General features: G+C 46.6%; 1 protein-coding gene across 1 annotated transcript; it reads left to right on the top strand.

Moving 5' to 3' along the window:
* Positions 1-42565: 42565 nt before the first annotated feature.
* On the top strand, positions 42566-67840 carry LOC146172144 (uncharacterized). The gene is made up of 11 exons (XM_084585983.1): positions 42566-42588; positions 44370-44447; positions 44993-45260; positions 46292-46537; positions 47514-47522; positions 48282-48361; positions 49170-49254; positions 53963-54047; positions 62656-62819; positions 66175-66236; positions 67681-67840. Exons 1-11 carry the CDS (start codon positions 42566-42568, stop codon positions 67838-67840), a joined length of 1260 nt encoding a protein of 419 aa, XP_084442109.1.
* Positions 67841-72089: the final 4249 nt, after the last annotated feature.

Raw genomic sequence — 72089 nt, 5'->3', positions numbered from 1 at the left:
CATCCTTGCCTTCGACGTTGCTAGCTCCACCAAACACCAGGCACGACAGTGCATCTTGCATCAGAAACAGCGTTTTTTCTGATCGGCAAACCGTATCTTTGTTGCCGGCCACATCTTCGGTGCAGTAGAAGCTTTGTTCAAGGGCATCGTGCTCCTCGCCACACTGTGGGGCCAACAGGTTTGCATTGCCATTGAACGGGTCATCTGTCTTGGTCCTAGGGGTGGACTGCTCTGCATTTGCAAAGACACCATTAGTGCTGGGGGCAAGCTCTCCGGAGTTCTCACAGTTGAAAAGATTGATGTCATGTGTGTCCGAGAACTCTACCGGCTCTGCTGGCAGTTCTCGGCGCTGGTGTCGTGCCGCGAGTGGCGCTGGAGCTGACACTGGAGAATCACCCCGGGCTCCTTCCGCGGCAGCTGGCTGCTTCGACTGGGCCGAATCGTGGAGCTCGAGAGCTGCACGCCATGCGCGGCGTATGGATGGAGGTCTCCTGAGCCGAGACAAAACAGTGCGAGCTCCCCAGAATCCCCCGAAATCGGACTCAGCGGAGAGGATTGTGGAGCCGGTGTGGGAGGCATTGGCCGCATCGTCAGCTAGGGCCACGTTGCTGAACCCGAAGGGCCGTTCATGCGCCTGGGCATATATTGTCTCTCCTGGGCAGAAATCAGGCTGTTAGCTCGGAGTAAGTGTCCCGGTAGCTTCGGAAACCGGTCTTCTCGATCGGTCAGCCAGCTGCTAAATCCGTCACTGCCGCCGCAGCTCCTACGCGAGCCACGTTCCGAACGCAGCGCCTGGCACTCGCGTTCTCGTGATCATCTTTCTTTTTCCCTTCATGACTCCTTGCGCTGTGACCAATTTCACTGATCGTCATTTAGAATACTTTTGAAAATCTGCCCTAGCTATAGACATGCAGCACGAATTCTACCCTTCAGCAAGAGGTTCACGAAGCATGCTTCACCTAAGAGAAACATGCACAGGTTCAAGTTATTGAAAAAATACGTGTCATAGAAAATATAGATTCGTTAGATTATAAATACCCATTTTTATTTAAAGCACTCTTTACTGATAACGAGTGCAATATTTCATCCAAAAATTGCAGTTCATATCTAAAATGAAGTTAGGAATTTTAATATTACATGATCATGGCTGTTGGAAGATAATTCTGCGCTCTACCAAGCCAAGGCACGTATTTTGAAAAGAGACCGTATCGTAGAGACCAACACCTTATCTCCTCATTGGTCAGAAGCATTATTATATCATTTCATTCACATTGAACTGCAGTGCCCTTCCTATATATCCTCGCCTTCTCTTGTTCCTTCTCAGCGCTACGTTCTTCCGACCTACTTTGTTTGCTTTGGTTTGATTTGTGGGGTTTAACTTCCCAAAGCGGCTCTGGCTATGAGAGACGCCGTAGTGGAAGAGTACGGAAATTTCAGCCACCTGGGGTTTTTTAAGCTGCACTGACATCGCACACCACACGGGCGAATAGCTTTTCGCCTCCGTCGAAAAGCGGCCGCTGATGCCGGGATTCGATCGCGCATATTTGGGAACAGTTGTCGAGCACCGTAACCACTCCGCCACCCTGGCGGGGCCCATCTACTTTTTGTCTGACCAGCTGGCCCTTACCTCTAACTTACTGAGCCACGTACCACTGCTGGAGGGTTTTTTGGGTCTGTGTTGTTTGCTTCATTCTGATCGCAGTCAAGAACTGACAGCAATAAAACCTTCACAAAAAGGACCGAAATGAACACCTCCCCCACTCGGTCTTTTGTTAAACCTAACCTTTTGTTAAACATGCGTACGACAACACTGCACGTAAATAATTAGACAACCGCGATAACCATATAATACTTCAAGAAGCGCCATTCTAATGCTAAGATAATAAACTTGACTGGCATAACACTTCTGAAACCTAGCGAAAGAGACAAATGAGATGAGAAAGAGGCATGGCTTGATCTCCCCAGTTAATTATTGTCGAATATAATTTCAAGTCGCCTTCATTATTATCATTTTAGGTTATAAAAATACTGAGAGTGGAATAGCGGTCTCTTTTCTTTTGCTGTTTTAACAAGCGGCTTTTTTAGAATTAGTGAGAAATCTATGTGTGAGAAATCCGATCTCACCATAAAAAGGCTGCTAAAGAGCTTTTGCAATATCCATAAATTTCTTGCATTATTAGAATGTACCCTGTTCTTTATATACTTAAATGTAATCCTGTATTCTTGCCGAAATGCTTTTTCTGTTGTTTTTTTTTTACTTATATTCAATTCTTTTTAAAGAAGGACGAATTTCTGGTAGCGAAAATTCACTTTTCTGCAAGGCAAACTGTCTACTCATGTAGCCCGCTTACTGTGGCATCTCGAAGTTTCTCTGCAGAAACCGGCCAATAAGTGAGTCTACAAAAATTTCACCATCCGAAATTTCGCTTTAAATAAAATGATATTTTTCATGTCGCATGGCAATGCGGCTACCTATGTTCGTCGGAGTTCTTGCTTTCTGATCGTTTCAGGTCTGTTGTACCCGCAAATGTAAACAAAAATAAAGTCAAAGATTGAAGTTTTCGACATTTCACTGCCAGTAATAACGTGTGCATCCTCAGCAGTATTTCAGGTGATTCTTCGTTGACATATTTCAATAGTTCGTGGCTGATAATGGTTGAGTCGCCACTTACGTCGCGATGTCAGTGCTCTCTTGGTACCGCTATTTTCTTCGCTCAGCATATCGGTCAGCAGTTTTTAGATGGATGGACGGATGGATGGATGGATGGATGGATGGATGGATGGATGGATGGATGGATGGATGGATGGATGGATGGATGGATGGATGGATGGATGGATGGATGGATGGATTGATGGATGGATGGATGGAATATAGGAGCGTCCCCTTTCAAACGGGGTGGTAGCAGTAGTTATCATGTTAATTGTTCTCAATATATCTATAGAGTCCTCGAAGCGGCACCACCTAGCGAGAAAAAGGAGAAATTTTGTACAAGAGAACTTTATGAAGAAATCAAAGAACACAATTAAAATTTGGTTTCGCGATACTTTATTGAACACCAGCGACAACTGTTCGAATCCACTACGTCGGATTTTTTAGTTACTATTCATTCACAATATACCGCAAGCAGTTAGATTACTGCCATCTTCCATTTGGCTGTGTTCCCTTTTATGTTGCATTATGGAATGCCTTTGGATGTTAATAGGTATAAATCCAGCGGTCAACACAGCCAGGAGCCGACATGAAATGTTAGGGTCCCGTAATGATGACAATATCCACTTTACAGCATCAAAATCACTTAACGCCTTGTATGGGTGAGTAGTCCCTTTTAGGTTGTATTCAGAAAAATATTTCAGCTGAAATCACTGTTCATCTTGCAGCGAGAGAACCAGGAAGAAGAGAGAACAAATTTTGGGAGCCTACCTTTGACGTTCCTGCATGGCGCTATTACTTTTGCCGCAATCGCGTGTGTAAATTTCCTTGTATATGAAAACACCACCGTCGCCATTCTCCCCTTGTGAACGTGTGGCAAGTTTAAACCAACCAAGAAGAAGAAGAAGATCGGAATTACGCCTCGGGGAGCCACTCTCAAAATATTGGTGTTATAATGCTGGGGTTAAACACGCTCCGGAAAAACAGCATTCGGGCGTTGATGACGCCTCTAGCAATTGGTGGAGATTGCGAAAGCCGGGGCACAGTCAGGTTACCAGGAAAGGTAGACTTGCTCATCTCGCGTAGTATTCCTTTTCAGCAAAACTAAATTCTTATGTTGCGGAAGCCGAATTGAAACACTACTAGAGAACGGTGTATTGTTAAAGCAGAAATAAATGAGCCGCTTACAACCTATAATCATATGGACCTTCTGCAGGTTGCGGCGAATGAATTTCAAGCGATTTGCGTCATAGACGCATATCTAAGAGAGCAAGATTCCACTCGTAGCGCATCTAACGCGAACGTTATAGAAGCCCTGCAAAGTGCATCGGGCGTGGTTGCCATCACGCAGCAACATACCACAAGCTGCTTAAAAGATTATATCTTGCAGAACGAGGAGCCGCCAGGAGCACACTGTTGCTAGAAAGATATTTTGGCAAAGTAATGCATCTTTCAAATGTCAATAGAGGCTACAACGCTGGTCCCTCTGGAGAGCTAAACCAGCTCTCACCTCTGAGTCTATCGTTTTCAATGCTACTTTAGTGGCTTGTGAAGCTGGTTTCATCACAATATATTGTACCCGCTCATTTCCTCTTCGAGATTCGTTATCATCATTATCATCATCATCAGCCTGACTATACCCACTGCAGGGCGAAGGCCTCTCTCATATTTCGCCAATTAACCCGGTTCTGTGCTAGCTGCATCCACCTGACCAACTTCTTAACCTCATCCGCCCACCTAACTTTCTACCGCCCCGCCTTTCCTTCTCTTGGAATCCAGTTTGTTACCCTAAGCGACCATTGGTTATCCTCTATTCGCACTACATGTTCTGCCCATGTCCATTTCTTCATAATTTCCGCTAGGATGTCGGTAGCTTGAGCTATTTCTCTGACCCACTCTGCACGTTTCGTATCTCTAAGTGTTACTCCTACCATTTTTCGTTCCATCGCCCTCTGGGTTGTCCTCAACTTAAGTAGAACTTTCTTGGTTAGCCTCCACGTTTCAGCTCCATAGGTGAGTACAGGTAAGATGCAACTGTTGTATACTTTCCTCTTGAGTGATACTGGTAAGCTGCTAGTCATAATCGGCGAGTGCTTGCCAAAAGCGCTCCTTCCCAATCTTATTCTCCTTGCTATTTCCTTTTCATGGTCCGGATCTGCGGTTACTACCTGTCCTAAGTAGACATATTCGCCTACTACTTCCAGTATTTCGCTACCTAATGTAAACTGCTGTTCCTTCCCGAGGCTGTTGAACATTACCTTAGTCTTCTGCATATTGATTTTCAAGCCTACCTTTCTACTTTCCCTGTCAAGGTCATCAATCATTATTTCCAGTTCATCCCCCGAGTTACCTAGCGAGGCAATGTCATCAGCAAATCGCAGATTATTGAGGTATTCTCCATCTACCCTTATCGCTAACTGCTCCCATTCCATGTCTCTGAATGCTTCCTCTAAGCAAGCTGTGAATAGTACTGGGGAGATTGTGTCTCCTTGCCTAACTCCTTTCTTTATGGGAATTTTGTTACTTTCTTTATGCAGAACTATGGTTACTGTGCAGCCATTATATATATGTTCCAGCACTTTCACGTACGGTTCATCTACCCCCTGATTTCGCAATGCCTGCATCACCGCCGAGGTTTCAACTGAGTCAAATGCTTCTTCGTAATCAATTAATGCTATATATAAGGGCTGGTTATATTCCGAGCATTTTTCTATCACCTGGTTGATGGTATGGATATGATCGATAGTAGAGTACCATTTGCGAAAACCTGCTTGATATTTTGCTTAATTGCAGTCTAAGGTTGTCCTGATTATATTAGCGATTACCTTAGTAAATACCTTAATCGTAACAGCTAAGCTGATTGGTCTGTAATATTTAGGGTCATTAGAGTCCCCTTATGAATGAGGATAATTTTTGCATTTTTCCATGGTTCCGGTATCGTCGATGACACCATGCACTGCGTATACAGGGTGGCCAGTTTTTCTAGCACGATATCCCTCCCCCCCCGTCCTTCAGCAAATCTGTAGTTATCTGATCCTCTCCAGCTGATTTCCCCCTTTTTATAGTATGTATAATGCTTTCTTTATCTCGTCCTTCGTCACTGGTGGAACGTCTGACTTTTTCCCTACCGCCAATCATTACGGTCCTGACTACTTTGGCTACTGTAGAGATCTGTATAGAACTCCTCGGCTACTTTGACTATCTTGTTCATATTCGTGATGACGTTGCCCACCTTGTCCCTCATCGCATACATCTGGTTTTTGGCTATGCCAAATTTCTTCTTTACCGCTTTATGGCTTCCCCCGTTCTTTACAACATGCTCAATTTTCTCCATGTTATACTTCCTTATATCGGCCAACTTGCGCTTATTGATTAGCTTTGGTATCTCGGCCAATTCTATCTGGTCTGTTGAATTGGAAGCTTTCATACTCTGGCGTTTCTTAATCAAATCATTCATCTCCTTAGACAGTTTACCGGTATCCTCTATTACTATTCTACCGCCTACTTCTACAGCGCACTCACTAATGATATCTGAAATTATTGTTCATTGCTTCTAGGGTAATGTCGCCATCCTCGGTTAGAGCTTAATATCTATTCTGTAGCGAGATCCTCTTCGACATTAGTGGTTTGTAAGCTTGTTCGCTCACTAATGACTGATCTATTCTGAAAACGTCGATTTTGAAGGGTTTGTTTGTTGTTTTATTTTAACCAGGTAGCGCTAATAGCCCTCTCCATCTGAACATCCAACGTTGGAGTTGTCGGCGTCAAAATCGTTGGCTTTTTAAATTAAAATTCGCAAGCAGATGCAGGCAGCCGGCAGCTGATAGCTGACATGGGCACTGATTCTTTGACGGCCTGTGTGACCTAACGAGAGCACATAATTCATTAAAGTTGGGAGGTGTTGTCATCTCTGATTGCTCATTTGCGGCGGTTAGGTTCGATAAGAATACACCTTCTGGTGCTCCTGGATGCCGGCACTGTAGAGCTGGACTACGCAGGCACGTAAATTCGGGTTGGTTAAAGTTGAGCGTTCGGCTGGCCACCTACGCTTTCGCGTTGTACCCTTCATTAGCGAGCTTAAATGTCCTCCTAATGTTTTTCTCCACTGAGGAATTTTTATTTTTTGTACGACATTTTTTTTCGGTTTATATGTTACTCCACCAAAAACGATGACTGAAACTACTGTGCCCGGGAAAAAAAAGATTGACATGAAACAGAATATACATTCACAAAAGCAAATGATTTTAAATCAGTCTTTTAACGCAGTTCGTCTACCCTGTAAGATTTTCTGGAGAAATCTACGTGGCACTTTTGACTACTAAAGTGCGATGAGGCGAAATCGTCTATTGCAGGGTGGTTCGAAGTCCTCCATTACGGCACTTGTTACTCTCTTTTTTCAATCCCACGTTCCTTCTCCCTCCTTTTTCTCACGGCTCGGTTAAGGTGTTCGCGGAGAATTGTGACAGTTACATCGCCTTTTCTTTCCTGCAAAGCGATTCGAAACGCCGCTGATGCCTGCTATACGGTGTCTGATTTTGTGTGCTGTGTGGTGCGGCGTTCGAGGAAGCGCCGAATGAAAGGCGCGCACGGACGCCTGGATGGGACTACCGGCGGGGCCAGCTTCGTATATGCATGAATTGCCCGATGACGCCATGAATGGATGTGGCGTCATCGTGACGTCAGTTGCGTTTATTTAATATGTTCGCATGTGACGTCATGATGACGTCACCAGGTCATGACGTTATAGTCATCTCTGACATCTGTAGCTATCACTTCCTACGAAGAATGAATGCACTAAACATGGTGTGCTTCGTGTTGGAACAACGTATAGTTGGGAATATAGATCAAGCGCGCCCTCAAAGCTTCACTCTGCGCATTAGCAACCACTACAAACCCTTCAGCATAAAAGCTAGCCGGCGTATAATTTTAGGAGTTAACGTTTCATTCAAGTTATTAGACGCTCATCCGTGGTGTTCTAGATCGTAATCAGAGAGTCACTAATTGGATGTAACGCTGTGCAGGCGCCAGGTGGGACGATAGTTTCAGTTAAGCACCTGATCTTAAACGTATTAACAAATATAACGCTGTTAAAGTACTCGAGGATGTCGTTTGGATGATGCAATGTTCAAGACGAAATATTCAAGCGCATCGTATTTTTAACGATGGTGCCACTAGTGAATTAAAATGACTGAAACACTGAATGCTTTTTGTAAGCTGAATGATTCACTGCTACTCGCTGTTACAGGTCGAACGTGGAAGGAGAGATTTGTGGCACACTATACAGGCGAAAACAAGAAGTTATTCTCTGCAAACGGTTTAGTAATTCATATTATTTTCCCGGTTACTACGGTGCCAAAAGTGCGTACAGGCTTCAACTGCAACAGATACTAAGTGCAACTCCATCCACTCTTTGCTTCAAAAATATGCGACTGTTCAACTCATTACCGTTGCGTAATTAGCGAAAAAAATAAAACGTGACGTTTAGAAGCCGGTAGACAACGACATTTCCAAATTCATGCGCTGACGAAGTGTATTACTCCTACGTGGATGCACGTTTCAAAGCACAAGCTACGTTCAGTGCTGAGAAAACCCCGGCCGCTGATGTGCAGTGGGTAGGGCGCTCGACTGCTGTCAATTATGCGGGATGCAGTCCTTGTTGCGGCGGCCGCTTTTCGGTGGAAGTGAAAAGCCAGGCGTCAGTGTGCTGGTTGATATCAGTGAAGGTTAAAGAGCCCCAAGTAGTCGCAAGTCCTCCACTATGACGTCTCTCATAACCCTAGTCGACTTGGGATGTTGACCAAAGTAAACCGATGCTAAGAAAGTTGGGCTTAAAAATTTAAGATTATTATTAACATTAATTTTGGACCCGTCGGTGCAAACTTCTGAACTATATTTGGAATAGGACTCCTTGATCACACATTGGTAGTGAATGGACGGTATGGCTTATAATCACCCTAAAATACATGCTCCGCATCACTTCCGGCTTGTGAAACCAGCCCGAAGCGAGCGAAGAGTCTGTTTTTTTTTTTTTTTTTCTGGAACCTACAGAAAATGTGTGCGTGTGTTTCGGGGGGGGGGGGGGGGGGACGAATAATGCAGGTCTATTTTCAGTCAAATGAACCTGTTTGTGAATACAGAGCAGTAATTTCCCGTTACATGCCCACTTTGATTTTCCTCTTTTACGGGGACCGTAAATAGTTTTCATTGGATACTCTTATTCAACAGATCTGTATAAGGAGTCTTTGTCAGTACTGGACTCAAATATAACAGCTGTGTGTCAAGAATAAAATTTACAAACTAATTTACGAGACGGTGACAACTTATATGTACTCCCAACCGATTGGTTGTCATCCACCTAACAGCGTGTCATTGCCTTCCCTCCGCCTCTGACGTAGAGCGGGAGACCTATAGTGAGCCTTTTCACTGGCTGTGCGGAAGTGACGCGGGAGGAACGTGCTGGGAAATTAGCGACGGGGCTCAGTCTCACGCATCGGCATATCCAAGTTTAGATCGGGCAGAAGATATGTATGCGGTTCAATTGCTATGTCCTTCGATGTCGAATATGCTGCATTAGACATGTTTGAAATACGAATGTGAGTGATGGAATGCCGAATTTTCGTGCGGTGTTCGTAACTTCCGTAAACATCGTTTTATTGCTCGTTTAAAGATTTACACCATAAAGTACATTATGCCGAACCGATGAACATTTGCAGCTGTAATTATGATATGCGTATCCCTGCTAATGTTTTCTTCATTGTAGATTTCTTACCATTGCAGGTCAAATGAAAGCAGTCCTAGCGAGGTAATTAAATCTTACCAGTTGTCAGATATTGATGTTAAATAAGGGTTCCGATCTTTTTACAACAGCAATGACGCGCGCTGTGTTTGGTTCTCATCCTGGAGCTCAAGTGCTGAGAATATAGATAATGCTGATGCTGAAAAATCAAGAATTCACTATAAATTCAATTAGCTCAGAAAAAGGACCCATTCAGCAGTCTCAATCTCGAGAACAGTCAAGTAAAAAAAGCATTGCGACATGAGGCAGCGGGTGCCAATGAGCATTCAGCGAAAAATCTTAACTGTCTGTTGCATTTATTAGTAGAGGAAAAGCTTGGAAAGCTGCCTCTATATCTTTAAACACGTGTAAATGTTCATTTCCACTTTACTCATGTTTAAACTCATGCTAAGGTGGGGTCGTCTCGCTCAAAGTTAAGGCAGCTTCTGTAATCTTGTTTTTCTCCACCTACGAAAGCACAAGAGCCCTGCATTTTATCTGAACCTATTTTGATAATAGCCTCTTTTTGTAACAAAGAAACCCTGAAGCGTCGCAACTTTTCCCACGTTTACAAGTGCAACCATAATTTTCACCCACCGCCGCTGAGCACATTCGAGATATCCCTGAATACTTCGTGGTTTACCATATCGTAAATCACATGGTATAGTTGAGCTCCGTTAAATTGTGAAGCTTCTCTGCTCTCGAGTATCCAGCAAACTAATATTTCTTTTTCACACTGGACTGCGTTTATTGAAGTCAAACAGGAAGGTGATGAATATGCCCACTTACGCTTGATGCTCCTGTTGTCTCTAATGTGAAGTCGTCCGGTTGAACGAGGCAGACATGTAAGCACTAAATACATTTGCCACAACGCCCCTCTGGACGGAACAAGAATATCATCAAAGACTGCTTCCGATATGGGCATTCAGTTTCTCGATATATGCATGGTCCTCTGATAGTAGCGCTGAATATTGCAGCGTGCGTAACTGTCTACTGTATATGTTGAATTATATTTGTTCCTGAATCGATACAAACTTTGGCCATCCCTATACAAATCGTGAGTGCAAAGTCAGCGGTTGGTACGTGATTGAAACCACCGTCTTCTTGTTACAAAAAAAAAACAGAGGATTCGCTTTTCTTTCTGACAGATACAACTGATGGCGCCAAAAGGGTAGCACCCCGAGACGAGCCATACAACAGCGGTTAATCGAACCCGAGTTCAGCGGCAGTTTATGTCTGCATTACGTCTACATCGTGAGCAAGACGTGCTAGCTTGTTATTTTGTCGTGGAATAATATTCGCTAGCAGCCTTCCCTCTGGTTGACCCTAACATGATAAAGTAACGTTCCTCGTAACCACATCTGGAGCTCTCGATTAAGCTTAAACTACGCCATCTAGGTAACAGGATTCGCGGTGCTCCACTCGCTGATGGATATCACTGCTGCGCAGAGGAGATAAAACAACAGCTTAGTATGGCGCAGTAGAAAGCGGTCCAAAGGTGTGACACAGGGAATCTTGCGGATATGCACAGTTTTTGGCAGCACCCCCCCCCCCCCCCCCACAGACACACACACCTGTAGAACCGTAGAACGTCGCGCGAACAAGCCAGTGATTAGCGAGCAGGAGACAGCATACCAGCACAGCAAAAGAAAGCAAGGCGGTGTCATTCTTAGCTCGACGCGATACTCATGTTAGTAACGATCACACTCGATTTGGGGCCACTTTGGCGCGACTATTGTAACGGCTTAGGATGCATGTGTTCAAGTCTTAAGCAGGAAGATAAAATAGCATCAGCTAGGCAGATGGCGAATCAAACGATTGATGTGGGCAGGAGGCGGTTCCATGCTACTGAACTGTGCGCTCTCTCTAAAATTCCGCTCACCAAGCATGGATTTAAGTCTGAGGCGGCAGTTCAGAAAATTGAAGGCCCTTTCAATATGCGTTGGAGTCGGTGCAACTCTCGTTACCGCCATGACCCTCTCCCTGCAACTCCATCTTATATCGTCGCTCGGCTTTTTAGAGGACGGCAGCCACAGCTCGGTCTTGTCAACCCGGCCTAGAGTTTAGCAAGTACATCTAGAGGGCGGGCGAGGCAGGATAGTCTCTCCAGCCGCGAGCACCTGGTTTCTCCTCTCGGTATTGCACACCGAGAAGCAACCAATTGGTTCTTGGGTTTCAATAACGACGAGCAATTAGTACCTCCTCGCGCTTTTGTTGTTTTGTTCGCGTTTTTGTTCTATGGCGGTTTTGATCTTTGGTATTCTATATCAACCCTAACGATTGCGGCGAGGCACGGAAGATTTTCAATATGACAAATAACGGAATAGGGGCTTCGAAAGCTTCTTTTCATCTTTGCAGATCCTATTTAATATAATTACAGTATTTAGTCATGTAGAAGAAAACTAATCAGATAACTAATTTATTATTTAGGAAAGGAAAATACCTGCGATGCGTAGGACGGCTGGCAGCTGTAGTCGAAACATTTCCTTCGCCTTCCTCAAATATTTGCTTTTTCAGTCTTTGGTTCATCTTTCTTGGGACACCCGGTATATGAGAAAGCGTTAAAGGCACCTTGGTGGAAGAGCTTAGTGCGGAGCCCTCCCCTAAGGCGATCCTTGTAATCCATGCTAACTTCGAACGTTACTCCCCCCGTAAAGCCACGGGTAAAAAATAAATCATCCCAATTATGCATTCTAATATTTTCACATTTTGCGTGATGGAGACTATCCGCTGTGGCTAGTACAGGCTGTCAGTGGAAACTATAGTGCGCTTTCTCAAGTGCTCATAACGCTTCTTCATATATAGTAGGGAAGAAAGGAATCCATGTAGAATGATATAGCGTCCTCGGTTTGCTTTCCTCCGTACCTGTACGTATTCAATACAGTTCTTAATTGCAAGTCTGCGTTGATTATAGGATTCATATTTTAAAGATGGTTTATAGATGGAACTTATTGGATCCTACATGCGGTGCAATTTTTTGCTGCAGAATGGGTACTTTGTAACGACGAATACTTCGTGTCTCGCAAGAAGCTTTGGGTGCTTGTCTCTCGTCTCTTAATATTTCTGCATGCTGCCGAAACGCACAGCGATTAGGTGCACTAAAATCGCTGTTGCTTCTCTGTGAACTGAGAGTTGTGCATGACTGTTGTTCACTATTTACAACATGCCTAAATGCTGTCACGAGAGTGCGACAGCATTCCGGTAGGCAAGTACGCAGGGAGACTTTCTAAATATATTTTTTAAAACGTTGGTATTCGTCAACAAAGAACTGGGCAACTAGACTGCGGTAGGAGATATATACGGAGCGCCAGTATCAGTTTCAGCTATTCAATTCAGGATCTGGTGAATGAAATAAGGCTGATGTGCAATGGAAGAAAGATGAAGAGTTCCTGAACGTTCAGGCAGCCGTATAGAGGCTGGGACTGCGGATGAGTTATCATGACCACTTGGGAATGGTGTCATGTTATCTACGCCGGGGTGAGTGCTAATCCGGAGCTAGGATAACTTTCTTTTTTCAGCTGAAAACAAAATTCATGAGTCTCAGATAACACCCTTAGGCGCTTTCGGCGGCGTTGAATTTGAAGCTGACAAATTTCGAAAAACAAAGCTTCAAAACCAACCAAGAGAACCTCGAACGATGTAGAGGCTATTGTGCGTGGCCACGATGCGTAAGCCTGACCGTATATCTCGTAATAAAGTGGCTTATTCCCGTGCCGGAGACTGAACCTGAACTAACATCTCGGGAATACGCACTGTTTAGAAGAAAACAATGGACTAGCGCTGCGATGCTGGCATACTATCCATACACTGTTTTTTTTTGGCGCCTATATCAGATTTGAATACTTACCATCTAACCAGACTTATTGTTTTTCCTCATACAGAAAGCCTACCAGTTTTGCTTATTGGCTCTTTCTTCAAAGAAATGAAGTCAAATAAAGACCTTCACATATGCAGCATGAAGTCAATCTGCAATCATTTCGTTCCCGACCTCTTATTACAATAATCTTTCTTAACTCTGCATGACGCACATCTCCTTCAGGCACACAATATTTCATTCATCTGTATCTATTTCCACCAAGCTCTGAGTACTGCATATGCAAATCGCCAAAAGTGCCCTGGAGCTAGAAAAACCTATTATTTCTATACAGCGTGCTCGTTTTTAATGCGTTGGGAGGTATTGTGCATGACTTTTTGTAAAGTGGGCAAGCTTTGTCGCTGCGAAAAATTTGAAACGAATGCTTGGAATGGCTCTGTTAGAACTAAATATGTCTAATAGAAATCATACCTAATTTTGCACTGATCGATTACCGACATTTTAACAGATGCCCGCAGAGGAAACGTCGCGAACAAATACATAATGTAACAACAATAAACGTAAACAACCGTCTAGATAACTTTTAGCAACCGGGGGGAGGGGGGGGCGGGGTCTCGATGAACCCGGAAGCGTATACAGCCCAAAAGATACCTTGCATCACTTCAGGAGGTGACGAAAAAGTTGTCTGCAGCCAAAGTAAGCAGCAGTTGCGTTCCGTGCGAAGTTATGCCAGATAATTGTTTTCATTGAACAAAACAATCTTTGAGCCCTATTGTGAGCAATGATACTGATGTGAGCCACATCTTCGTGCAATACAAAATATGCAGCAGGAGCGGCTACGCCAGGCTCTAAAACGACGCTTGACAAAGGCGCGCCGGGCTGTTTTCAAACACGTGCACGACGACTAACCGCCTAGTTCCACTTATATTGCCGTGAACAAGTTTCGCTCAGCTTATGAGTGCGCTCAATAAGAAAGTTCCGTGGATAAAAGATCACAAAACTTTTTGTCAGCCTCAGCAGCATGCATATTTTGAGAGGTAAAGTTGCCAGAGAAGGTTGTCTTCAGTTCACTTGCCCCATCACCCTCATTTCACACTAAAAAGCTTCGTTATTCAAGCAAAAAATTATATAAGTAGTTTGGATATTACAGTCTAGAAGCAGTTCAGAAGATAGTCAAGTCGCCGACTGTTTAATGGGTAACTTTTAGTTGTTTAGGTCGTCCACAGTGCACCATAACCTTTCTGCACAACTAACAAGTAAGGCCACGAATTCACAATGAACGAGTTCAAACTTATTGACGTACTGTGTGCTCGATGTGGAGAGCTTTTGCGTCTCTAGGTTCCCAGTGTTATTTTCCCAGTTTGCTTGTGCACAGAGCATCTTGATTTGCCGACAGTCGCAACAAGTGTGATCTATCGCCTCTCTGCAAATTAGCTTTTCGAGGCGAACTAACAACGTTGACGCTATTTCGTTTTTTCTCTCAGTCGGACTCCGTGTCCGAGTCCTGTACAGGTGCACTGCGTCGGCTTCCACCGAGCGCCCAAGGACAACACTGCGTTCTCAGAAGAGTGCCGCAGAAGTAGGCACTGGAGCACGCGGCGTGTGCCGTAGACCTCAGCAAGAGTGGTGGCAGTCTTGAAACCGATTACGAGGATGCATCTAAAGGGTTTCTAAAGCGCTTCTTCAAATCTGGTCACACGCATACAGTCTGCTTTTTCAAACACTAGGGCACCTCTATTCTAGAAAGTCTGAACTGAACTCAAGCTGCCTGTGCGTACATAGAGTGGCGAGTAACATAGCCCCCAATGGCTGCACTTGAGTTCGTACGCAGAGATCATGTAAGCTTGCAGGACTTTCATGTATTCAAAGTGGCCGCGACAGCTGTTCTGACGCTTCGTCCATTCCCACAATCACCGCGTTCCTGGAAGGTGCCGATCTACTACATGCGGCCGCCGTGTGTACGAAATGCACAAGCCAACATAAAAAGCTTCTTGGCTGCCTTGCTACCTAATTAAAACCTTCAAAGCTCGCTATTCAATGCCTCTCAAGAAGTAATGTAGGCTGTAGGCGCCAGGATTGTAGGACAACGCCCTTGTAAATGGGTGATTTTTGCTTCTATATTGGGCCAACTCTGCCTCTGCCAGAACGAGAGGGTGAATCGGGATGATGTTAAAGATGCTGCCATCTGTAAAAAAAAAGAAGAAAGCATTTGAGCCGTGCAGATAATTAAAAGACCTTAACGTGTCCTTCTGTGGGGTCTCGTAGAGTTAGGTGTGAAGCGTTATTATTGGCGGCCGTGCTGCTCTCACTAAGGTGGCTCATGACGAGTTAGTAATGATGCAAAAGAGGGTATATTGCACAACCGATGCAAAGCGTATACGGCCCTCTCTAAAATTGTATTTAGCAGCAGTCACCTGTTTGGATGCTTTCAAGCAGTGTGGCGGCGGGTGCACTACCCCACGAAGCTAGCTGTGAGAGTGCGCGGCCGCCACAAGGAATGAGCGCTCTCAATCCCCTCTTCCCCTCCGCCGCGTTTGGCCCCCAGGGAATCGGCCACTGAGCGACCTGAGTGGCTGGCACCACTGAGAAGCCGGTGAGAGCGACTAGACCATGGCGGATAAAAAGTTCATGTATGAATCGACAAGTGAGCGCATTACTGTAGTACTTTAAGGGCATACATGAATCGCCTCCCCTCTGTGGCTCCGTAATCAAGCAAAACGCTCCTAATAGGGAAAAAATACTGACGATGCGCTGCTTATACTTGTATTCTTGGGTGCCGAAAATTACGCCAATCAGAGCATTCAAATTTTGTTTATAGTTTGGGCAGGGCGTATTACCTAATACCGAAAAGTAAACTTGTGTACTATTTCTGTAAAACAAAGCAATTTTGAAATGTCTCCAGCCTAGCGAAGTTGATATCCATACTTTTCTTTTTTGATTTGCATTTCTAAAATACCACTCTTGTTCTGCAGCGCTCCGTCAGGGTGGCAACGGCTAGAGAGTTGAGCTCATTGGTTGCCATCGGTAGCCAGGAACATCATTAAAATATTGTTTGTAAATTATATGCCGCGCGCAAAACCTCCCAATTTAATGGAATACTAGCAAAGAACAGCTTCAGGGATCTGTTAGACTATAGAATATTACCCCAAGTATCGTTTCAGGGGCGTTTTCTCGTTTTGAACCGCGAACGCAGGCGCATGAATTGCTGCTGTTTCGCTTTTCTAGCGATTTATGAACAGAGTTAGACAAGTAATAATGATCGGTTAAAACTCGGTTTTAAATTGATTTTGCAAGTTTTAGCGCCTGATCGTTTCATTTTACTCCTCCAAAATCTTTCAAAAATGCATGGCGCGATGTCGTCGGTTAGCTTCCGTCATTAATGACAAGTAACCAATTAACATTTCTTAATAAAGGCCTGATAATTAGTATTGCGAAGGCACTCTCAATATAAGCTATTTCAACGATATCCGACTTGGTGCTATTTGTGCAATGTCCAGTTGTTAATACAAATAACAAAATAGGGTTAATATTGAAGACGTGGAATTTGTGCAGTGAAATTGTACTCGATATAAGCTATCCATAGATATATACCGTATGCCATACCATAAAGTTAAATTTTTTATCGCCTCGCCGCTCTGCCGCAGTGGTTATGACAATTGACTGCGGATAGGTTGAGACGCTTTGGGACTTCAAGTCTCATAAACTAAGCCAACGTAAATAATAATTTTTATCACAACTAACTTATAAGCATTTACTAATCAAGACTTGTTATTTGTCCTCTCTGATTGCACTCGACATTGGATATCCAAGGATATACGATTGGATGGAGTAGCTAAAGTTCAGTGTTTAATCTCAGGTAACTATTTAAAGATAGTTCACTGAGACTACCTTATACTATTTACGATGAAGCAACAACGCTCTTACATTAATGATGCAAATTTATGATGCAAAATAAACTTCAATTTATTCACAATAAAATATTTAACAGTAATTTGTTGAATCCTATAGTTACTTTGGGCAATTATAATCGGCACAAGCTATCCAAATGTATCCAAATATAAGATATCCAAATATAATATTTCTGGCTAAAATTGGCAGAGAGGAAATACTATGGCGCCACTTCTGGGAAGCGCCCGCGTTACGTACGCAGGAAGGAACACACACGTTGAATTGTTTCGGTGCGCTGCTTTCTTAGGCAGTTTAGGCTTTCTTAGCTATTATTTGGAAAAAAAAAATTGAGACTCTCCGGCTTTCAGTCGAACCCTCCTTACTGTCTGGTAAGATGCCGCTTTTTGAAGAAGCGAGCATCACCTTTTACCTCCAGCCAGAAACCAGTCTTCGTTTACTTTACAAGTGATGAGCGCTAGAACGTAAACGTGCGCACCGGTTTTGGGGCCGCTACTCACACAACTGTTTAGCGGTAACTATACAGAGACGAAATCTTTTCTGAAATACCCGCTGCGCAAAACGGAATAATCATTCTCTTCATTACCCACTTCCAGCTTCATATTTTCCACTTAGAAATAGGAGCTCACACCGGTTATCGTCGGGTACATCCGGCATTGATGGGCAAATCAGCAACGGATCATAGCAGCTGCTTAAATAAACTGCGGCAACCCCTGCGATGATGTAAGATCAACATGTGCAATGTTAGCCCAGGCTAATGAGCAAGAGCTAAAATACGGGACTTCTAGCTTTGATGACCCACAAATGCATTCGAGTGCCTCCTGCAGCAGCAGTCAGAGAAGTCACGTGATCCAACTTGCACCTCTAGATCAACGCTAGCGCCGTTCTGCATAGGAGGCCAAAGCTCCCGCTCTGTGGCAGACCTAAGCTACAAATACACTTTGGACACATTCTGCACATAGAATCCGTACACGGCGCATACTCCAAGTAATACTTCCTGGAAAACTTGTCGGAAAAACGCTCACGCGACCTGATATCAAAATTTTGAGGCAGCTGATCTTTTGCGGCGTTGAGGGTGGTATATATGATAGCATTTCTCTTCACATTCAGTATCACTATGCTAGTAGACTTACATTTGCGATGAATTCGAACTCATGACATGCGCATTCAACGAGGTATGTACATCCTATTGTATGCCGTTCATTTAAGTGTGGTTGTCCATCGAGACAAGAAAAGGATACTGCACCGCTCGTTCCCAGAAACTCAGGCTAATTAAAGATGTTAAATACTTTAGCAAAATATATGCCAGACTTATTAGCGCAAAACGTTCGAGGATAGAAATGTGGCATGAAAGACATTACGCGTGCACTCTTAAGACGAAGCTAAAGCGTCTTCTCAATTTTTTCACTCCTTCTGAACTACCTGCGACTTGCACTTGCACGTCAATCTACCTGAGCTTAATTACTACGTCCTCTTGTAAGACACGATAATGAAATAACTAACAGTATTTTAACGTATAATTCCCATTGCAAAGTTACCCACTGGACGTCGCTTAGTTCGCCAAAAGCGAATTTGCGCATCTTAGGAAGCCCTTGCTGTTTAGTCATTGAGTGATACCACGTCGAAGAGCTTGCTCACTCTTGTTATGTGCTTTCCCGTATCGGCGGGTGCTGCTGGTGGATTTGGGCGAGGGGCTTGATGGCGGGCGAATGTCGAATTGAACGACGAACTTGTGTCCAATGGTCCCCCTTGAAAGCTTTCGCCGCAGGCGGAGTCCTTACGTCGAGTGTGCTGCAATACGACGCGAGTGGTCAATGAGAAAACCGCAAGACAAACCTTAATAGACTGAATTCGTTGGAGGCGCTGAAGGATAGGCGTAGCTTTGCCACAAAATCCAGCGCTGTTGTTGATGTACGTGCAGGCTCTAAACAAGAAGTACTCTCCATGTTTATCTACGACGCCAATTTAGCCGAGGGAAGCTCTCGCAAGTCAGTTGAGGTTAAATATTGCATTAAAAAAATGGTGGCCTTATGCCCTTTGAGTTGCCCGTAACGCAGTAGACATAAATGAGCGATCTAGTTTTCAGAAAAGTGCAAATTTGCTTTTTTCCTGCCCGTCACATACCTTATTTCTCGATTAAGGTTCTCGCGCTATACCAGATGATATTTTGAGTTTTGACTATAAATACCGATTCTACCTTGGGCATTTATACCAAAATATATCTCGTGAAACACTGCTACAAGCTCTGATGACACAAATGCCCGTAGAAAGTATATCGTGGAACCAAGATGTGAAATATTTGGCCCTCGACAGAGCAAATTGTTCAGTGTATTGTCCGGGACACCCAGACTAAAAAAAAACACAGCCAAGAACGCGGATGTTTTAACCCTTTGCTCGCGTCTGACCATGTAAAACAGTGCAGTGCAACATTCATTGCATGAAATAAAGCATCTTGCTCCTTGCCTTGTCACGTTCTCTTTGACCTTGCTTGCTCACTTAGCACGCGGTGAACTTAAATTCCCGCGTGTGCTCCCTGCAGCCGAATTACATTTACAGTACTCCGCATGAAGCTACCAAGAAACGAATGACGAACTCCTCCAGTAGCACGTGAATATAGGGCATCGTAGACGCATTTTGTTTCGTGTAGGTATTATTAATAAACTTAATAATTTGCCCTCCGAAGTAGGAAAAAAGTGAATGTTGCTGCATCATCCGGGCAATCGTTCGATAGATAAATATGCAGCATCCTTGAGATTACCCCAAGCATGATGAGCAGCTGTGACTTTAAAATGTTTAGTGGAAAGAACAAGAAAAAAAAAGGTGGTTACCTGCCGGCTATGCCAGTAATATTCCAGGAATTGCTACACCTACCAAAAGTTACATTCACAACAGTTTATTCACCTCGCTCAGCTCTTCATGCTCCTACAAAAGACCAAATTGAAGGCCTCGAACTCGAGCCCACCGAATAAACAATTTTTATCAACTTAATGTTTTGCAGTTTTTCCCCGAACAGAAGCTAGATAAGCACTCGAGAGGTTTTGTCGAACGCTGGCTGGACGCCTCATACTGTGGCATTCTTTTTCATCAGACAGTTTCGTAGCAGTGAAGCTTACACGTGGAGTAGAAGTCGCTGGCTACTGATGGTAAACCCACCCTAATCAAGCATTGTGCATGCCGCTAACATGCAGACCATTAATTCGCCGGTGTTCTGCATGCCGCTAACATGCAGACCAAAGTTCGTCGGTGCAGCTCAGGGAGCCTGCGGTGACTCACCGCTCGTTGACTTCTGGGCGGCCAACGTTCATCCTTGGCTGCAAACGATCTCGGTCGGTGGAGGTACAGGTTAGGTGCAGGGACAGCGAACACGCCCAAGGGGCTCCGGGTGTGGAAAGTCCGTGACTCCGTGGCGATCCAAGGCGCACATGGCAAGACCGCGCGGGGATTCCTTTCCACCGCGCTCCGCACACGCCGGCAAACACACATGGCGCGACGTCGTCGTCTCCACGCCCAGGCACGCACACGCACAGCCACTCACACACCAAACAAAGGGTGATGCCGACCTTCAGTGGCGAACCTGTCCCGGGCACCTTCGCAATCGCGGCGGCCTTGGGTGAAAGGGGCATCGTCCATGCTCCCCGTCCCCAAACGGCCCCAACTTCATTTCCACACACACTGAAAAAGCCGCGCGTCGGGGCTGACTAATGAGCAACCCTCGCAATTTCAAGAAGAAAGAGGAGAGATGACGCTCTGTACAAAAGAAGGCACTCACTGTACAATATTTACAAGATAGGAAGCAAGAACGGAAACAGAAGAAAACGAAAAATGAAAAAGGAGACACACAAAAAATAAAGCACAAAGGCTGGAACTGAGCGAGCTAGAAAAGGGGAAGACCAACCTTACTTCCGGGTAGGGTTCGACGAGCAAGCTCGCTCGGTCGGTGAGGCGGTATGCCTTCGGTTGCGGAACAGGCCCGTCGTCCGGCATCAATCACACAGGTGAACGTCGCCTCACCTTGTACCGGTGCGGGGCACGGCTGCAATCCACCGCATCGGTTGTGTCTTGGCAATTGCCTGTGGTGACAATGGGCACCAGCGCAAGCTCGTCAGACCGTTACGCATGGGCCTTCAGGTCTGCGATGTAGGCACGGCTGGCTTTCCCCATAGGGGGATTCTCCAGCAATCAGCCCCTGCTTGTTACTGGGGAAATGCCCCATGAAATCGCAGGTGGCCATCTGCCACGGACGCACACTGTCAGTTGGTTTCGTCATGCCCGGTGGCTTCCCACCCCTCGACTTCCCCATTTCACAGGCATGGCAGGAACGGCAACAGCGGAAAATGTCGCGCTTCATGCCGGGCTGCAGTCACCCATTGACTCAGTTTCTTAAAACCTTGGAGCCACTCAGATGACCAGCCAATGGTTTGTCGTAAGAGAAACGCAACAGAGCGCCGCTCAGACATTGGGAAATAGCCACTTCAAATGGTTCATGGACTTATCATCCGTGGCTAGGTATTTCAGCGCGAGGCCGTCACGGCCCAGCAAATATGAATCCCCGGGGCACGCCGCGACACACGCTGGCTCGTGCCCCCCTGCGCCCGCTCAATACAAGCAGCGTATAGGCGCTGCGCCCGCTGCAATACAAGCAGCGTAACGGCGCTTCGTCTCCCAGAGACCGTCGCTGTCATCGCGACAAAACGGATCATTTTGCTGAACCGTCGTAGCTCTTCATGGCTGAAAACGATCCCAGGCATCCCAAAGGAAAGCCTGGTTTCGTCCCCTCGCAGGCTCGCAGCAACACTTCCGCCGGCATCGGCGTCTCAGATGTGCTCACAAAGAGCTTTCACCCTCGCCTGCTTTGCGAAGCGCTGCTTACCCGGATAGCGGAATGGGGAACCCGTCTGCGGGCGTCCCCTCCGTGCCGATCTGCGGCTCGTCCGCTGTTTCGCCCCCTTCGCCTGCCGGCGTAAAGACGCCGCCGCGGGCGAGTGGGGCACGGGATAGCGCGTCAGCTACCACGTTCGTTCTCCCCTGTAGATACTGCACCGAAAAATCGAAATGCTGTACCAGGAGAGAATGGCGCGCCAGACGGCTCGCTAGTTCACGGAGCCGCATCAGCCAACTGAGCGCCCTGTCGGAGCGGTTTCCAGAGGGAGCCCGGCCGACGCCTCGCCGTTCCCCAAACAGAAATGACTGCTAGCGGGGTACGGGTGCTGTTGTGCGAAGATGCCGGCAGCAGCGGTGTCGCGCACATTGCTTCCGCAACGGCGTAAAGCTGAAACAGCGGAGGCATATGGTCAACGGTCGCACCGCAGGGCGGTCCGAAGAACCATGTAGCGTGTTTCAGTGCCTTTGCCGAATGCCACGCAGGGGGCGGCAGGCATGGCGCATGAGCTTGATCGTCAAGGCGACCGGCTCGGCCGATGTGCTGTCCAACGACTCATAGAGCCAGGGACAATTCACGTTGGGCGCCAGTTGTGGTTTCTACGTGTACATAGGCCTCCAACCACCGCGGGCTCGAGCGTCGCGCGAGCCAAAGCCCCGATCAGCCGTCACCACGCACACACTGAAACACCGCAGCGCGCACTCAACCTCCACCGGGAGGAGAGCACTTCGCTGCAAGGACAGAAACCTCCAATTTCACAAAGAAGACGTTTATTGAAACGCCATCCTCCAGCGGCACACACGCACACACATACACATATATACAAAACGCACATACACACACATACTCAGTCACCGTGTCAAGGGAGCGCGCGAGGAGCAAGGCCCCTGCGCGCACGAAGTGACACGGAGTGCGCGCCGCAAGCACGCAAGGGCGTGCTGTGATCTCTCTCTCTCGCAGTGACCAATGGGTTCCTTGGAGAGAGAGTGGGCAACCACCGCAAGGTACGCCTGTTGGATCACGATCGATAGGCTCGAGTTGCGCTCTCAGGTACGACCCGGAGCAGACGAACTCGAGTACACACTGGTCTGCGCGGACAAAGGCCGGCAGACAAGAACAGTTGCGTACGCACCTTGCGATGTCCCGGAGGGGTCTCTCTCAGAGCTCTGCTCGGACGGTCGCGCAAGCGCGGCCATCGAAGTGGTGCCGTGTTCCCGCCAAAAGGCGCCAATGAGAACAGCCACTAGGACGCCAGGGCGGAGCTGTGGCCCGAACGACAGTGACAAGTTGTCCGAGCCTCTCTCCGCCGCCTCAGGCGGCAGAAAGGGAACGAGGAGAACAACTGGGAAGCGGGCGGCGGCCGCGCAAAGGGCAGCCGCAGCAAGCCCGAATCCCACAAAATTCACTTTTGAGGTAGTTGTGCGCCTCCAGCGACTTCTTTGCTTTCAGCTGTTCACGTGTGACATAACTAGTAGCGTGCACTAGATTGTCCTTAATATTTGTCATTTCCACCTTTGGTACCAGATGCGTGTCGAAAGACAGTTCATCGTTCGTCAGAAGAAATGGATCAACGCCGCCACACATGGCTATCTCAGCTTCGTACCGCGTACTTGCTTCTGCGTTCAGACCTTGTGCATAGCCACTGAGATGTGACGGGCCTGCCTGAGCCATGGTTGGCGTCTCGAATATTTGCGCAGGTCACATGCGAAGAAGCTCACGGATGCTTGCACATGGTGCTCACACTGCTCGATGCAGCTCGGTCCGGAATGTGTGTCCGGCATGGTCCGTAGATCCGTGGTCCGTAGGCCTTGGCGACGCGGTGGATGCAGTGACTAACCGACGGCTGGAACACTGACACAGCTGCGTCACTCCCCACGAATATCATAAAGCTGCCCGTTGTGAAGAATCGCAGCGCGCACAGGACCTGTGTTTCCACGCTCATCCGCTGCCACCTCAGGTAGTCGCCCAGCTCGTCGCACAGTCACCGCACAGTGTCATTCGAAAGGTGAAAATGGCGCCTAAAGTACGCGCCAGGCAGTTCAAAAGCGCCCACATACCTTCGCTCGTGTCGCTGTCGCTGCTGACGAAGCGCCCACACAATGAGCAGTACGTTTGAGCTGTCTAACAGTGCGCAAACATTCATATTGTTACCAAACGAGCCAACGATTGACGTCTCAACCTTCACAGGCAACACCGGTAACACAAACGTTTATAGATCCAAAGGATCTATAAACGATGGGCCACACAGCTTCAACATAATGCGACGGCGATGCGGCTTTCCCGTTCGCTTCGAGTCGGGGTGGTCAAAAAAAAAATGTTCGAGCGCTCCCATGCGGTGAAGGCTCCGCTATCACGTGATTTTGTGTGACGTTATTCGTCTAATTTTCTTGGGCACTTTTCACTACAACCAAAGAGCCACTTTCGGTTCCGGCGTTTCCACCAATCAGTTGACTCGAGGTCACGTGATACAGCGACACTTCGATAACGACTCAAACTCAGAATACGGGCCCAGGGTTGTTTACAGAAGCAGACAGAAAGACGAAAACACCTGACTTCGTGCAAGACCCTTCTCGCCTCATACAAAACACTCAGAAATGGTGAAAGGATCTAACTCACCACAAAGTCCATTATTAATCATAGTCGTAATCAAACATCGTCAAGGAATAGTTGGAGCGATTAAAAGATGATATATGACGAAAAACTGACATCTACAAAAATGTAATCTTGGAAGTTACACAGCAATGATACAGGCGTAGGGTTAGTAATTACAAAATAAGAAAATGATACCATACAACTGAGGACATGTTTTAGTGCGTAGCACTGCTAGCCGCAATCACAGATTCCATGATGTTTGTCCGAAGCCGCTCACTCCCTCTTTCTGTTCCTGAACTTGAAGTGCAGAAAGAGAAGGTGGCGACGCGTGTGTCGCGCGGCTCGACGTTGAGGAGGTGGAGCGGCCGCATAGCTGCAGCAGAAGCCTCTCCTCTCTCTGTCCATCGGTCCCTACGTAAACTTGAAGAGGAGGAAAGGAAAGTGGCGGCACCCGCATCGCGCGACCTAACACTGAAGGGGCGGAGAAGCCGCATAGATGCACGCAGTGAGAGAGTAAAGGCCGCTGTACGGTTGCTTTTTCGACCCGCTCCGCATGTGTGCGGGCACACGTTTTCTGTCCGCTTGCAGACGTGGTGCGGAAGGGGTGTTGTACGATCGTTTTGCTGACTGCCGTTTAGCCGGACTGTTCCAGCGTCCCGATTGGCGCGCCCGGGCATCGCCTTCGGTCCAGTAGCATGCTCCCTCAAATGACATTCAAAGCTGGCGCGCAACCCGTGTTGTGGGGTGCTATCGATTTCGGCACCTCGGCGCTATTCGCTTGCCTCAGGATCACCATGGCGTGCTTTTTTCTGTAATCATGGGCTCTCGTCAGCTGCCAAATGAGTAGTGCTTCACTTTAGTTCTTGAGTGTTTACATGGCCACCATTGTAAATTTGAATTGACCTTTACTCGCACGGTTCGTAGCCGCCGCATCGCCTGTCCATTTTTCTGACTTTTCTAGTATACCTTCGCTGATCTCTTTAGATGTCTCTAAGCCGAATTTAAATTGAGCATTGTCGAATGAACGTGCATTCATAGTTCGACGACCGATGAGCGCGATTGCTACTATTGACGAAGCCGTTTTGCTTTGTGGGCCCAAGTCAGCCCAATAAAGCCAATTGGGCCAATTGGGCCAATATGCCAATGTATATGTGTGCAGTGTTGATAAAAGACGAGAATCTGCAATGGCGACATTCATTAGGCGTTAAAATCACAAATGCTGAAAGAAACATTCAAAAAGGAATGATATGTCGACGGTTACAGCATACAGCTAAAAAAAAATGCAGTGAAGACTGAACCAGCGCAACCCTAGAAAGATACCAATTATAGATTAGGATCTAACATTGAATAGCCTCAAGTAGCAAGCTCACATCCTCCTAAAGGAAAATTAAAATGAAATATGGGACACAGGTGTGAAAAGGAAGTGGAGACTCAACAGCATTACCTGAAGAGAAAAGCAGCTCACTCACAACTGGTTGATTTCGGCATGAAACATGTGTAGTTTTTGCTATGTGGGACTAAAGCCAGGTAATTATTTCCCAGGATGGCAGTTAAGGTATTTACATTAGCTGCAGTTCGCCCTGTTGTTACTACTTGTTACTACATGCTTGTTCCAAATGGCTCTCTTAATGCTGCTGCTTTATGAAATCATTGGTGTGTGCAATAGAATACATTCTTTTAATCCTAGAGTTCCAGAAACCAGATCCTAGCATATTGCGTTATGTACTTAAAACAGAAGGTGGCTGTGACATTAAAACAACTAAAAAAAAGGCAATGCAGTGTGTTAAATAACCAGGTGTCCTAGCTTTCAGAAAATCGATGTGCCCTATCCCAGTACATTAATCCAGCTGCGGGCTGTTGACAGTTGCCTGGCCTAGGCTGGTGTTTCATTATTTAGCCCTATAATGATTAAGGCTATATAGTTAACATTTAAACTATTGGCTTCAAGAACAATCAGTATCAATAAGCAAGTAGTAAACTGTCTTCCAAAACAGCTGACAAAAATGTTTTCACCAAGGTGCCTTCTATTTTGCATTTTTTTCATTATCTTAAATGGCAACAAGCTCAATAAAGGATGCGTCTGCATGACAGCAATTTCACTTCAATGTCCCAAAACATGGCTCAGAGAACAAAATCAGCTTTTGTCAGAAGTGCTCTCCATGGTGTGGCTCTAAATAATGTGGGTGAGAGATACGTGTGAGCAGCTAGTCACTTGGTAGATCGATTTGGAAGGCAGTGAAAAAATCTTTGGAAATCATACCGTGATGCAAATATTGTGGGCAGCTGTTTTTCAACACTATCTACAACTTTAGAACTGATGCTTTGCTCTTGGGGCCAATAAATAAAGAAGTCACTAATTAGTTTTTGCTAACTGCAGAAAAACCACGGCAAATGAAAAGCCAGTGGAGACTGGGGTCCTTGCTGTCCTTGTAAGCACCTGTCCTGTCTCCAGAGAAGTATATTGGTTTTGGCTAAGTATATTGGCTGAGTATATTGGTTTTTGCGGCAGAGCAACAACTACCATCTACGCTTCGCTCTTCGCTTCGCTTCACACCGCTGGCGGCCATGTTGCATGGCAAGATCGAGGAGGAGGAGCCAGAGACGTCGCCTACAGCGCAACCAATAGCTGCAATCCGGTCGCCTTGCTGATCAGCACGTGCGGGCAAAAAGTTGAGATTGAGTCAACTTTTCTGCGGACGAAGGTGTGCGCTATTGTATGCCCCACCGAACCGGTCGTCTCGGTGCGGCCGCATGCGTGAGGAGCGGGTCTAAAAAGCAACCGTACAGCGGCCTTAAGCCAGTGAGAGAGAGGCGTGTCTGTTGAGGGTATGGCAGCTGCCAATGGGCAGCGTTTCACCAGTGTGTGTTATTCCGGGGTAAGCAGTCGCGTGTCGCTCGCGCGTCCTCAACTTCGGAATCTCTCCCCTCGCATCAGTCACTCTTCTCAGCCAGCCTTCACGGACAGCAGACGTTCACGCGCGGTGCTTCCTGAATCTCGGCTCCGAGCTGTTCGCCACATCGTGAAGGTGCTTGTGCTCACCTCCGCGTCTTATCTGGCGCTCGCTTTCAAGCACGTTTAGCTCTCTCTTTCTCTCCCCCTATAATCCTACCCCATACCTTCCGGCCGCAGAGAAAAGTGCATTGTAAAGAGGTGCATTGTGCCTGTTATCGTTCATTTCTGAAGATGGTTTAAGACAAGCTGAAAACGCGGCTGCGTAGCGCGTTTGCCTCGCGTCGCAATGAATGATGCCGGGCCATCAGGCACTGCGGCGCGGGTTCGCCGTGCTTGACGTGCTGAAGTACAACGGCTAAGCAGTGCTACGCGCACCTACTTCGCATTTGAAGAACTATGCAAATCGGCCGTAATTTTTTTTTGGTTGGATAGCACGCTGAAAGCCTTCTAGCATATATGCGTGGACAACAAAAAAATGCGCTCAATTGTGTGCATGTTCCTTTTTTTTTTCAAAACCCCCTCAGCCCTGCAGGGCACCAAAAAAAGGGGCAGTATAGCTTTTTTTCAAGTAGCATTGTGTTCGAAACGCACTACTATCACATAAGCCTACCATGAAGCCGATTAAAGTAGCGATTCCAAGGTAGATCTTATGGTAGCGAAACTTCCATAGAAACTTAGCCTTCCTCTGCCTGGCAAACCAATGAAGCCGAACTGATATGGAGAAGGAAGGAAAACGATTCATCATATACAGCACCGTGGCACAATGCCAAGAATGTTCTACTTTTTCATCAAAGATGATCAAAGAAAGAAAGGGCTCGACCGATATTGTTTATAGACACGTCTCTCAAAAAAGCTGTAGAAAGGCATTCACAGCAAAAAAAAGCAAAAACATGTTCCCATTACGTTCCAATGCCTCTAACCATGAACACCAGTGCCTTATCGCAAAGATACCACCCTTGCATGGTAGAGTATTCCACCAGGCCTTGAAACGTATCGAAAGGTGTGTTTCAGGACTTTTTCTGAGTGTACATCTCGTCAAACATTAGAGTGCATGCACGCCTGGGTGCCGAAAACGCAGCTCTTTGCTTATACTAGTTCAAATAATTAAGGAAAAACTTATTTTCAAGAAAACACACCTTCAACCAGAGTTGCAGTGTCCTGACTTATGTTCTCATGAAATCAAATTATCTATTGCCCTTTTAGAATGATAGTGAAGTTCCCTGGTAAATGCTTTGTTGCAGCTGCTGCAAACGCAACCACGGCGTTTAACGCAGCTGAGCTTCAACCAATGCAGCAACTACATGACGTTATATACGTGCTTATATCATTTACTATCTTGGTCAAGGTCCTCTGGTGACGACGTTGTGCGCAATGCTGAAGTTTCTGGAGGCGCTCTTGAAGCAGCTGGCACTTCTTTCGAGGCTGGAGATGTTCCTCGTGGCAGAACGGGGGCCAGTACAGGAAGCTGCAATATGCATTAGAAGCAAGTGAAAGAAATACGTGCCAGACTGCATAACATCTGAGGTGAAAACCGAGTAGACACAATGACCGATAACGTGAGAAGTTGGGCGAGATGGTAGGTTTTCATGCTGAACGAGTGCGAAAGAATAAACACGAAAGAGAAGACAGCCCAACACAAATATTTGCGTTGTACTGTTTTCTTCTCCGTGTTTGTTCTCTCATGCTCGTTTTGCATGAATACATTCACTGAACCTCTCCGCTACCCGTATATCGCATGCATAGTACGCATTTTTCAGGCCGGCAATAATCAACCTTGTAAGCTCATGAATAAGAGCAATAATAGGAAAGTGAACATTAAAAAACACTATTGAACACTTCTATTACTATTCGATGTTGACAATTCACTTAGAACTCATGCACTTTATTTAAAGTTCTATTCGTGCAGTGGCGAGTGCAATGACGGCCTACAAGAGATCAAATTCGGAGGCAGGCTAGCCCCCGCCGCAAGAGGCGGTGACCTACCTGTCCCAGCCCCATCAGGGCCAGGATCAGCCCCTTTCACCTCCTTCCACTCCCCCCCCCCCCCCCCCCCCCTCGAAGCCAGGTCATTCGAGCAGAGCATGCCGCCACTTGCAGCGACGGAACGTCTCTCCTGAAAAACGCTCACGCAACACCGTCCGAGAAGCTTTGCATGATATAAGCTTTACCGCAGCCAACACAATGACGCGTGCCTACGTCTGACACAGTAGAAATTACGTTCATTTTGTGTGCTGCTTCCAAATGGCAAGAAGACGACGTGACGATACGTTTCCTCCATCCGTGTGACGATACAATGAAGACACCGTTGAACCGCTATCTTCCCTTACGCCAGCCCATCATGTTCTGTAAGATTTCCACCGGGTTTACAAGAGCAAGAAAGGCCGCTAAAAAATGTGATGCACTAAAATTTGTCCACAATAACAATGCCGCGTCCTTTTAAAGATATCTAGCAGCTAAAGTTTATTAAAATATGAACGTAAAAATGTTATTTGGTTTGTTACTCAGCAGTTAAAATTTTTACAACCTCATTCGAAGTCCTTCAAAGCGATTGATGTCGCTGGGAATGGGTTTCTGTCCCCGTTTTGTTCAAGTTGCGCGACCATGCGATGGGCCTTGGCGATTCCACGGCATTTCAAATTTGCTGGGTTTCACAAAAAGATGCAAATCCCTGAAAAAAAAGACCAAGATCTAAGGATAAATATCTAGAGTTGGTATTACTGCTGACCATTTTCTTACCAAGGTAGATCCCATGGTTGCGAAACTTCCGTAGACCTCATGAGGACAAACTGAGGGAAACATGAGTATTTTTTTTCACAGCCACGCCCTCTGCGAATGGTTCTAAATATTATAATAAATCAAACAAAAAGCATGACGTCACTTTGACGCATGCTTGGCGCGTATTTCGATTTTCTTTTCTTCTCGTAGACACGAAAGACAAGGTCCAAGACGACGAAGACTGAACGATACTCGGCCAAGTCGGCGAAAGAAAAATCGGCCCTGAAACTGTTAAGAAAATTTAGTTTAGCAGAAAATTTGACAGCCAATTTAAGGCAACTCTTGGTGTTGAACAGTGTCTATTCTTAGCCCACTTGGTCAAGCATGTCATTGCGCACGACGCTTTCAACTCAGAGCTAATGCGAATAGAATAGACATAAGAACTGCAGAGACATACGAAGAGTAAGATGATGACAAAAATTAAAATATCTTCAAAATAAATATAAGCATACGGTGTACAAAGTGCAGCGAGATGCGGCAGCTGACATGACAGAGATAAATGATAATGAATGAATAAAGCCTTTATTTGATTGAAGGGATGACTCTCGGCCGCGGTTTGGGTAATTGGGAATTAGGAGGGGTGGGAGTGTAGCTTATCACTTCTTTACGGTTCTTCAAGCTGTTTCTCGTTGTTAAAAGATAACCACATTAAAAGCTCAGAAAAGGATCAAGATCGGCTTCTAAAAGCTAGGCCTTCCAGACTTGCATTGACTGGTAGGTTAAGCTCCTGCCTGGATTGAGGTATGATATGTCGAGCGGCTTTGTGAATGCATTTTTGCGAGGCAGGGAAGCGCAAAAGCTTATAAGCTTCTAAATGAGCTCAAGATATGCTACCATCCACGTTGGATAGCAAACGGCGGCGAAGAAAGGAAAACAAAGGCGTAAGGGAGGGCGCGACGCGAGCCTCACTCACCAGTGGCCAAGGGTCTGCATGCCCCAGGTTGTTTTCACGCAGAGCATTTTAGCAAACATTGGTATGGGCCTGGCTTCTATATCTCCTATTGGTTTCTCAAGGTCTTTTGTGGATATAAATTATGGTTCTATATTTACATCTAATGTGAAGCACTTACCCTCAAGCCTAATATCCAGTCTCCTATGTGAACACCTTGAAAGGTTCCCTGATCACACTGTAATATCCACTAATGCGTCTGTGATTGCGCACAAAGCAGCGATTAGAATTTTTTCAGTCTCTTTCCTGGAGTTTTTCGGTGTTTGTCCCGGATTACACACCGAAGCTTCTAGCAGAGTTTATGGCAATTGGGCTAGGACTACTAAAAATTCCCTGCAGTCAATCAAAAATAATTTTTCCATCAGAGTCTCTTTCTGTTTTGTTGTCAGTGGAGCCAGCACGGGATGCTCTGTTGAGCCGCTCACTAAAGTATTTCATACCGGGGTGGGTGAAAGAAATACGCTTCATCTAGATCCTTGGTCACAGCGGTATTTTCCAGAACGAAGCGGCAGATTTCCTGGATAAATCAGCTCTTGATGCATCTGTTTCATGTACCATCTCTAATATCACCGTTTTTGGAATGTCCCGTTTCCAGCGATATCAATACCTAGCCACTTCATGCAATGATCCTTTGCTACCTACAGCCGAATACCAACATCTCATATACTCATGGAAAGTTCGAGCATGTAAATCACGGCAGTGTGAGGTAACGATGACTCTCCTGAGATGCAGCCTTCCTCGCCTAAATCTTTATTTATTAAATGCAGGATCAGCCCCACAAACCTTTGTGAGGCTTACGGTGAGATTGAAACCATTGGTCACTTCCCTCTCGCTTGCCGAAGGTTTTCACATCAGAGGAGGGTGCATTTAGAAACTCCAATAGCACGCTTGGGATTTAGGTTGTCGGTCCCGCTTCTAGTCTCCTTCGGTGCGAGTGCGAAAGGATTGGCGTTGCCTGAAACTTGTCAGTACTTACATAACTACATCACAGTACGGACAGATTCCCTTGCTAATTATATTCCAAATTTACAAAATTCCAAATTTTTGCTTCATATTTTTTCTTTCAATAACTTTTGTGATCTTAAATCTTATGTTTTTGGTTAGTTGTTAATTACTTTATTACACTAATTAAATTTGTGTAGGACATTTGGCAGTCCACTCTGAGCCCTGGCCAATCCACCTTGTGGGTATGTGCCAAATATCAATGCAGAAGAAGAAGAGCCTACAGCGTTCTCCGCTTCAACGCGGCGTCATATGATTGGTCGGCTGCTGCTTAGCGGCGCTTGATGAGACGCGTGCGATGCGGATAGTACCCGATTTGTTGACCACGTGACCGCGCCTCTCGAGACCTTGTTCCACGTAGGCTTTCAGAATCTAGTCAGCGTTCGTCTAGCTCGAGAAAGCCCGATTTCTGCCGTCGAAGCCCTGCTAGGACCGGGTGAGTTATTTCCCATTCATCCCCCACGCTTGTGCTTCTCCTCCGGAATGTTATGAAACGTGGTCACGCTGAGCGGCGCAATCGAAAAGTAAAGAACACTGCTTTGGCGCTTAGTCAGGGGCCTACTTCCTTGCTGTTCTCGGCCGTGGCTGCTTTGGTCGTCTGACACATATTTCATTGGACGAGAGCCATGCATGAGCGCCTCAAGCTCTTATTTTTGTCCTTGCTGCCGCGTAGAATCGCAGAAAAAGTATTGAACTCATTGTTTCGATTTGCTGTGAGCTGACGTTGCAGTGGCGAATGCAGCACGCCATGTCTACCGCTGCGGCGAAGCGGGGAAAAAGAAAGAAGATGAAGCCCAGATTGTCGTTCGGCTCATCCAGCGGTGCCCCCAGTAACCTGCCCTCGTGAGTATGGCCGGCCGAGCGTTCTGGCAGTTTTCTCTTACGTTTGTCACTACACTCCAGTTAGGACATTCCGTTACTTCGCATGCTGTCATTTGTTTACAGAGAGCATGCGAGATAGCGTGTGGATTTTATAGCTTGCCAATTTTTCGTTCACCCTGTTCTCCAAAAGACATGCTGCCGTCGTTTGAAAAGCTGGTGAAAGAGGTGACAAATCCGCTTATAGGAGATATTCACCGAGGCCATACTACCTGATTGCGTGAGCTTCGTCCCGCCTCGTCCTGCATGTCAAAGGTCGCCGGTGGCATCGACACGCATCGTCTCGCGCAGTATCAGGTTCGCTGTCAGGTGCCCCGCATATATTGGAAGTGGTCCGTAAAGTTTTATCAAGCTGTTAAATACGTCCACATCCACTTATCGTTGTGGAGCCATTTATGCGGATGAAGTCTGCTGAGGTATTTTATTGCTCCGGGACATAGCACTACATTTTCAGTGTTGCAACTAGGCATTCACCCGTGCAACAGCTTGACAGCAAAAGTGGCCGGCTACCTATTGCACGCAAATCGACTTGCAGCTCATTAAACCCGTTGTTAGCTGTTACTAAGGCAGAACAAATCTTGAATAGACAGCGAGCACATTAAATGCCCCAATTCCAAAACTGGCATTGCCGCGAAACGCACATTTCTAGTGGCGGAGGTTTGCAAACTGCTGATGGAAGCTTGCACAGCCATTGTTCCAATAGTGAAGCCAATCAATTCAATAGCTTAATTTAGATTACAGAAGGTACAGCAAAAAAAATTTATTCACGCGCTCGCAGCAGAAACGGCACACCCAGACAGCATGTTCAACAAATTCAGTATGGGCAACGTTGCTCTGCTTGAAATGCACATAACCCACGAAACCTAGGTTTGTAACCACGCTATGTGCAGCGACAACGCTTGATACAGTTGTAACATGTCAAGTCAGAGGAGGTGGCAGCGTTAGCTAAGCGAACAGACACATCGCAATTTGCTCACCTCTAAAAATAGCACGCCAGGCATCGACATCCTCATGTACGTGTGGCTCCTGGCCTCGCTCACTTGCCAAAAATTAAAACTTTCATGGCTTAGTCTGTTTTAATTTCTTCACCTGTCGCAGAGCTTAAGACCGCATTTCAGAAGGCAGGCACCGATGTCGGAGAATGCAACGCGAATAAGTGGTCTTCTAGTACGCGGCGCACCTCGACGAAGTTACCGCGGTCGTATGAGCCGTTGTTTTCAAAAAGTCAGAAATTTCGTCGAGACTGTCTTTTTTCTTGTTCCACGAAGTCCTCGGGTGTATCCACTCTCTCACGTGGTTTTCGCTGGTGCAAGCAGAAATTCCGTCTAGACGCGAAAGGTCTATCCCACGGATCACGAGTTGAATACTGCGGATGGGTGCGGCTTCCGCACACACGACCACGCATACGGCGAATGCTGCGCCGGCCGCTAGCGCCCCTGGCGGATGACGTCACGTGCATACCGTCTATAATTGGACTCGATTTCAGCATGCAGCTTGTCGCTGTCGTAAACTCGTTTGATAAAAATGCGCAAGCTTCCGAAAAGTTGTCAGTTAGCGCCTGTCCTGTCTACATCTGTGTTAGTTGTCCCCGACTTTTTCGCGCTATGTCTTCAAGATTCCGCCCCTAGGTTCGTCGACTACGCCACAACTGTCGTTACTTCCTTTGCATGAAAAAACCCTTACTGCAGACTGCATTGTTCGTTTAATTTCAGTAAACGACAGGAGTCATTTGCTAGCTAACGCACACCTAATGACGGTTGTACAGCGCTGCCATTTCTCTTGATTAAGCGCGGCACTTATGGACTTCGTATCTTGAGGATTGTCGATAACACGAGCCTAAAACATCCAAAGGAGTTGAGAGCTGTATATATAGTGGACTGTGCAGGAACATAAGCCCACTGTGCACCGTGACTAAGATGGTCTGAACTATTTGAACTGCAATTCCGGCCTTGAGTGACATATAAACAGACTTTAATTCAATTAAAAATGCTAAGGTTCACAGAATAACTTATTGGGAACAGCTGTTTGATTGATAGGCTGAAAAGTTTGAGTGGCTTGCATGGTATGTTGCTTTGGAACTGCATGTCTGCGCAAGCAGTGGTAAAGAGAGATAATGCACTGGCTTTCAGCTTAGTGTTGGTTCCTCAGCATTAAGGTTGTTGGGGTTGATGCACAATAAGATATTACGTTTGGATGTTGGGTATCGATCGCAGAATTACATTAAATTTTGCTTCAAGCTGTACTAGCAAACCCTGCTGATGGACCAGATTACCGCAAGGCGAATAGTTCTGTGGTCGAACACTTCGCCTCCGATCGTCAGAGTGTTCGGATCGCATACTCGATAACCTGTTCTATTCCGTCTTGCCACTGGATGAGCACCACCCAGAGGCCACGTTGCTTGCATCAGTATGTACGTCGGTTGCGGCATCTTCATTGAAATGGGTCAGTATTGGGGGTCTGTGTAAACGACTTCGAAGCTCCTGGAAGGCTTGGTCTTGATCGCCTCCCCCAAAGAAAGGTTTTGTCTTCTCTGGTTAGCGCTGTCAGCGGTTCAGCTATCAAGGAAAAATCGCGAACGAAGCGTCGGTAGTAAGAACAAAGACCCAGAAATCGCTGAAGTATCTTTTTGTTGATGGGGTGTGGAAAACTTGACACTGTGGTAGTCTTGTCCGGATCAGGGAGGACGCTCTGTGCAGTAACAACATGGCCGAGAAAACGTAGTTCCTTGAAAGTGAAGTGGCATTTCTCAGGCTTGATCGTTAGTTGGGCGCTTTTGAGTGCTTGAAGCACAATGCGCAACCGGTTCAGGTGTTGCTCGAAAGTAGGCGAGAAAATAACATCACCTAAGTACACCAAGCACGACTGCCACTTCATTCCTGACAAAACCGTGTCCATCACACGTTGGAACGTGGCCGGCGCAGTGCAAAGACCAAACGGAAGCACCTTAAACTCGTATACACCATCGGGCGTCACAAATGCAGTCTTCTCTCTGTCTTTGTGATCCACCTCGATCGGCCAGTATCCACTTTTTTGAGGTCTAATGAGGAGAAGTACCTGGCGTTGCGTAGTCGGTCGAGGGCTTCATCGATCCTGGGGAGCGGATAGACGTCCTATTTGGTCACGATATTTAGCTTTCGGCAATCGGCGCAGAATCTCAACATGCGACCTTTCTTTTTGACAAGGACCACTGGCGACGCCCATGGGCTCGTCGAAGGCTGGATCACAAAATCCGCAAGCATTTCATCCACTTGCCTTTTTATCGGCTTCACGTTCCTACCCGGTACGGGCGCTGGCATACCGGCAACGAGGACTCATCGGTGATGATGCGGTGCTTGGCGACAGGAGTACAGCCGACCTTGGAGCCCGTGGCTAACCAGTCTGCGAAATCGGTCTGAAGAGCCGAGGAAAGATTCCTCTGATCAGGCGTCAAGTCCGGGCTAATTTTAACGGTTTGAAGAGCCTGACAAGATGCGGCTTCTTCTTGAGGGTTGGCCCCGGTGGTACATAAATGAGGCAAGGCAGTAACGTCATGAAGGAAGGGAACGGCCCTCTCCTTGGCGAGGTGCCGCATCTCCTTAGCCAAAATTAGTCAAGAGGACAGTAGCAGAACCGCTCTGGAGTTGCACTAGTCTTCGAGCAATGGCCAATTCCTTCTCGAGTAGAAGCGGGAGGTTGCCCATCCGCGATGCCCTCGTAATCGTGAAATGAGTAATGCCTCATAAAAGCCAGGACACTAGACGGTGCCGATACCCTCACGTCATCGTCAACTAAAAGCAAGGCGTTCAGTCCCGGATCCTCGTGCTGAATCCGCGCCACGGCCCATTTGGTCGAAAATGTCACACACGCTTCTTTCAAGTCAATGACAGTGCCGTGGGTCTGCAGAAAGTCAAGGCCAAGAATCAAGTCTTTCAAACCTCGGGAAGTACGACGAATTCTTCGACATACAAAAAAAAACACGGATGCTGACCCGCGCTGTGCACTTGCCTGCAGGGGCAATCAAGTGACTTCCCGCTGTGTGATTTTTCGGGCCGGACCAATGCGTCAAAACTTTACCATATTGTCGAGGGAGACCATGACTCATTACTGAATACTTGGCACCAGTGTCGAGTAACGCGGTGGCATGAACTCCTTTGTTATGCACAAATCGGAGGTAGTATCTCGGATGCTGTCGCAACATGTCCCAAGTGAAATGTTGTTGTACCGATCGAAGGTAGCACGTCGGATGCTGTCGCTACCTGCCAACAGAAAACTCTCGTCCGATCGGTCTGACGATGACGGAGGATCTTCACATTTCCCGACATCAGCGACCCTGCCTACGAAGGCTGCTGGTATTAGTTTTCCCGGCGCGGGCTTGGAGAGCGACGTCTGGAATGGTTGGGGCTTGGTGATCGGTAGCTTGTCGGGGACGTAGACCGACGCTTTTGGTAACCGGACGTGCTGGGATACTGTGGCGCTGTAAGTTTGCTAGCGATCTCAGCAGGCCGTTTGTGATTCCGAGGGCAGGGATCGTTCGGTGCAAAACCCCGCATGTCGACAGGGCGGTACGGGCACGTCCGGTGGAGGTGACCTGCTTCATCACAATGATAGCGGAGGGGCCGATGGTTCCGGGTCCGCTATGCTCGATTTTGACGCGGTCGCTGGTAGGATGGCAGAGGGCAATAGCGAGGCCCCATTCGGCTTCATGCAAGGTCTCCCATGCGAGGACCCTGCGGCTCTATTGCTGGAGTTGCGGCATTGACACCATGGTCCGGCGGGGGAGGAGACTTATGTAGGACGGACGCGTATATAGGTCTCACGTCTAACTGATGGGGAACGTCAGGCACTTGCTCAGTTGCCATGTGAACCTCGTCTCGGACGACTTCCGCCAGTGAAGGAAAAGATGTGTTGGCAGGTATCCGGAAGGCTTCAAGTTCCTCTCGCACGACAAAACGGGTGAGGTTGCGTAATGAGCCCATGTCTGCCAAAATGCATAGGGAGTGCGTCGGATGCAATGCTTTTGACGTCGCGGTGGTATTGACGGACTCGGTGTGGCAGCGTTGTCTCCATGGTGGTAGCCTCGCTGAGAAACTCCGCTACAGTGCGCGATGGGTTGCGCACCGGTCCCGCGAAAAGGTCTTGCTTAACGTCCCGTATCAGGTGGCGCAGCTTCTTCTCTTCCGGTATTTGCGGATCTGCGCGCTTGAAGAGGCGTGTCATGTCCTCAAAGAACATACGCACGCTCTCATTCTGGCGCTGACTGCGGGAGTGTAGCGCATCTTCTGCTCGCTCCCGGCGGTCGGCACTAGAAAAAGTGGCCTTCAAGTCACGACAGAAGGCTTCCCAAGATGGAAAATAAAGCCTCATGGTTTTCAAACCTTGTCCGCGCAGACGCTTAAAGAGTGAAGTACACGTTCTGGAGCATACGCTTATCGGTCCACCCGTTGTAACGAGCGACTGGCTCGTAGGTCTCAAGCCAGTCCTCGGCGTGCTCGAACACATCGCCATGAAAAGACGGAGGTGTTCGCGGCTGATAGGATGTGCTTGGGAAGCCTCCTCTCAGATGTCATTGCAGCATGTTGTACAGCCGTCTGAGGCTGCGTCGTCCTGGTAGTGGCCGGAAAGGTCCCGAATGCAGGGGGCTCTCCACTTAGGTGGCGGCCGATGCGGTGATATACCGGTGTAAGCTCCGTAGTGATAGGTTGTTTACGCAGGACTGGATCGATAGCCGGCAAAGCCTCCACCTGACTTGTAACAGAGCATTACACAGAAGGCACCGAGGAACAGAAACACCGACTACCAGTTAGGTCAGCACGGGACTGAGCAGTCTCTTTTTGTCGTCGTTTCCCAATCGCCCGTACAATTCTCCGTCGTCTTTGAATGGCATGTGTCAATATTGCTGAAGTTAGTTCATTAAAACTATAGGGGCCATATTGATGCCTGAGCCAACCATAACAAAAATTCCGTAATAAAGCTAAAGAAACCATGAATAACGGTTGTATAAGTAGAAAGCGAATATTTGGCATTGGCATTCACAGATTTGATCTAAATGCTGCATATTCTGTCACTTGAACAGAGCGATGCTGTTACTGCTGTCTCTCCACCTTTGAGAACAGTGAAAACTGCTGGATCGTTCGAGAAGGCGGATGTTCCCGCGAAGCTTCAGAGTAAAAGAGATAGTCTAGCTGTATGTAGTGGTTGTTTCTGATCTCTGATATTATTAGATATGGAAGAGGAGCGTTCGTGCAGAATGCTTGCTTCTGCTTGTATGAATGGTCTGAGTAACTCATTTTCATGAATTGTTCTTTACAGGATTTAAATTGCAAGAATGCGCCTTATCCTGCTTGGCAATATTTGATTGGTATAATAATAATAATAATAATAATAATAATAATAATAATAATAATAATAATAATAATAATAATAATAATAATAATAATAATAATAATAATAATAATAATAATAATAATAATAATAATAATAAATTTGAATTCGTTCACAGGAAGGGAAAGGCGCAGTATCAGTCACGATTGCTCTGTGGACACCTGAACCGCGCCGTATGGAAAAAGAGGAAAGTGGGAGTGAAAGTAGAAAGAAAGAAAGGGGAGCCGTAGTCGAGGGCTACAGAGTAATTTTGACCACCTGGGGATCTTTAACGTGCGCTGACATCGCAGAGCACACGGACGAACTTCGTAGTGGTCACCAGCGATTATCATCTAGTAATGAAAGAAAGCAGCGGTTTAATTTTGTGCCACGGTTTGCGCAGTTCAACAAATATATTTATGATTCGTAGATTAACAAGGGGCAAAATGCACTTTTTGTACGGCACTCTGGTGTGCAGTTTAAGATATCACGTGATGACGCTAACCACCGATGCGGATGCGCATTTTTTTTTTTAAATTTACCGTTTGTGAACATACTGTAGCTAAATTTACTATAAACCGCATATAATAACAGGCGTATTTGATTTATATTTAGCGTTACGTCGGTTTAATTGGTTTTATTTTGTCCGGTTTTGTTTCAAGATGTAGCGCCGCGCTTTTCATAGCGTCCTCCGAAGGAAACTCTAAAAAGAGATCGCCAGCGCCGTGTGTCTGCTATGCAACTCCTTTTGAATAAAAGTCTCAACTCGCTAAAAGAGCGCTTAGGTAAGAGTTTTCGCTTGCTCGTGTGACACGGGTATTAGACACGCTCCAGTGTTATTTGGCAGCCTGCTATATCTTGCCCAGTCACGATCATGTCAAGGATGTAACATCTGACATGCGGGATGCCGTGAAGCACTTTGTCCATCATGGACTTGAATACTACCAGGGCACTAGCCACACCTGTAAGGTAGGCGCTGACATTCAAACAACCCCAGGCTAGTGTTTACATCAAAAATGATCTGGACTCTGGAGTAAGCGGCTATTGCTGGTACGCCAAAGAAATGTCTAGTAAACAGAATAATTTTCCTCCTTTCAAAGCAGTGTACATATCCTCGGGCCTGAGTAGTGGGTAACGATCTGTTTTCAATGAAGTGTTTAAGGTTATCTTATAGTCTCCATATAACCTGGTACTGTTATCTTCTTTTAAGAATGACTAACGGTGTAGCCCAACCGCGGCGCATTACTGGCTGCATCATGCCTGTTTCCACTTGCTCCAACAATTTCCTAAACCTTTTCTGCAATGGAAAGGGTACAGGTCTAGCGCGGCAAACTACAGGAACTGTACCACGTTTCAGAACAATTTTTGGTTGCAACTTGTATATTGTTCCTAATTTCTCAGAGAACACCGAAGGGTACTTTTGTTTAAGTGCCACCTGTCCAATTTCCAGGCAGTCAAGTCTGAGATGTTCCAGGCAATTTCGGCCAGGTAGTGCTGGTAACCTCTTTTTGTTGCCCTGAACAACAACGACAGGTAGCGCCATGCTATTATCCTTGTACTGAACAGCTACGTCACACTGCCCTTTAAGTTGTATCTGTTCCCTAGTATACGTGCGAAGCGACATTTTGCATGGTTCGCCTCTTACGCGCGAAAAGTGGGACTGGTACACTAGCTCTGGAACGATTGTGATGGCTGATCCCGTGTCAACCTGCATATTACGGGCATGCCCCTCAATGTTAATGCCCCCTTCATAACATGATCGGGTTGAGTTAACCAAATGATACAGTTCATGCTCAGAGTCTTCGTCGAAATATTTGAGCAAGTGGGTGCTTTTAAATTTTGCCCTAACTATGCGGCACCTTTTTCTTCAAGTGGCCTACTTTTGAATACTCATGACAACCGAGTTTTTGTAACAGAAAACGTCCGATGACTGTGCCCTGCCGCACCTATCACACCTCCCGCTCTTGCCGCCTCGCCTTCTCTTGGGCTTAGGTTGCCTCGGCTAGGGATGCTGTAGAACTTTCACTACGAGCACTAATGCCTCGTGTTCTCTTGACCGCATTTGCCCACTGTCTCGCACAGCTAGTTCTCTGTCAAGGGCGATTGGGCATGCGCTTTGAAATGCCATGTTTCGCTCCGAGTACAGAGCACGCCGAGTCTCTTCATCCCGTGTGCCGTCAACCAGCCTGTCTCGGAGGGCATCTTGTAAGAAGTCGCCGTAGTCGCACTTCCTGGCTAAGTGATCGACTACTGTCAAGAAGACGGGGAGACACTTTTCGTTGGTTATCTCAATTGCCGTTAAAAAATGCTTTGAGCGCTTTAAGTACGACTCGAAGTTTTGCGTGTTGGGGTCGTATTCTGACATCTTCCCCACTGACGGCATGTTTAAAGAAGCCCCAAAGTTCGTTGGGATGCCATGGGCGATGCTGCCCTCTGAACGCTGAACGAAGGTCAAGACGATGCTTGAATCCGTGAGCGTCTGCAGGCTGCGGGGTAGCATGAGGGAGACGGTCTTCCACCCCGCCGCCACTGCGCGGGAGCAGCGTTCTCGCTAGCAAACCGCGGAGGGAACAAAAGGACAAGGAAGGGTACGACACAGCGTTAACTCCAGTCCCATTTATTGCACATAAAAAACATACAGAGCATGACGGCTAGCTATACATCAACAAGGATTTCCTTGGAAGGGCAAGGCTACGTAAGAAACAAGGACTTCTGACTCACCGGCTGGGGAATGGGGGTGCGACTTTGGCTGCGGACATTTGCATGCGCCGTAAATATGGCGGCCGGGATCTCCCATCCGCGCCGTGTTCTTCGCACAAAGCCATACCACGGCGTCTGCCGCGGGAGGCGGCGAGAGCGCGCGGTATTTACTCGTCGCTTCGCGGTTGGAAACCAGAAGACGGGCGGTCGTGCACGACGGGTCATCGCGTGTGTGCTGCATACTCCGTGCCCGCTATCCTCTCCAAGCGAGAGAAAACTGCTCGCGTTGCCGGCTAGATCCAGAAGCTCTCTGTGGGCTTCTCGCGTACACTTCTTGGTGGTGCACCCAACGATGGTCTCCTCCCCCAAGGGGAGGTATTTACCTTCTCTTCCAGCCGGCGCTGCCACGACGCTCGTTGTGGTGGTGGTGATTGGCCACGGCGGAGAGGGACACAACTGGTTTTCCACAAGGCGATAGTCGTACCCCGAGAGCACCACTACTTCGTTCCTTTTTCCTGTAACGCAGAACGAAAGCCAAGGCGATGCTCTCCTCCTGAAACACTGAACGAAGGCACCGCTCGGTTACTCGCTTGCTCGCTCCATCCGCCGTCTGCTTGTCCCAACCTCGTCGCCAGTTGTTATAACGTCAACAGCGAGTCATGCCAGTGAATGAACTGCTTTATGCAGTGCTGGCATCCATATACTCATGTGTGAAGTCACATTAGTCGGACCCAGCGACGCAGTGTTTTAGCCGTCGTGCTGCATTATCACATAGGTCAGTATCGAGCCCTCCACAATGGCACCTCTCATATTCAATCCATGAAACTCTATCAATTTTTACTGCTTTCTATTCCCAGCTTATTTGAAAATATGGTTAGATTCGGTGAACTGTGTTGGCATGTACAGGTTTGTTGGCATGTGTTTGACAAACTGCAATTCAATACAGTGTATGAGCAGTGTGTTGATGAAAAAAGGATGACATGCTTGATTTCAGGCTTTCTACTGTTGCTCGTAGTCCTGAACACCAGGACATTTACTTAGTTTTGGTGTAGGCAGAGAGTAGGGGCGTGCGAATATTAAAATTCTCAGATACGAATTGAGTACAGATATGGGGCGAAAAAATTCCCTCGATTATCGAATCGAATATCTGATGAATGAAAAAAAAATCAAAATAGCAAGCATTGCTAGTCCTCTTTATATCATAGTTGACATTTGTATCCAAAATAAAATTAAACTAGATTCCTACAGAAGCATATGGCGCACTGAAAAATCTTGCATCCGAGTTTTAGAGGATTTCTTATTCAGTTTCTTTTAGTATAGTATGAACCAGCATGAAGCCGGGTCGAGTTTTCATATTGCTGCTGGATGCAGTGAACTCTCATTACTGCTACCACGGGACCAGAAACAATGCCCTAAATAACCGAAAATTCGAATTATCAAATGGGCCTAAAAAAGAACAGCTTGAGGTGCATAACAGTAACTTTGTGTGATGAATAGGTTTTGCGCTTGAGGTGAAATTTCAGTAAGAACAATGTTTTTTCTTGGTGTCATGGATGGCTTTGTTTTGCATGCATTTTTTGGGAGGCCTTCGTAAGGTCCCTCTTCACAAAACTGCATTGTCGCATGTTGAGGATGCTTAGCAGCAGTCAACGCGGTCAGGTATTGCAGTAAGGCTTCGTACTGTGAGCGATACAGTGTCTTAATTCGAAGATCACGAGTATCAGTTTTTTGACTGCAAGTATGAATCGAACAACAAACATATTTGATTGGTATTTGAAATATTCAATATTCGCACCCATAATAGTACGGTTCAAGCTCCAAGAATTGGTTGTGGCTGTTTATTGAATAGGCTGATTTTTATTCAGTGGCTCATTATTGATGTGAAATTGCATAGGGTGGAATATCTGTACACATTGAGTTAACGTTGTCGCTTGTTCTCGGTGTGCGCCTTGCGAACATTGAAAATTGTGCTCTTCAGAATGGTACTGGAATATTCATGAACAGCTCGCACGTATTGTCGTAAAACAGCACAGTGGGGCGTCTAGTATAGTTTTTCCAATGCAGGCCAGAATGCAGGTTATAAAAACGAGTTCTGTTCTTGATGTTCCGTTGCTGAAGTGCCTGGAGTTGTGTAAAAGGCACAGTCTTTCTTACAGTGTGGAAGATGTACCAGGAGTAGATGAGGAGGCAAAGTTCCAGGCTCTAACCGATGCGGATGTGGATGGTATTGTCAGGTAAGACTGGATCTTCCGCTCAATCGGCTTGTGCTTTCATCGCAGGAACCTTGGCAAGATTAATCAGGTTCTGTGGCTTCTCTTGATAGCAATTTAAAACGTGGTCATGCTCTTTTACCTGTTAATGCGTTCTGGGAAGGAACAAAGAAACAACCAAAATAAATAAACGACCATGGAGGGTGCTTTGGCCAAAGACATTCACTATGCGTTTCACAAGTCCCTTCTGCAACTGCATGAATTCTGCCATGTCTTTACTGGGGAGTTTGCAAGTTTCGTGACTGGCAACAGTGGTAGCATATAGAGTTGCATGAATTGGAGCTGTAACGGGGGTCATGTATTGCAGCGTGTTCATCTAGATTTACTCATTGTATGTTGTTTTGACCAACGGACATTGAAAACTGCCGATCGTTCGTTTATAGTCTTTAGGTGTGAGCACACGGCAGCTATGTCACTCAAATACGAGTTGGCAAGGGCTTGCTGTGTAGTATACGAGCGCATTACAAGTATGCAACCTGACCGTATGCGGCTTCACATTGCTGCTGCAGGCGGCTACGGGACTTCCTGCAGGAAACCGGGCCGTCCCAGGAGGATGACTTGCTGAAGGTCCTGAGCCCCCAAGAGGCGCGGCAGGTGCTGTCAGAGTACAGCACGCTGGCCAACTTTGTGGTCCGATATCCGGGATTCCGACAGGTGCACGAGGAACCCCTCTCCTTCCTCTACTACCAAGACCATGAGGACGACAACGATGACTGCACCCTCCCCACTGTTGCTCCAGGGGGCGCCCACAACGGGCTGCAATTGTATGCGCGCAAGGTATGTGTGCATGTGTTCTTGCTGGGTCTTGGTGATGGAGTTGTCGGGATGTCATAAATTAGTGCTAAGGGATAGGCACATGAGGACCTTGGTTCGAAAATTCTTTCTGTCTACATGGAAACGAATTTTGCAAAGAAGATCTTGGCAGAACCTGCAGCCGACTTAGCATGCCAGAATATGTTCAGTTTCTGTTCAGTGTGGGACACACTGTGAGTGGTTGGACGCAGACAACTCAGTAGTGACTACACACTAATCACTACGAGGTAGTGGCTAGAGTGGAGCTAAGCTTTTGGCAGTGTCATTTCGATGTCATTTTCTTGTCGGTAATCTTTTACCTGAACAGAATGACATGCATTTGAGAACAGTATTTTCAACTTTTATCCATCCTTCCATCCACACCACTGGGAAATTGCTGTCAACTTTGCCGTATAAATTCAATAAATAGGCCACATTTACTGGATTAACACTAAATTTCTCAGGAAGGTTTATGTAACCAAAGCAAAATAATGGACCTGTAACGAAAACTGGGTTAATTTTGGCAGGGAGGAATTGATCCGCAGGAGATAACTGTGACAAATACGTACACCTGGCTATGAGACGTGACAAGTCATGGAAAACAAATGTCGTCCTTACGTAAGGGCCACACTCCAAATTTAGAAAACATTGGTGTCACACACACACTCACACAAAAAAGCTGTTTCATGTGCGCATAATGTCTGCTGCGTATTGTGATGAACCTCGCCGCAATGGTTAGGGCGCTCAACTGCTGTGCCCTAGGATGCCGGATCGAATCCTGGCCATGGTGACCGCTTTTCGATGGAGGCGAGGTGCCCGTTTCTGTGCGATGTCAGTGCACGTTAAAGAGCGCCAGATGGTCAAAATTCTTGAGCCCTCCACTACGTCGAGTCTCTCATAACTCGAGTCATATTGGAATGTTGACGCCCCTAAACCAAACCAAACCATTATGGTAGTGGTTGGAGGCTTCGTAGTTCGGGTGCAGTCTGACGGTAGTGCACTGGTGTGCCGGAAAGATTGACCAGGAGCTGAAGCAGCCCGTGGAGGCAGGTGATGGCGGATATCAAGGTGCGCGGGCCAGTACGTGCGGCCGCACCTCGTACGAGTTTGCTGAGGAGGATGGCGTCAAGGAAAAGGAAGTCTGTGTCAAGGATAGCTGCAGCCAGACGCCATACCAACCTCGCTGCCTGTCGCGAGCCATGCAGGCTGTGCAGCTGACATGCGATGCCGCGACCCAGACCCACATTGCGGACCCTGCCCAGGTAACTACATCAGCGAAGAAAAAGTATGCTCATATTAATATTGTACAGCGAGGCTTTTCTGCAGACTAGGCGAGCTTTCTTCCGGACAAGTGCGATGTGCTTTAGCTTATTCCATTAACACTTCTTTTTGGGCGAGTTGGTTCATTTTTGGAAAACTTGTTTTGTTTTGGTTTGTATATTGGTTTGTATCCTGGCTTATGTTTCAGACATTTAGAAGCGTTAAATCTTTACCTAAGGCTAATTTTCAGTGGCTGAATTTCTTCAAACATGAAACTTGCAACCAACGCAAAGTAATGAACCTTTAACTAAAACTGGTTTAATTTTGGTGGGGACAGATTGATCCGTGCTTTTTGGATTTCAAGGTGGTCATGTGGTCACGTTAGTTCAATCTTAAAAAGGCGGATCAGCTGAGTGTACTATGCTAACGGGAGGACCAGAATTACATTTGCAAGCTAAGAGAATTCGCGGGATAAATGTGATTACCTTATGAGCCCACAATAGCTTGCAAGATGGTGTGCGATTGCTTTTGTACGTCCAAGGATGGTCGTGCCGCAGGACAAGCGCTGCCGCTGCTTTGGGTTGGAGGCGTTTCGATGTCGGTGCCTCCGCCACATACTTCTTGACCATGGATGGGCTGGATAGGTGTGAAAAGTGCGCGAACTGGTGTCTCTGGTCTGGCTCTGCCTTGTCTAAGCGCCGAGAGAATGACATCCATGGCTGCATTGCACTGAAGCCGCTCTCTGCAGGGACACGCTTCGGCGGTTCACAAGTCTCTTCGTGCTGATAGTTTGGGGTTGGGGCGCTGCTGCATATCAAGCCGGGGATGACCATAACTTTTTGAGTCTACAATAGATCATATCTTCATTGGTCTGTGGCAGAACGGAGATCCTTCATTGTTACCTACACCCCAAATTCTCGTATTAACTAGGCTGGTCCAGGCTAGCGCACTGGACACTTGGTCAAATTTACCTACGAGATTGCAGATGTTCTTCGAACTGTTCAGAACTTCTCATTATTGAAGTTGTGCTTGCACATATTCAGGGTTATTTACAGCCACATTTTCTCCCTTAAATACTACGGCTACTGATCCTACTATGCTACTGTGGCAGCATTGATGGACGAGGAGCGAATAGGTATGCCAAGCACACGTACCGATGTGAGCTCTTAAATATGCCAGCATTTACCCAACACTTTACACGACCAGATATCACCATAAATGCAGCCTAAAAAAGCGGCGCAAAGTTGAGTTCGACTGCCTCTTTGGTAGCGGTTTAAGCACTTCCCTCTAAGCATAATGGTGCAGAAAGGATGTGTCGGGCCTTAAGACCTTGCTGGTTTACCATACTCTCTGGGGCAAAACAGCTAAATGTGTTAATTTTCTTATCAGCCTTCCGGACCACCTTCTAAGTTCTTTTTTTGGGGGCCTCTGTTTTTCGTGCGAAAACAAAATGTTCAGGGTCCTGACGTGCAAGTGTCGAAACACGTGACGCAACTTGTACTACAAATTCATCATTTGTGGAAAGAAGCATCACGTGGCAATGCAGGACTCTACACTGCGCCGACATTGCCACGATTACCAGAATGCATTTCACTGGCTGTGGCATAGCGCAGCTCCCGGTGAAATATCTTTTAGTACTATATCATGATCCAAAGCTGTTCAATTGGGGAAAATCCTCCTCTGGTATCCTAAATAACATTTTTGGCCATTAACTGGGATGTTTTGCCAACGTTTCTTCTCGTGCAGCTGGAGCTGATACTGAAGGTCCAAAACGATGAAATCTCTGAGCTCCAAGACAGGCTGGCGGTTCTGCAGGAAGATCATGCGTGAGTGTCCATTGAGCGTGCTGAATAGTTCCATTGCAGAGCAATTTTCTCACCTCTGCTTGAATAGTATGGTGTTGTTGTTTTCACTACCAAAACCCTTCAGTACGATACCTGTAGTAGTATAGAGTAGCAGCTTTCATAACCTATTGAAAGTGGTATGAAATGCCACCTAAACGGATGCCACTGTGGTCTTCGTACGAATTTCCACAAATTCTTCCAGCTATAGTACCCGCCGTGGTGCCGCAGTGGTTCAGGACTGCAGTGTCCAAGGATGCGGTATCGAATCTCGACCGTGACAACTGTTGTGCGATATGGGTGCATGTTTAGGAACCCCGGATGGTCGAAATTTCTGGAGGCCTGCACTGTGGCATCTCTCATAGCCTGAGTGGCTTTAGGGCATTAAGCACCATAAATCAAACTGAACCATCAAGCTGTAGTAGGAATAGTAGTAGTAACATTAGAATACATTTATTTGGCCATAAATTATTAAATATTGGCCAAGTATGTTGATAGCCTGGATAACTAATCGAAGGATGGGTCGAGGAGTGGGTACATAAGTGGGTTTGAAAAGTGAACTGCCAAAGAAATGTAAATATGTGCTGAACAGTTTGGTTAGTAAACATATGCTAAAATGTTTCGTTTGGTACTTTGCCAGTATTTATTTAGCATGAAAGTGATATCTGTCGCTGCGGCAACATAAGCAGCTTCCGGTTGTTTGAAAATGCTCATTAACCACCGGTGGGACACGGCAAGGAATTTGACTTGGCTTCCAGGTCGTCATTGATGAATATTGTTTTTTCCTTTGCAGCCGCGAGTTGAAGAAGCTTCATCTCCAGCTTAAAGAGCTAAAAAACAAGCCACTAGTAACACAGTCACCATCACTACAGAATGAGGTCAGTCTTGTTTCTTCTCTCTTTCATTCTAATCTTTTTGTCATCTTGGGAGTAGGCAATCTGTGTGTCATCTGTTCTGCCAGGCGTCCTTTAACTAGGTCATTTGCTGGCAGTGGTGCTTACGTTTAAAATGTGCTTGCTATCTGAGGTCATAGAGTGTGAGGGTTCTGACTTGGCTCGGACACTCCTCTCAGAGCCGAGAGCCAGGCCGCTAGCTCAGACCACAGTCGTTGTCGTGAAGAACGGCACGCCGAGGCACAGCCAGTCGGCCAAGCCATTTATTGGGAGTGCCCAGTTTCCATCGTCGGTCACAGCAGCATCCGTGCACTCCGGCGATGCGGCGTTGTCTCTGGCGCAGACGCTGTCCGCCGAGATGCGATGGGAAGGGGAAGAAGGGGCCGCCTGGCACGCTACGCCAGTTCTCTCATTTCCGCCCTCTCCACCACAGCCCTGGGGGAAGGAGGCCAGAAGGGAAAAGATGAGGGGTCCCTGGGAAATAGAGAGAGGGTGTTCCCCGCTCTGGTGCAGGCGAGGGGAGTGTTGAATTCCCACACCCTTCCTCTCTTAATGGTGACCTCTACCTGGGCGCTGTTTTCCCCTTTGAAGCTGCACGGCTGATCCCTCAGCAGATCCATGTCGCAGGACAGGAGTTGGGACTCGGGTTGGTAAGCTCTGTCTCTGGCACCGCGGCAAAAGCGAGGACAACCACCCTCCCGTTGGGCTAGTTCTGCGTGCATACCGCACATTCGACTAGTTCTGCTGAAATCTCCACCGCCGCTGTTACGGCGGGAGACAAGGGGCAAAGTACCCTGACCCACCATCTGTCGGGCCGTCGGTATGCCCACAGTGCGCTGCTCGCACACGGTCACGCCAAATTAGGGCAGCAGGCTCCGTTCCATCCATCCACCAGGCGCCTTGCAGAGCTCCGTGTACAGGAATCACGCCGGCCTGCGTATCTACACGGGTTGAGTTCTTCTCCAGCCAGGGTTTAACGGGCATGCTCCAAATCCCAGACGGCAGAGGGAGAGGTCATTGTGCACTGGCATCTCCACAGCCCTCCCGTTCGTGAATTATTTGTTCGAGCTCGAATGCAAGCTGCTCCAAGAACGTTTGTACGCTTGCGCAGCCACGGGGCGCGCCGTCTAAACATCGCCATCGCCGTCCGAACTCAAACGGTGTGGCCCGTACGTGCGCCCGGAGTGCCGGTGTCATAAATAAGGCCAGTGGGCGCGCACGGTTCGTATGAACATGCTCAGCACAGGCTTCGCGTGAAGGAACGTCGGCGGCTTGAAAATCGACACCTGCCGGGTAACTTTAAGTAAGACCTCCCGTGCCCTTCCGGTTGATATTCGGCTACTCCGCCTACCTTCAGCACTGCAACCTCGCGGAAAGGACTTTTTCCTTATATCCGCTAGCGCACGAACTCGAGGGTCTGGTGCTTGTCTGTCGCGAGCTCAAGTTGCACAAGCAGCTGACGGCACCGGTGCTGTTCTGTGCGTGATCTCACGCTATAAGCATTCTGCTTTCTTTCAGCGATCGCGCTTACTGAGGGTGTTTTAATCATGCCCACAGAGTAGCTGTGCGCGGGGTCTCACATGCACAGCATTTGACAATCCTTCAGTGATTTCGCTGGCTGTGGCTGCTACAGAGCCGCGGCTTGCGTGATTGCACGTGTGCGCCATTTTCCGGCGGTCGCAGCGAGTGCGCTGGCTTCGGGAGTTGCAGCGATGCCCGTAGAGACTTCTCTGGGGTTTGCTAGCTGACGCTCCATTCAGCGCGTGCAGTTTCCACTTGAACAGTCACTTTAAGTGTAAGATGCTGTTGGCATGGGTCCACTGATTCCGCCTGACCTTGGGATTTTCAGCTTGCAGCCACGCAACAATATCAGCAACCTCTAACGGTCGCACCCATCTGAGCGCACTTCCTAGACCGGCTTTGTATTCATATTTCGGCGCACGCTCCTTTACGCGAAGCTTGTGCCGAGCGCATCCAGAATGACCGAGCCTGCCGATTGGCCTTATTTACGCCAAAGGCTTTGCGGGCGCAGGTAAAGGCCATGCCGTTTGAGTTCAGGTGACGAGAGCGGGAAAGGCGATGTTTAAACAGTGCGCCTCGTGGCTGCGCCAGAATACAAAGATTCTTGGAGCTGCTCGCATTCGAGCTCGAACGAATACCCGGACTCCAGAACGCCAGTTCAACCTTGGCTACAGGAGAACCCGGAAGAATGCGGCCCGTGTAGATAAGAAGCCGGCGGGGTTCCTGTACACGGAGCTTTTCAAGATGCCTGGTGCATTGAGGGAGGAAGCGTGCTGCCCTTATTTACGACCTGCGGGGTGTCGGCGCGGCAGGGGGAGACCAGCGCACTGCGGACGTACCAGCGGCACGTGACAGTATGGTATGCCAGTGGACTTCGCCCCCTCTTCATCCCCGTGACTGCAGCGGCGATGTGATGGCTGCCATCCTCGATTTGGACGCGGCGCCAGAGACAGAGCTTACCAACCCGAGTGCCGACTCCCGTACGGCGGGATGGACCTGTTGAAGGACCACTGCCGTACGTCTTCAAAGGGGGAGAAACAGCGCCCAGGTGGAGATAACAATTAAGAGAGGAATGGTGCGAGAATTCAACATTCCCTCGCCCGCATGACGCGGCAATCCCCCACCTTATCTATCTCTCTTTCACGGGGACGCCTCATGTTTCCCCTGATGGCCTACTTCCCCCGGAGCTGTGGCGGAGACGGGGGGAGTGAGAGGACTGGCGTAGCGCATCAGACGGCTCCTTGTTCCCTCTACCTCCCATCTCGGCAGACGGCATCTGCATCCGGAGAGACGACGCCGGAGCGCACGAATGCTGCTATGACTGAGGACAAAAATTGGGCACTCCCAGTAAACAGCTTGGCCCACTGGCTGTGCCTAGGTGTTTCGTTCTTCCCTATCGCCGACGTGGTCAGAGCCCCAGTCCTGTCAGAACACTCACACGTCAATGCCGAAAAGCTTGTGCGTCTTGAGGCAGGCGTAAGTTGCCGCTATACTGTACCGTGTGCCGAGACAGTGAACAAAAGGCTGGCAATAATTCTATTTTTTGAGACAGCTATGCTTTTTCTCTTGCACCGCAACTTTTAAAATTGGTGTAGCAATATCACGGTATTATCATGAACATAATATCATTTTAAAGGACACTAGTATTGGGAGACAAGGTGGAAAATATTGACTTATTCTGGTTCTGGATCTTACCGCACAAATTTTCTTCAGCCTAATTTTTTTATCTCCACAGGATGTCGTGTTTATGCTTGCATAATGTCTTAATTGTAGTAAAATTAGTGACAGAGTGAAGGTGTGAGAAAGTGGTTCAAAAATGTAGATACAATTTTCGTGTAGATGTAAGCCAGTTGTTTGCTACTCGCGGTCGCCAATACTGTTTAGGGTACATTTGAGGCTGTTGTTGGGGATAATTTTTTGGTATGCAATTGAGAAGTTCCTGATAGATTTCGAATCTATTTCTTGAAATTTTATTTTTTGAAGTTTTTAGTGATTTTATATGCGCCTTAACTCTTTCTTTGTCATTGGCACCCCCTTTTTTGTTCTCCGCTCTGCATTAAAAAACACGGTGAACATATTGTTCTAGATTTCTCTGCGCTAGCTTCGAACTTGTGCAGCTTTCGAAAGTGGTTGTAATTTTTTGGCCAAGCATCTACGAGTGTTGTTCGGTTATCAGTTGTAACTTAGGTTTATCATTTCCTCACTATGGATGCTACGTAAAATCTAGTTGGTCTCCACTTCAAATTGCGTATTTCGGCGATATACGTGGCAAGCTTGGTCTGTAGATAACATAAAAATTTTGTCTCGCTACCACCGTCACTCCCACATAACCAGTTTCGAAGCTTTGATCTTGAGGCCCACAGCGCAGTTGTTGCCTCTGCATAAATGATATGCTGCCTCCTTGAACGCTGTGCTGAACAAGCGCCGAATGCTTTTTGGACTGGAGAACTCGTGACTAAGCATGTAGCCAGTCGTAAAGTCAAACGTGTGAACATGGAATGAGCGCGAACTCAACGAATGATCCATGTCTGCTGCTCCATCAACCATCAACACTCCCTGGAAGTGCCGCCGTGTCACGTGACCAGACGTGACTGACGTGCAAAAAGGGAGCTTCGCCGCGATTCTAACAGTGGCTCTTCCGTAAACTATCGACACTCCCGCAGCTGCAGTTTGTGCTGTGTAATTAAAGTTAAAGAAATATTCTTCCCGACAACCGGATAAGCACGCACAGTAACTGAATGTTGCACTTGCTTTGGCTAACTGTGCCACTCTTTGGTTTCGATTGTAAGTCGACTCCCCAGCTTCGAATTTACGAACTTTAAAAAAGTGTCGCCTTACAATTGTTTAAATACAGTATAGGCCGCTTAAAGTGACAAAAGTTTGTGTCTGACCCCTTTGTTTTCAAGCTCTACCTACCACTCTGTCAAGAAGCACTGAGAACAGTGCTCTTTTTGTGTGCGTTCGTATGTTGCCGCTGTTTATTACCCAGCATGTAGGGGACACTAACATGCTCACTTGCAGTTGTCTATGTGACCTCGTGTCTTAAGCGAACCGAAAATGAACTGCCGTTCTCGTTTGACGAGCTGGAAATAAAATCCAAAACACCAAAAGGACTGAAGGTTAAAACTTCGTGCCGAGCTACGTGCCGTAGGAGCTGGTTCATTTTTCACAGGCCGACCAGAAGGTGAATAACCACTTCATGGATGAAGAGGAAGGAGCGGATGAAGACGAGATGCATAGGGGAGCTGTCGCTATCAGTAAAATGTCCCTGTCCGCGCCTACTTCCATCAATATCCCGCTATCGATGGTTTCACGATTCGAATTTTCCCGTTTTAGAAGCGCTCCTTGACAAGTACCGTCCTCCTATGGGAAGTACAGGAACTCTTTCAGTTTTTCCATCGAGCCGCGCACGTTCAGATGATCTCCGGGGTCGGGTGATCGGCGCTCTTTGTTTTCATCATGGCGTCGACGTCGTGCGCTCCTGCTGAATGGAAACGGGTGTTTCCGCGACGTTGACGCCTTTCGCGGAAACGCCCGTTTGCGCGCAGCAGGAGCGCACAACGTTAACAGCAGCAGCGATGACTCAGAAGATGAATTCAGCTTTTCAGACTATAGGACAGGCAGTGAAACTACGTCAGAACTACCCGGAACATCGACAGCCAGACCTCGACAAGTTTTGAGTTCGCTCTCCAAAAAGGCCCGCTTTTGTTGAGCACTGATAAGAAGAGATCAATGTTCTGAAGGTCAGAACTGTTATCTGCAGAGTGACGTCTTTTGAGTTGTATTACTTGGAGCCAGTAGCGCAGGGAGTCGTGTTGTCCGCTAGAGGACAGCCAGTGGTTGAAATCGACACTACTGTTTTCTTTCCCAACACAGCAAATACTGTACACAGAAAACTAGTATTTGCTGCAATTTTGCATTGGTCCCTGTTGTAAAAAAACATATATCTTCGTTTTATTTGTATCAAGAAACTGATCGTTTTGTGTGTTTGCTTTTACTACGATTTTCGCGGATAGTTTTTTTTAATCACTTATTCAATAAGTATAATGATTGTCACTAATAACCCATTGTAAAGAATAATTTCTCCTCTACAATTTGATACTAAACGCTCCTGTACCTAGCATTTTTGTTAAGGAAAAAATATTAATGACACCACCCCAAAACCACCATTTTTCCCGCGGACAGCAAAGTATTAACGAAGCAGAAGACTCTGGAGATGGGGGGGAAGGCCATTGCCAGCTGCCACCCGGTCGACCGTCAGCCCCATCGCCGCTGCTGCGTGGGAAATCTCCTCCAGTTCGTGCTGAACCCGAAAATTTGAAGAAGGAAGTTGTGTCCGTCTGGCCCAACCTGAAGCCCCGCTCGGAAAACAACGTCGGGAGGCCAGGTGGGCTCCAGTCTCTATTGTGACAGTGTTGTGAAGTGGCATTCAGGCTTCAGTCTAGTAGCTTCGAATAAACGTAGCTGCCTTGGGAAGGTTGTGAAAATCGGCTTGCCCACAGGGTATAAATTTGAGGGTTTTGCAGGTGCCGAAATTTTCGAATACGAATGTAGCAATTAAAATACACGATTCCCTGGTTGCTATGTTCGACATTTCGACAAACTGTGGTTATGTATGATATGTCATTTCTCAAGCCCAAGGAACCGTGAAAGTACACATAGGCGAGAACCCGAGAATCAGGTCGGCTTCCAGCATTGATATCACAGTCCAACCCATATCGCCTCTCGAGCCAACAGCCGCTTCGTTGTTGTTATCCCTAAGCGTGGTAGCCACGCAGTGCTAGGCACGTGGCAATAAGTTTTGTGATCAACCAGACATATGCAAAAGAGCGCTCACAACGTTGCAAAACTGGTCAGCGGCGATCACCCTTTCCAGTTTCTTTCCTGCAGTGCCTAGATGCAACTTCAGCGAGCCAACATATGAGGCACCCGTTCCCGTGGAAACAAGAGTTTATGCGGAGAAACGCGGCGGCTTCTTTTGCGGTTTCTTAGTGACATAGGGGTGAAACATTTGATAATTACAACTACATTGAAAGCTCAATTCGAAATAGCACCATGACTGGTGCGCCAGCTGGCGGCGCCGGAGTGTAGGGGTTGGTGCCAGCGGCTGCATCTGCCTGCTCTTTTCTTCCGCGCAAGTGCCGAAGCTTGCAACTAAATACTCGTTAATTTGACCCATGTTAATTCAGAAGCACGGATAAGTATTTGTTTGTGCGGTCCAAGCCGGACGCCCATGAATGGTTATGGCATCGGATGGGCGCCACAGGATTTCAAATGAAAAACCAAGTCACTACGCAGGAAAAACATTCTTTCTTTTTGTAAGTCATTCTTCCACCCATAAGTCACTAACAAAAGCACGCGGTCAGTCACACTCATGACCCTTGCTTTAGGCTCCGTTCGCTTCAAAAGTCGTTTGCACTGTCACGCATTCCAATGGTTGTTTGGCAGTGGAGGTTGCCAGCTTCAGACGCCACACGATGAAGTGAAAACGAAGCCTGTACAACCGGACGAGCACTGGCATTCTGCCCTGCCAAGTTGCCTCCCCCCACCCCTTCGCTTCCTCTTTCCCGATAGAGCTGGTGTGAAAAGATAAACACCCCATGATGTTATCGCTGTGCAGCATCTTAGTGAACTGCCAAGTAATGTGCGGTGGAATGAGACGGTGACAGTACAAAACGGGCACGCTAACGAACGCTTGCTTTTTTTTAAAGTTCTCAGTGGCTAAAGTGGGGGTGGGTTCATTATGCAAGACGCTCGCTACGCGAATAAATACGGTGTAATTTACCGCAATGCAAAAACGGTTCTTGTTAGTTGCTTCTTTTAGTTTTTTCGGGGAAGCACCCCCATAAGATAACCGGGTCCTTTTGGGGAGAGGAGACCACTATTATTGTGATGCACTGCAATGTGGGTAGCGGAAGCCTCTGAGTGTTCCCGACAGTGTGCACAATGCGAAGCACTTCGAGGGGAAATACTGGGATGCGAGCAGTTCCCTACTGTAAACAACGTTTTTTTTCCTTCTAACTTGAGGAAAGAATTAACGAGGATTTACGTATATGGCAGAGATATGACAGCTCCACTCTTTTTCTGCAGGTCCATGTTGTAAAATGAGCCGGTATGCCAAATCCTGTGTAAAAGTATTCCTGGATAATTTAGTAAAGTGTACATGAGCGATTTAGAAAAAAAAGTGACAATATTCGTTTTTTTTTTTCATTTTTCACTGAATGTTTTCTTCCGTATTCGTATTTCATTTGTGTTTGGAAATTTAGATATTTGCGCACAGTAACATATATTTGAACGTACCTAACATCTTTGCACATCTTTTAGGGGCATTTGTGTTACGGTTACCTAGTTCCTTGCCAGGAACGTGGCATGCAGTTCAACTAAGGATCATTCCATGCTAGGTGATCCACACTTTGGGCTTTGCCATTTTCAATTTCTTCTTTAAAAATCATGGCCTATTGTGTAACTGTGACCGATTATTCCAGTTTCTTTTTGGCGAAAAAATATTTTTACGTCTGTTAACTTTGCAAGCAGTAGCCGAATGCAACCATAATTTGTAAAAATTACATATTAGGCACAATTATGAGATGAATCATTTTCCTCTCAAGTAGAGCACATTGTGCTTTCATGTGTAATGAATAGAACGTTTTTCTTATTTTTGTTGATACATTATAAGGTGCAGAAAAGAATGCCGTTTCAACTTTTATATATCCTTGCAGTAATTTCAGTTATTTGGTCAAGTTGTTGAGGGTGTTGTAGTAAAAATGTGAGATGGTAAGTCTGCATAGTACAATTCGAGGACGTTTATTTCTGAAAGTTTAAATCAGAAAAGTTCTGTTTAGGAAAATAATTTTGAAACTTGTGTCCTTGCAGTCAACCATGGCGTTGCTCCGTGCTAGCTTTTGATTGCAGCACACTTGCTGTCGGCTTCAAATTTGCGCAGAACCAGCACTCCTCTAATTAAATAAATTGGTGCGCTAGGTTTGGGCACTGCCAGCTTCAGCAACAAAGAAGTTTGCTAAGGTTATTTATACAAAATATAAAATGGTAGCGTGGCAGAGGATCTGGATATACCCTGAATGCTTTTTACACGTCCTCTATGACACTGGTCTCTGAATTTATAATAGTTCCGTAGGCATAGTATTTTCAGAAATTGGGAGGAAAAAAATTTTTAGGAACGAGGTGAGGGCGAAAAAGTCGCAAAAGTTTCTTCTACCCGGAAGAAAACACTCTGTCTAAATAAAGATGAAATTTTTTTAATAAAAGAAGTTTACAGTTATGGTTAAAAAAATATTTTTAACACTGTTTTGTGCAACTATGTTTTGTTACCGCTTGTAAACTTAAAATGGCAACCACCACGGCTTGGAAAACATTTTAAAAGAACGTGGGATAGCATTTGTCATGGTGACAGAAAAGACCATAATGTGCAGTCTGGATCAGTTGTTATGGAATGACTCTATATTGAAATGGCTAGGCTTAATGACACCCAGAGTGATGGTATGCAACATGTTGCCTTGATGTCAACATTATCTGCATGTGTATCAAACAATAGCTGTACGTATGTCTTGGTGATATAGAAACCTTTAGGTTTGCGGTCGCAGCTCACAGATTTATATAAGCGATTGTAAACAGTGCCAGCCGGCTGGCAAATTTTATGAACTCATATTTACCGGATTTGTACCGTCAGGATTTTGCTCTCTTCCTGCTACAGTAAAATCTTGTTACAAGAGACATGATTACAAGAGACACTCGGTTATGAGACATACTTAAAAATGCTTTGGTTGGTTTTCTTATGTTTGCCATGGTAACATCGCATACAAGAGACGTGATTACTAGAGACACTTGGCTTACTAAATACAAATATTCTGGGCACCTAGAGTAAATTCGTAACTCTTTAGAAAACGCATAACCCAGACACACTCGCACGACGTGGCCGACTTCGTACTAACTCGCATGTTCTTCACATCTCATAACCTTGGCTCGATTTCATTACATGCTGTTCGGCAGGAGGATTTCGCACCTCGCATGGTTGCTACTATTGTCTCACTGCTCCGAAATTTCCGTCATTCTGCTTCTATAGTGTCATTTGCACTCCTGCACTGATGTTTTAGTTGAATTTACGTTTGCTTGGATTTTCGATCCAGCTTCCGCAATGCCAGTCACTTCGTACGCCAGTAGTCGGACCGGTCGGACTCTAGAGTATTGTCATTTAGATGGAACACTTGCGCTCGACGATTCATCCGCATAGTTTCTCATCAGACACAGACTCAAATCTCTAAAAGTTATGTTGAAGTGAGTCCAATATTTAGTTATCAAAAAAGGCAAAACAGTTAATTACATATATGTTACGTTTAACTTATACCACTTCAAGGGCATTGTGAGCAACAAGAAGGCTTGCAAACACAGATGGGCAAAGCGGCTCACTTTAGTGAGCAACTGCGTACGGCTGAGCTCACTGAATTTACCCGCCTCATTTGAATGGCTCGCTGTCTGACTTAAATCTGGGTCGCTAAGGAGAGAGCAGTGGTTCTATTGGAGAAAGCCGGCTCTCTCTTTCTCGTTCATTGATCCGCGTCCACTCAGCCTCCCAAACCGTTCCATTGCAGCTGGGTGGCAGGGTGCATCTTCCGCGGCTGTGTTAGTGGTGCGACAAAACAACTGCTTTTCCGCCCTTCCTCATAAGAGTCGCAGCTACTCTCTCGCTACAACACTATAGCCTCGCCTTCGGCTGTCTTTTCAATTGCTCTTACCAAATAACGATTGAGTCGTAGTTTAATAAACGTCAACAGTGGTTCTTTTGCCCTCTTGAGAGCCAGTTCGCCCTTTCGTTCCGTGAGCCGTGTATAAAAAGAAACAGCGGCTGTGATTATTCAAAATTCGGGTGTTTACGAATACTAGCGAAACGCACGGTCATTAAACTGCGTCTAAGTTGCAAACGTTCAGATTGCTGGTAAATGCATAATCACCTGCAAAATAAAGTCGGTCTAGATGCAGTTACAAAAATTATTAGAAGAGCTGTAGAAAATATTAAGAGTGGAGACAAAAAAAGGAAAAGAAGTGATTTTGAGAAGGCAATAGCGCGATTGTGGATGCTTTTATTTGCCGCTTCTAGGTGGCGCCCCAAGCCATAAGTACCTAAGGCTTCTTTATAGATAGAGGAGCCTACGTGTAAGCGGGTGGGCGCGCCATCTAGTGGAGGCATCACCATCATCATCAGCCTGATTATACCCACTGCAGGGCGAAGGCCTCTCCCATTTTTCTTCACTTAACCCGGTTCTGTGCTAGCTGCATCCACTTGACCCCTGCGAACTTCTAAATCTCATCCGCCCACCTAACTTTCTGCCGCCCCCTGCTACGCTTTCCTTCCCTTGGAATGCAGTTTGTTACCCTCATCGACCATCGGTTATCCTCTCTCCGCACTACATGTCCTGCCCATGTCCATTTCTTCTTAATTTCTACTAGAAGGTCGGTAACTTGAGTTATTTCTCTGACCCACTCTGCACACTTTCTATCTGTTAATGCTACCCCTACCATTTTTCGTTCCATAGCCCTCTGGGTTGTCCTCAACTTAAGTCGAACTCTCTTGGTTAGCCTCCACGTTTCAGCCCCATAGGTGAGTGCGGTAAGATGCAACTGTTGTATACTTTCCTCTTGAGCGATACCGGTAAGCTGCTAGTCATAATCTGCGAGTGCTTGCCAAATGCACTCCACCCCAATCTTATTTTTCTTGTTAATTCCTTTTCATGGTCCGGATCAGCGGTTACTACCTGTCCTAAGTAGATATATTCGCCTACTACTTCCAGTATTTCGCTACCTAATGTAAACTGCTGTTCCTTCCCGAGGCTGTTGAACATTACTTAGTCTTCTGCGTATTGACTTTCAGGCCTACCTTTCTACTTTTCCTGTCTAGGTCATCAATCATTATTTGCAGTTCATCCCCCGAGTTGCTTAGCAAGGCAATGTCATCAGCATATCGCAGATTACTGAGGTATTCTCCATCTACCCTTATCCCTAACTGCTCCCATTCCAAGTCTCTGAATACTTCCTCTAAACAAGCTATGAGTAGTACTGGGGAGATTGTGTCTCCTTGCCTAACACCTTTCTTTATGGGAATTTTGTTACTTTCTTTATACAGAACTATGGTTGCTGTGCAGCCACTATATCTTTCAGCACTTTCACGTTCGGCTCGTCTACCCCCTGATTTCGCAATGCCTGCATCACCGCCGAGGTTTCAACTGAGTCAAATGCGTTTTCGTAATCAATGAATGCTATGTATAAGGGCTGGTTATATTCCGAGCATTTTTCTATCGCCTGATTGATGATATGGATATGATCGATAGTAGAGTACCGTTTCCGAAACCCTGCTCGATCCTTTGCTTGATTGCTGTCTAATGTTGTCGTGATTCTATTAGCAATTATCTTAGTAAATACCTCATACGTAACAGACAGTAAGCTGATTGGTCTGTAATTTTTAAGGTCCTTAGAGTCCATTTCTTGTGAATGAGGATAATGTTTGCATTCTTCCATGGTTCCGGTACCGCCGATTGCACCAGGCACTGCGTATACAGGGTGGCCAGTTTTTCTAGCACGATATCCCCACCGTCCTTCAGCAAATCTGTAGTTATCTGATCCTCTCCAGCTGATTTCCCCCTTTTCATAGTTTCTAGTGCTTTCTTGACGTTGTCCTTCGTCACTGGTGGAACGTCTGACTGTTTTTCCCTACCGCAAATCTTATTACGGTCCCGACTACTTTGGCTACTGTAGAGGTCTGTATAGAACTCCTCGGCTACTTTGACTATCTTTTCCATATTAGTGACGACGTTGCCCGCGTTGTCCCTTATCGCATACATCTGGTTTTTGCCTATGCCCAATTTCTTCTTTACCGTTTTAAGGCTTCCCCCGTTCTTTACAGCATGGTCAATTTTCTCCATGTTATACTTCCTTATATCGGCCACCTTGCGCTTATTGATTAGCTTTGATATCTCGGCCAATTCGATCTGGTCTGTTGGATTGGACGCTTTCATACTCTGGCGTTTCTTAATCAAATCTTTCGTCTCCTTAGACAGCTTACCGGTATCCTCTCTAACTATCCTACCGCCTACTTCTACCGCGCACTCAGTAATGATGATGGTAGTACTCACTTCCTAACGGCATGCAATGCCGCTCGCGGATTTCTCTACGACAGTTTGTTTTTGCTGCGTATGTCAAGTTTTCACATCGCCGTCTTAGCATTTTATATTTCATTAAACATAGAGAAATTTTAGTGATAAACCTCTACCGGGTGGCGATAAAGCTATTGTATCCAATGTACCGGCGATAATCGTTATATCTGGATCACTTTACAATAAGCCAATGAGAAAACTGGTAAATCCGGAGAATTTATTCATTATAAGCGATGTATCGTTATATCTTGTATCGTTAACGTGGACTGCACTGTAATAGCTTTACATGACAGCTTGCACTGCAAATAGTCCCACACAAAAATTCTCGTTTTTGTAGCAAAACTACATGGACTTTTCAACTTTGATGGCTCTGCAATGCTTGTTTCTGTAGCATGTGGGGTATCAGAGTGTGCATTCAGTTCGAGCGACGTTAAATTTAGTAGTTGTGACAGGGATATAAGCTTGCTTGATATCATGCCGTCGCATAGAACTTCAGCAACCACAAGGTACTGCAGGCAGACAGTAAGCTATCCCACGCGGTACTAGATGCCAATTGTTTATCCTTTGTGCCACAAACAAAAACTTGTTTCTTGGGTCTCTCTCGCTGTAGGTTTTAGGGTTTGCGTTTAAGGAGGAGACCTCTTGCATGTGTGGTCTCGCATGTGTGATTCTATGGCTGGTATTACCTGTAACAATGCTGCAGATGCCATGTTTGGAATGTATGCTTCGGGCCTCCTAAGCTGCCCGTTACGCGTGCTTTGTATTGCAACAGAGGGGCGGCGGGTTTCTGATTTCTGGGACCTAAATTGGATGTTGGAGAAGGAAGCCTTGTATTCCAGCTGTCCATCCTCTCCGACTAAGAGCAGGGTGAGCATTTAGCCTGTTTTGTTTGGCTTGTGTGGATAAACTGTCTTTTTTGGTAGAGCTTGTTTTGTCTATACATCAGTTACGTTTTTAGAAATAAGTTCTGTAAGCTCGCTCTAAAATATACGCTCTGCCCATTGGCTCCAGCGCACAGCACGCTAGAGTGGCAAATAAAGACCAGGCTATGATTTATTACTTGCAGCAGTAGCATAGTGCTCTTATGGTGTGTGCAGAGGATAGTGAAACCGGTCTATTAGTGCTGCTGCGTGATCAGATCTGTCATAGCCATGATTATTTCCTTTCAACTTCAGGGAGGCAGTCATACAGTCAGTCTTTTTAGCGGTGATGAATCCTAGAGCTAGTGCTTTAGTAATGTTGCGAAAAGCGAGCCCTAGTGGCACGGCCGCTCAATGGAGGTGCACTTTGGTGCGGCCCGTCGCGTCGCCCGGAAGAACCGTATTGCGCCTAGTTCTCATCGCCACCGCGGCGGCGCTACCGCTCCGTGACGAGTCCGGGTCGTCCGGGCGGAGAGCGGCGCGGAGCGGCCGTGGCTGTACTTTCGTTTCAGCGTCCGCGCGGTCGGCGCTTGCTCAGATTAGGATTTATGAGCGGCGTTTCACACATTATGTGATGCTACGTGCAAGTTTGCTATTTATAAGGGGGATAGCAGCATGTCATCATCGCTGGGATTTTCCAAGTCATTCGTGGACTTTCGTTTACAACGAGAATCGAGGCAGTCGTGCGCTTCGCTGAGTGGGCACCCATTTAGTTGCGTTTCAGCCACTGTAATAACGTATTACATATTACAATCTTGTAATTGGGACAAGGTTTGGGGCCATTTATTCAGCGTGCACTTTTCTGGAAACTTACAATTCCGGATGTAGCGTTCAATATTATTGTTAAGCCTGTTCCTCCGTTTTCACTGGAAATAATATTCAAGTGGCTACCACCACCTAAACACGATAGCTAACACAAACTGTTACAAACTGTTGCAAAAGAAACAAAAAAAGACAGAAACAACGACACGCCCGCAGGCTAAGGCAGTTTTTTTTTCGTTTGATTATGAAGCCGCGTGATGCACAGAAGACACGCAGGCTTATTTGACAAGCGAAGAACTTTCTTCGAAAGTTTATGTGCAAGCGTGATTGTTTTCACTGTCAGAATTATGTTGCCTGTCCTGTTGGTGAGCAGTGGTCGCATTGATTTGGTTAGGTCCTTAGTGTGACTGCGGTCTTCTCTCTCGCAAATCAACTCCGGAAATGGCACGAAATAGGGAAGAAGGGTTGAAACCAACATGTTGCACAGCTTGCTGCTTCTACTGACCTCCGGGCACTTCATCACCTTGCTAACAAAGGTGCATGGTGATTTTCAGATACCTTAGGCGTCCATCATCAAGAACTTTGATAAGTCCAGGGGTTTGCAGGAATCAAGGCACAAAATTAATAAACGGATGGGGACTATTAAAATAAAATTATTGAGACTCTAAAGTAAGCACTCGAAGATATTTAAACTTTGGTAATATATAAATAATGAAGACAAGGGCAGACACTGAAAACAGAATAAATAAAAATGTTTCATGAGATTCTGTAAAAATATGTATACCTTCTCTTCACATGGACGTGCAAGGTAACCAGCCAAGAAAGCAATCGGTGCTAACCCTATGTCAGCTGCTGGTTCACACCACACATGAATGAATGAATGTAAGCTGACTCGGAAATTGTCTCGCAGCAGACGTGATGGCAGTGGGCAAGGTACGACTTCTATAATCACGAATGCCAAGTTTTATAGTTGCCTAAATGATGATAGGTGCATCTGCAGACTTTGATGCTTGCAAGATGCCAACCTGCCCAAGTATGGCAAAATGTGTATAATCTCAGTCGATATTCTTTTTTCGCTAGTGGTACCTTCAGTATTTTTTCAGAGGTGAAAGCAGTAGCCTTTGCGTCATCTCTGTTGTTCCCGCCATTCAATTGCCTTAGGCTGCTAAAAAGCGATACTACTAACACGCTGTTGAGGGCATGCTTTAGGGCGTATCGGAAACTGAGAATAAGATTCGGTTAAATGCAATGCACTACACACAGAAGACATTGCTGTAAGATACTTGATGTGATCAAAAAGGTACTGAATTAGCGCCACTGTTGATCTGGTTTTCATGATTGTTGCTTCGTACGTTTGCTTGGTTAGCCTTTGCATAGACGTGCCACCTTGGACCTGAATGTCTTCGATATGGCAAAGTCCAACCCTAACCAAGAGAGTCGCTCGTCATCTGACAAATAAAGCGACTCTTCTTGGTGTTTCCACGGCTTCACTGATGTGATGTTGTGCAAGGCATACCATTTTGATATCACTGTCACAAAAGTGATCGTAGCGGAGCCATCTTGAAACTCACATGATTTAGGATGACACTGGGAGTTGTCCAGGAGGAATTGAAGTGTAGCTATAACAAGTGGCGAAAATATATCTATTGGCCTGCGCGCTTTCATTTTTTCAAGAGTGTTTGGCTCAACATAAGCCCACGTGAGTAACTTAACTTGTAATGTGGGTAGTTCGGGAACATGGAGGAGACGGCTGAAGGAAGCGGGATCTTCAGTTTTATGTTGTTCCTGTAGTCTTCATCTGTGAAGTACAGTGAGTATACCAGTGACTTTTCACCGGCTCCCAACGGCTCCCTTTTCCGTCCTAGCCCCCCCGGGATATGTTTTTCAGCCATGCTGCTCGACGTTGTGAATCGCATGGGAACTCATGGTAACCGATCTTCAGATCTTTTCTTGCATTCGTGGCGCACAGCGGCACACAGCAGTTGCCTGGCATGGTGCTACATGCGCTTAGGACGCTGTTGACACAGGCACCGATGGCACGCATGCAGAACTATCAGAACCACGCGGTTGTGCTGAGTAGTCAAAAAGAAAACAAGCGCCAACACATCCAGCGCGCTCCTTCCGCGTCGCCTGCTCGTTCGTGCCGGCGGAGCCTCGTCATGACTGGTGGCGCCCTCTCGGAGAATGACGGCGGAAACTGCAAATTATCCCAATACGCACTTCCGCAGCCATTGAGGCGCGACGCGACGGCCCGCACCAAGTGCGCCTCCATTGAGCGGCCGTGCTAGTGGGCTGTAGACCAGGCGTAGGCTAGAAATTAGGCCATTTAATCACCACTCTGCACTTAAACAGCTCTGCTCTTTCGGTAGCGCTTTCGGTCAAACAAAATGACCACTCAAAACACGCAGCTGTTGATCCAAATTTTCATTCGGGGTGGTGTAGTTAAAGCGAGCGTGGGCTAATTGCATTCATTTGTGCATTTTGAGCAAGCTTGTGTGTTGTATTGAAATATTTCTACCACGTTTCATTTCTTTTTACAGTCGGAGAGGCAGATAGAGAAAATAGTACACATGGTGAAGGAACAGCAGCCCAACTATACAGTGTGAGTTTTTTTTGGTTTCTTCTGTTCTGTAGCTCTTCTTGGCGGTGTGGTTTATCGGCTGAAATGACTTGAATCAAGCCAGATTAGTCATTGCCATAGCAGATTACAGTAGAATCCCACTACAGTGAACACGGATATAGTAAAATCTCAAATATAGTAGGAAAGTGTAACTGAAGTCCCAATTCGTCTTCCATAGACGGCAGTGTGTTTGTCACCCCTTTATAGTAAAGTGTGTCTGGTCGCGGTAATGTACTTCCTACTAAAGGGCATCATCGCATGCCCGCTACCTAGAATCTAGAGGCATATTTTTTAAAATAAAACAATCGCACTGCGTGTATTTTATTTACCTTTACGACCAGGTTCGCCAGCTCTGAGGAGGAGCCAACGTTACCTATGCCTTAGCAACGTAATGAAAATCATGCGTCGCTTAGGGTAAAAAACTAAAGCTGGCTACGGACGTGGAAAGAAGGCTGCGTGGTTCGTGGAGAAAGTAAACGAGAGTAAAATTGCGGTGAAAAGAATGCATGGGAAGAAACGGACAAACAACCTCAGCACTTTGCAGTGCGAAGTAGGAGGCAGAAATGGCAAAAAGTGGAGATGCGGCATGTGTTTTGGCCCTCTTGACTGTCTCGCTCAGTTCTCATCTGTTGATCTCCTGCCTCTTCGATCACAGAAAGACAGAACGGCCCCATGTTCCTCCAAGGCTCTGGTATTCACATGAAATCACTCAATTATATCCGTAGCCACACTGCATTCATGATTAAGAAATATATCCAGAAGATGTGAACAAGCATTGAAAATTGCGCAGAGAGATGGTTACTGAGTTATGGGGTGTGATTAGGTTTTTTGCCTCCATAGTTCCTGCAAGGTGCTAAAGTATCAATGTTCGGCTCACCGATTCATCTGCGGCTAAATCGGCTTGTGTGCTTGTTCAACAATCTCTGAAGTTTTTATTATGTGAACACAGAAAAAAAAAATAAGTTGGCTTGTGTAAATAGATTACCTCCTTCATTGAGACCACTTTTAAGACAAGATAATGGTTTTGCAAGGTAAAAAAGAGTACTGAAATACAGGTATCGCCACCACAGCTGTTCTCGAAAATGTCTCCACACGTGGGAGAATTCGGTCGATAACAGATGATGTGTCTTATGGTTTCAAGTCGAATTTGTGAAGTAGGCTTTTGTTTTGAACTTGCCTGTGGGCTTTGCATGCTTATGTGGTTTTGTTTTTAGTTTGCCTCTGTCTAAAGGCTTGGAGCAGTAGAGGAAGTCCAAGTACACTTTTAGACTTTATATTTTGGCAAGAGACTGCATATATTCGGTGTCGTGTTTACTGGTGTTGTGTGATGTTCTCAAGCATGGAAATTACCGCAGTGTAAAGTAGCGCGCACTGTCAGCTCCTAGCTGCTGCTCAATGCCAGTGCTGTGTTTCTGTGCGCGTGCAGGCATGAGATCCGCAGGCATGTGGACGTTGTGCGCCGCCTACGGGGTGGGTTCTCGCAACTGACTTTTAACGAGATTGCGGCCCTGGTGCTCAGCCACATGAAGTCCACCACCACGCGCAGTAAGTGGCCACAGTCCACCGTCACTACACTTCCGCAGTAAACATCCGTCCAGTTCATAGACGGCAGGTTTCCACATGTGCTCTCTATTTATTCATCTTATCTATTTCATTATGCGAATGTCCCGCTGAAACCGACCTCTTAATTTTACCCCAGAACCAGACTGTAGTTGAAGACAGTAGTAATGTCTGTCTGTCTGCCTTTATCTGTTCCTATCTATCTTTATTTGTTCTTATCTGTCCACCCGACTTGTCTGCTCCAATTTGCCTTCTTTTAGAGTCCATTAATATCTATTGACTTAAAAGGATGATGACAGGGTCGTTCGAGGTATTGCAGTTTTATACTTCTGTGAAGTATATGCAGGTCTGTGATTCTAATTGCAAATATTTAGTGCCTAGCATGTGGCGCATATTACAATAATTCGATAGAAATCGGAATCTGGAAACTCCTCCCTCCAAGAGAGACCGACATTTTGAAATGCTCATGTGGCGTCGAAAGAAAATACGCGGGGGAGCGTTGTCTGCAATTCAGGCTGCGATATCAAAGGACATAGCTCTTTTTCTGTTCTTGACAATTGACAGTGGTCATCCCTCATGCAGAAGTGCTTGATGGAGATGTTACCGCACAAAGGCGATATGGAGTAAGGAATATTTTCTTCAGCATAAGGCACTATCACAGTCAGTGGGCTGCATGGTTAGGTTGTTATGTTCTTTACCTTATTGATGCATTACTCCTGCGACGACACCAGCACAACCAATAGTCGCCTATCACCATAGTGTGATGTTTTTGGCCCCGCGATGCAGATAGAACTGAACAACGGATGGTCGCCCGATCTGTTTTGGTTGAATCTGAGGCAGAGTTAGAACTTCACCCGATTAGTTAACGGCCTGAACAGCTGCGCTTGTCTGTAGCTTAACAGTGTTTATCAGCCAGGACCTTAGCCAGATTTTTGAGCCGGCGCCGAACTGTCAGCGTGTGAGACTAGGAATACCGGTAGTAGCGGTGTTCGGGTCTAGTGTTTTGGCGATTACGGAGCACACATTCACAACTTTAACGGTTGTAGGCGTCGAGTGCGGGTCTGGCAATAGCAACCCCAAATTTGCGACTGCTAACATCACAAAGCGCGTGCACATTAAGCAGGAAGAGTTTATGTGACTCTGTCTGACAAGCGCAAGCCGGCAACTGTTGGCGCCACCTTTGAGTACCCGGCGCAGGTAGGGTATGCAGCATCCATGAGGCTTCCTTCAGCGCAGTTGTAATTTGTGATCAAACAAGGGTGCAACCGGTGCAAAAAGAAATGGTTTGTTTGGTTGTGCTAGCTCAGCCCACATTTTACGCCGTGCAAATGAGCAGCATATATCCAGTCATAACAAAAGCTATGTAAACAAACACGCTGTGGGTGCAGACGTAATTCGCGAATCGGCAAATATCTGCGGGAGTTTCGGGCTCCCACTTTAAATGCCAAATGGTGGATATTTACGTTGAAGCAGTCACAAGTAACGTGCTGGACAAGCACCAGAAAAACGCAAGGTTACGCTCGGAAGTCTGTCGCAGTCGCGCGCGGCTGCGGGACAGGCGAGATGGAGACGACGGCAGATGGGAGGCCCTTTTTCGGTGCAGGCAGTAAATCGCATTCAAATCCTGGTGGGTATTGCGATGACGGGACTAAAGCGGCGCATTCTTTACCAATGCTTTACCAGCTGAAAATATTTAAGTTTGACTGACACGCGCATATAATAGCAAGTCCAGAGGTACCGCTTCATACAAAAGTTTTGTCTGCTCCTCTGATGTCGCAAGGTGTGCTCTCGCGTAAATATATGCTTGTTTAGGATTTCCTGTTAGTTTTTGTACAACAAAATCGACGGGTAATAGCTCGAAATCAGCAGCACAATGCCAACCCATCCCCCTTTCGTTGCGCAGAAGGCGGAAGGATACTTTGGACATGTACCTTTTTATAAGCGGGGCCGATTGCTGCGCAAACTAGGTAACTCTCATAACATAAAAATATACTCCTGATTGTATGCTCAAATAATACAGTCTGAGCGCATCAATTTCGGCCTCCTCGACGATCTCTAGACGAAGCCCAAAACAAGTCCGAAGATCACTAAGGTCACTTATTATGGTGAAGGCTTCTCCAAGAAAGAAAGAGAATATGGAATAAAATATTTTTGCTGAAGAAAAAAAGAACCGCGTGCATGCAAGAGTGCAGCCGACACCGTGAATAGCAGACGACATGGGGATGATATCTCGTCGTGACGCCAGCGGCCATTGGTTGACAGACCTGGATGCTGTTTAGAAGAATAATTCTAAAAATTGATTTTAAACCTATCTACAGATTTACAAGGTTGTAAGTTGACTCGAATGTAAGTCGACCCCCCCAAATCGGGAAGTCCAAAAAAAGACATACTGGCGTTGCACGGAAAGCCTGCACAGTTGCTTACTAGTACTTTGATGCTTTTTATGCTTGCAGACCACTGCAGTTCATTTCAAATGTTGCATAGGGCATTGGCAGGGGCGACTGGTCATTTGCCACACAAAGGTAGCGCACAGACATATCGCACACATGGTATCATCCAGTTTAGTAATGCAAGATGTGAAAGTGCCCAGACGAAATGCGTTTAACTGAGATGGGAAGTGAACTTTCAAATAACCTTTTTGGTCTCTTCCCTCCTCCCCTTAACTACAGAAAAGCGCTGAATGCAGGACGTCGGCAATGGAGACTACAGCCCCAGAAGAGCCACCACCTCTGTGTGCCGCTACTCCTTCATGGGCCTCTGAGCTGCATGCAACCATGCCACATTTTTTCCATTGTGCTTTATACTGTTCTAGTCTTAATTGTGTTTTTATTTTCTCGTTTGCTTCCGTTTTTTTTTTTGTCTTTCTTTTCATCATAAATTTTTTCATCATAAAATTTCGTCGGTCTTAACTTGACAGTGTTGGACAAGGGCAGCTGCTTTTGCTGTACAGGCAGTGGTGAAACTGCTGCGCCATTTGCGCCAAATTGGGCCAGATCAAAACCTGCTACATGCTGCTACAAATTCTATGTTTCTGCCTACTTCTGCGCCATGGCGGCTCCAAAAGTTGCCTAATAACTCTGTCAACTGCAAAACCGAACTGTCGCGAAACCAAAACTGACATCTGCTGGAACCGATCGACATAATGTGTACTCCTCAGCCAGTGAAAACGGAAAAGAATGTTTCTTGGTACGTCACAATAAGGTCTGTCACAGCAAAGGAATACCCCACCGCAAAACAAACAGCTACTACAACGCACAATTCCCACGGAGTGCAACCTACGAAGTTGCCAGGAGAGCGAAGAAAAGGCAGCGGACACCGCTCCTACAAGGGGTGGTTTTAAGCCAACCGACAAAAATCCCTAACCCCCGAGGGGCGCCCTGGAAACCGGTTCAGGCGCCCGAAGGCGGCTCGTTTTCACAATATCGCGGCCCAGAGCGGTGGGTTTCTCCCCCTTGTGTCCACCCTCTTGTCGAAAATATTTTCTTCCCCATGACTTTGAGGCTTCGAACCCAGAACGCAATGCCAAAAAAAAATGTTTTTGGAAAGAGTAACTAATAAGGCCGTTACAGCCACTGCAATCACCCGATTCTGTAGTGTTCCCCTCCTTCGGTTCCTTCACAAAGGTTTTTCACTCTCCTGCCCGGTTATCTAGCCTCTGCAAGCCAAAATCCCATTCCACCTCCGTGTTTGGTGGGAGGTAGGGCGTAGCAGTCTGCTTGTGCAAAAACGAAACGGGCGAGGGAGTGCGCGCCACTGCATTTATTGCGTTTAGTCCGGCCGTGGCGAGGGAAAAGCGTGCAGCAGCGAGTTGTGGACACAATTATTGGTGTACGCCCATCCTTCACCCGTCAGTCAGCGAGACGGACCAATGAACGTCTCTACTCTGACATCAGCCTTGCGGCTCGGCGGGCCAGCATAGAGATGGGGAAGCTAGTATCCTGAAGGGGAGGCTGAGAGAGCTTTAATTTGCATTTTTGCTGCTTTGCGTTGCGCGTATCGCCGTAGAATTTTGCACAGACTATCTCCGGTACCTGATCGAAGCATTGGGCTCCTTTGCATAAAATCTAATACCCTGGACAGCGGCCCTTTAAAACGTACAGTAAGGCAAGGACCTTACCATACGGAATGCGCAGGCTCTTCGGTAAAGTGAAATGTATGTCAACAGCTGTGTAAGTTCACGACTCACTGGCCTCGCTTCGTCGTGAGAGCTAGGGTTGAGGACTTTTCGAAGGTTTTCGAGTGTTTATTTGGAAACATGACGTAGTGCCCACACAT

This window comes from Amblyomma maculatum, unplaced genomic scaffold, assembly GCF_055883805.1.
Source record: "Amblyomma maculatum isolate TAMU_Amacu unplaced genomic scaffold, ASM5588380v1 scaffold_13, whole genome shotgun sequence".
In the NCBI taxonomy this organism is placed as follows: Eukaryota; Metazoa; Arthropoda; class Arachnida; order Ixodida; family Ixodidae; genus Amblyomma; species Amblyomma maculatum.
The sequence above is the reverse complement of the archived record's forward strand: the minus strand, read 5'-3'. Positions and strand labels throughout refer to the sequence as shown.

Coding starts and splice junctions, on each gene's coding strand:
- LOC146172144 (XM_084585983.1), top strand. CDS start 42,566: ATGGTCTCCTCCCCCAAGGGGAG. Junction 48,362..49,169: donor GTTCTGCAGGAAGATCATGC/GTGAGTGTCCAT, acceptor TTTCCTTTGCAG/CCGCGAGTTGAAGAAGCTTC. Junction 66,237..67,680: donor CAGCAGCCCAACTATACAGT/GTGAGTTTTTTT, acceptor GTGCGCGTGCAG/GCATGAGATCCGCAGGCATG.